The 72,089-nt window shown below is 33.8% G+C and overlaps 5 protein-coding genes across 6 annotated transcripts in view; all 5 read right to left on the bottom strand.

The window, feature by feature from the left end:
* Positions 1 to 613: 613 nt before the first annotated feature.
* LOC133571828 (troponin I, fast skeletal muscle-like) lies at positions 614 to 9,362 on the bottom strand. The gene is made up of 6 exons (XM_061924329.1): positions 9,293 to 9,362; positions 7,145 to 7,184; positions 6,945 to 7,073; positions 4,397 to 4,486; positions 4,143 to 4,316; positions 614 to 1,070 (listed from the first exon to the last, which is right to left on the bottom strand). The coding sequence occupies exons 1-6, from the start codon at positions 9,298 to 9,300 to the stop codon at positions 996 to 998; spliced, it is 516 nt and encodes a 171-aa protein (XP_061780313.1). The 5' UTR covers positions 9,301 to 9,362; the 3' UTR covers positions 614 to 995.
* Positions 9,363 to 11,958: 2,596 nt separating this feature from the next.
* LOC133571826 (troponin I, fast skeletal muscle-like) lies at positions 11,959 to 17,153 on the bottom strand. 2 transcript variants are annotated; one of them, XM_061924328.1, is made up of 7 exons: positions 16,969 to 17,153; positions 12,993 to 13,018; positions 12,872 to 12,911; positions 12,620 to 12,748; positions 12,467 to 12,556; positions 12,231 to 12,404; positions 11,959 to 12,159 (listed from the first exon to the last, which is right to left on the bottom strand). In XM_061924328.1, exons 2-7 carry the CDS (start codon positions 12,998 to 13,000, stop codon positions 12,082 to 12,084), a joined length of 519 nt encoding a protein of 172 aa, XP_061780312.1. In that variant the 5' UTR covers positions 13,001 to 13,018; positions 16,969 to 17,153; the 3' UTR covers positions 11,959 to 12,081. The 2 variants fall into 2 exon arrangements, with proteins under 2 accessions (XP_061780312.1, XP_061780311.1); XM_061924327.2 differs by lacking the exon at positions 16,969 to 17,153 and adding an exon at positions 16,265 to 16,493.
* Positions 17,154 to 21,866: 4,713 nt separating this feature from the next.
* LOC133571825 (troponin I, fast skeletal muscle-like) lies at positions 21,867 to 37,114 on the bottom strand. The gene is made up of 7 exons (XM_061924326.1): positions 36,995 to 37,114; positions 36,415 to 36,445; positions 36,298 to 36,334; positions 34,126 to 34,254; positions 33,950 to 34,039; positions 30,567 to 30,740; positions 21,867 to 21,995 (listed from the first exon to the last, which is right to left on the bottom strand). The coding sequence occupies exons 2-7, from the start codon at positions 36,420 to 36,422 to the stop codon at positions 21,918 to 21,920; spliced, it is 516 nt and encodes a 171-aa protein (XP_061780310.1). The 5' UTR covers positions 36,423 to 36,445; positions 36,995 to 37,114; the 3' UTR covers positions 21,867 to 21,917.
* Positions 37,115 to 54,236: 17,122 nt separating this feature from the next.
* On the bottom strand, positions 54,237 to 63,578 carry LOC133572057 (troponin I, fast skeletal muscle-like). Its single transcript, XM_061924709.2, has 6 exons — positions 63,476 to 63,578; positions 61,389 to 61,424; positions 57,413 to 57,449; positions 54,940 to 55,068; positions 54,616 to 54,882; positions 54,237 to 54,552 (listed from the first exon to the last, which is right to left on the bottom strand). The coding sequence occupies exons 2-6, from the start codon at positions 61,397 to 61,399 to the stop codon at positions 54,472 to 54,474; spliced, it is 525 nt and encodes a 174-aa protein (XP_061780693.1). The 5' UTR covers positions 61,400 to 61,424; positions 63,476 to 63,578; the 3' UTR covers positions 54,237 to 54,471.
* A 3,458-nt stretch (positions 63,579 to 67,036) lies between these two features.
* LOC133572056 (troponin I, fast skeletal muscle-like) overlaps positions 67,037 to 72,089 on the bottom strand; it is a 20,531-nt gene continuing 15,478 nt past the window's right edge. Inside the window, exon 7 of the mRNA XM_061924708.2 lies at positions 67,037 to 67,381. Coding sequence (XP_061780692.1) covers positions 67,286 to 67,381 — 96 coding nt within the window. The 3' untranslated portion in view covers positions 67,037 to 67,285. The remainder of the gene's footprint in view (positions 67,382 to 72,089) is intronic.

Genomic DNA, 72,089 nt, shown 5'->3' on the forward strand with positions numbered 1-72,089 from the left:
TGAAATAATTTTATTTTGATTTCTTTATGTGGACTTAATATATTTGGACTATTTACCTTTTAGTTGTTGTTAAATTAATGTAGACTCATTTGTTCAATTTATTTTGATGTAATATATGTGGACCATTTTTCCCCTCTGACATTAATATGGAATAATTTCTTTTTTTTTTCTTACATTTGATTTATTTTATGTGGACAAATCTGTTTATTTTTTTAATTAAAGTTATGGATTTAAATTCATAATCTTAATTACATTTATGTGGAATTATTCTTTTATTTTGATTGAAATTATCTGGAATTGTGGACTAATTTGTTTTATTACATTTTAATTTAATTTATGTAAACTAATTTGACTTAAAAAATGTATGTTTAAATTTATTTTGACTAATTTGTTTCATTTTAATTTAAGTTGACTAATTTGTTTAATTTTAATTTAATTTATGTAGACTAATGTGTTTCGTTTTAATTACAATCATGTGGATTAATTAGTTTTATTTTAATTTATTTTGTGGACTATTTTTTATTTTAATTGAATTGATGTGGAATAACTAGTTTTATTTTAATTAAATGTATGTAGACTAATTTGTTTTAATTTAATTAATGGGAACTAATTGTTTTATATTTTATTTAGTTCAAGTATACTACTTTGTTTTTATTTAATTTATGTGGAATCATGCGTTTATTTTAATTTCAAATGTACAAAAGTAGAATATTATCCATTGAAATTGAAGAAATAGTCTTTTTGGAGGTGTGCTAGTGCTAATGCTCCAGCAGGGGGAGCCATTGAGCCCAACTATCACTGACTGCCACATTAATCCTTTGTCCATGCAACTCGAACTCACTATTTGTTATTTTTATCATCACTCTCATCTTTTTCAAGGGAGTAAAAGTGGGGATAAAATTAGTGAATGTGTTTATTTCTAGAGAGATGAAAAGTTTGGACATGAATAATCGGGTCAAAGGTGAAATGAGGCAGGCCTGCTCGTCTTTCGCCGTTCAGGAAGTCTCAAACATCTTCTTCCTGTCTGCTTTGTCCTCGATGTTCTTACGCCAGTCGCCCGCCTCTGTGTTCTGAACCACAGTATGAAATATTATCAAGGAATATTCGCGCCACTGAGGCCTCCAAGCCAGCAGGGGGCAGCATGCCATCATTTCTGCTGTGACTGTAACTATAGTCTACTGTGGTTCGGCCATCTTGGGAGTCAAACGTCAACATTAGCCGGCACGTTGTTTTATTTCTACTTTGAAAACGATGAAAGTCAAGCGTGGTAATAATTATGTTGGGATTATTGAGTAAATGTTACGACACACGTCAAAATCAAGCCGTTGAATGCTGACTCAGCACAAAAAAACATTCAGTTGCCAGAATTTTTACGGAAAATTTGCTGTGTTTTTACTTTAAATTAAAAGATTTATTAATTATTTTTACAGTAAAATTCAGGCGTTTTGGGGGTTTTTTTTGGATTACAAATATATTTTAAAAAAACTATTGTTGATGTTATTATTATTATTGTTACTGTTGCTTTTATAAATGTGTGGTTTCCCTTTTTTTTAGTATTATATCTAATAAGTATTATATTTATATTTGTATGGTTAATAGGGTTATAGTTGTGAGATTATTTTTATTAAATTCATTAACATTCTGTGATTTTTGTAAATAAAATAAATAAAAATACAGCACAATCTACTGATTTATGTTTTATTTTTACAGTGCACTGTAAAAATTTTTTTTAAAAAATTAGATTTTATTTATTTATTTATTTACAGTAAAAAGACTTTATTACTGTAAATTAAAAAAACTGTACCACTGTTATTTTAATGGTAATACTTGGGTGACTAGATTTTGCTCTTTACAATCCAATGTAAAAAACAAAAAAAATCAGTAGAATAACTAGCAGATCAGTTGCTAGAATTTCAACGTTTACAACCAATAACTTTAAGTAAAAACAAAAAATATAGAATAAATATCACTGTTATTTTACAGTAAAATCCTGGTAATTGAGCTGCTATTTTTTTTTTACTGTAAAATACTCAAATTAGTTACTTCCTTGTGCAGCTTTAGCTTAGCATTGCTAACACAAAAGTATCTTTTAGGGTGCTCAACAAAATGGATTCACATCCAAATCGGCCATTTTAATTTATTTCAATTCTAAATTGATTCATAATTTTATCAAATCAATTAAAACATTTTTTTTTCTCTTTATGCATTTTTTTTTAAATAATAAATTTCTGGATTAAAAATATTAAACAACTATTATTAATGCTGTTATTATTATTATTATTATTATTATTATTAGTAGTATTGTTGCTTTTATTAATTTTTGGTTTTGAGTATTTATTATATTTGTAGGTCTCCTCAATTGCTTTGTACGTTTACATCCGAAATATTGTAAAATTGGAGTTAAGTTGGAGTTGCTTAATTTTTAAACTTGATTTGAATTCTGTTATTTTTGTAAATAAAAATGAAATAAAATGTTTGAATACGTTTTTATGCCGTCAACAGCCAAGAGGAATTTTTGTAACCTGGATGTAGAAGATGTATTTAAATTATAGAGCAATAATAGATTAGGAGATTACTGTTAATCGAGAATCGATTCTGAGTCGCATCGTCACCCCAAGAATTGTAAAGGAATCGTGCGCTGCCCAAAGATTCCATCTTCTACAATAGGGGTGTCCAAACTTTTTCCACTGAGGGCTGCACACTGGAAAAGCAAAGCATGCGGCGTCCATTTTGATATTTTTCTTTTTCAAAACCATTAAAAAAAAAAATTTTTTTAGTTCTCCCCTTAAGTTTGGTGCCGGGGATCCATAAGGGTCTCCGTCATAAAAATGTTCAAAATAAGTCAGAATTTTTCTTTTCTTTTTTTTAAATGTAATTTTTAATGCTAAAATCTCTAAATCAACATTCATGTGTCTATATATATATATATATATATATATATATATATATTCATGTATATGTAAATGTATATATACATATAAATATATATTTATATATGTGTGTATATATTATATATATATATATACATATATACATATATATATATTTATATATGTGTGTGTATATATATATTATATATATATATATATATATATATATATATATATATATATATATTAATATGTATGTTATATTAATATTATTATTATTTTTTTTCAAAAAAATGTTTTTTGCCCATTTTTAATAGAAAACCCTGTTTTTTAGGGCAAAAACACCAACATATGCAAAAACAATTCTAAGTGGAATATTTAAAATAGGTCAATAATTCATAACAACATTCATTTTAATTAATTATAATTTTTTGAGCAATGACAAGTTAAAAATCTTTTTTTTTAAATGTCATTTATAATGCTAAAATCTCTAAATCAACGTTCAGCCTATGTGTCTACATATATATATATATATATATATATATATATATATATATATATATATATATATATATATATATATATAAAAGTTAATGTATATATATATATATATATATGTACATGTTTTATGCCCATTTTTAATAGAAAACCCTGTTTTTTCGGGCAAAAACAATTCTAAGTGGAATATTTAAAATAGGTCAATAATTCATAACAACATTAATTTTAATTAATTATAATATTTTGAGCAATGACAAGTTAAAAATCCTACTAAAATTCTCGAGGATCCAAAAGGGTCCCACTCATAAAAGTGGTAAAAATAAGTTTTATTTTTATTTTACTTTCAACGCGTCAGTCTCTAGATCAACTTCAGATCCATCCTTCTATAAATTTTTTTTTTATTTTTTTTATGTTTGTTTTTTGTCAAAAAAAAAACAAAAAAAATTATTTTTTTGTGTCAAAAACACAAAATATGCAATCCTTTTAATTCAACGCTTAAGTTTCTAGAATTTCATGTGAAGTAATTGGAGATAATTGACAAAAGCATTGGTTTTGATGCATTATTACACAGTTAAAGAACAAACAGCCTGCATAGCAGTTTTGTGTTATTAAGTCAACATTGCACTTTTTTCTCCTCACATTCCACTTTTGTATCTTTTTTTTGTTTTTTTAATAATATTTGCAGAATGTGCCGTTAAAAAAAAATATGTGTGTGCCCCAAATGCACTTTGGACACCCCTGCTGTATGCTAACATATATTTGAAAGTGACTCACCTCCTCTTTGACTTCCTTCTTGACCTGCTTGAGGTTGGAGCGCAGGTCGATGGTTGTCTTGTGCTTGCCGCCCAGCAGCGCCTGCAGCATGGCGTCGGCCGACATGCGCACCTTCTTCAGCGCCGGCTTCTTGACGCCCGCCAGCTCCACCACCTTCAACCTAAGGTCCTGGATCTGCTCACAATAAGACGTCTCACTGCAAGCGCAAGGAGAGTCAAAAGTACACACGGAGAAGAGTTCTGCTCCAACGTCACCTCGATGTCCGATTTCTGCACTTTGACCTCGACGTCGTATCTGCTGTCGTCGATCTTGTCGATGGCCGAGTAGATCTTCTTGCAGATTTCCTGCGGGCAAACACGTAAACAAACATGCACGTTGTATGCGGGTTAGGGTGGCTACTTTTCCAAAACCTGCTAGCTTGATGCTAATTCACATTGGATTTGTCATAGACATGCTACTGTTAGCATTAGCGATTTTACATAAGGATTTCAACACCTCCTAATTTGGTAACGGGCTCTACAGCTCATCAGCCGATCAATTAAAAAAGTCAACTATCAGCATGCTAACACTGCTTAGCACAGTGCTTCTCAAATAGGGGGGCGTGAGAAGCAAGAACTCTTTTTTTTAAACAATACACGAGCCTCCAGCTAGGTGGCAGCACTGCTCCAATTAATCAACAGTCTCAACTAGGATATATAACCAAGTATACGTAAGTAAACAATACACAAGTATACATAAGTAGATGATAAGGTGTAAGGGGGGCGTGAGAAAAAAATACACAAGTATACATAAGTATATGATAAGGTGATGGGGGCGTGAGAAAACAATACACAAGTATACATACATATATGATAAGGTGTCAGGAGAGGGGGGCGTGAGGAAACAATACACAAGTATACATAAGTATATGATAAGGTGTCAGGGGAGGGGACGTGAGGAAACAATACACAAGTATACATAAGTATATAATAAGGCGTGAGAAAACTATACAGAAGTATATATAAATATATGATAAGGAGTCAGGGGGCGTGAGAAAACAATACACAATTAAACATAAGTATATGGTAAGGTGTCAGGGGGCATGAGAAAACAATACACAAGTATATATATGTATACGAAAAGTTCTCAAGGCGTGAGAAAACAATACACAAGTACACGTAAGTATATGATAAGATGTCGGGAGGTGATAAAACAATACACAAGTATACGTAAGTATATGATAAGGTGTCAGGGGCGTCAGAAAATAATACACAAGTATATAATAAGGTGTCAGGGGGCGTGAGAAAACAATACACAAGTACACATAAGTATAAGTTATAAGATAAGGTGTCAGAGGGGCGTGAGAAAACAATACACATGTATACATACGTATGTGATAAGGTGTTGGGGGGCGTGAGAAAACAATACACAAGTATACATACAGTAAGTATATGATAAGGTGATGGGGGCGTGAGAAAACAATAGAAAAGTATGCATAAATATATGATAAGGCGTCAGGGGGCGTGAGAAAACAATACACAAGTATGTGATCAAGTGTCGGGGGGCGTCAGAAAACAATACACAAGTATACATAAGTATATGATAAGGTGTCAGGGGGCGTAAGAAAACAATACAAAAGTATGCATAAATATATGATAAGGCGTCAGGGGGGCGTGAGAAAACAATACACAAGTATGTAATCAAGTGTCGGGAGGCGTCAGAAAACAATACACAAGTATACATAAGTATATGATCAGGTGTCGGGGGGCGTGAGAAAACAATACACAAGTATACATAAGTATATGATAAGGTGTCAGGGGGGCGTGACAAAAGAATACACAAGTATACATAAGTATAAGATAAGGTGTCATGGGAGGCGGGTGTGAGAAAACGATACACAAGTATACATAAGTATATGATAAGGTGTCAGGGGATGGGGGCTTGAGAAAACAATACTCAAGTATACATAAGTGTATATAATAAGTTGTCAGGGGGTGTGAGAAAACAATACACACGTATACATAAGTATATGATAAGGTGTCGGGGGCGTGAGAAAACAATACACAAGTATACATAAGTATATGATAAGGTGATGGGGGCATGAGATAACAATACACACATATACATAAGTATATGATAAGGTGTCGGGGGCGTGAGAAAACAATACACAAGTATACATAAGTACATGATAAGGTGATGGGGCGTGAGAAAACTACAAAAGGAGACAAATATATGATAAGGTGTCGGGGGGCGTGAGAAAACAATACAAAAGGAGACATAAATATATGATAAGGTGTCGGGGGGCATGAGAAAACAATACACAAGTATACATAAGTATATGATAAGGTGTCAGGGGCGTGAGACAACAATACACAAGTATACATAAGTATATGATAAGGTGTCAGGGGGCGTGAGAAAACAATACACAAGTATACATAAGTATATGATAAGGTGTCAGGGGGCGTGAGAAAACAATACACAAGTATACATAAGTATATGATAAGGTGTCAGGGGGGCGTGAGAAAACAATACATAAGTATACGTAAGTATATGATAAGGTGTCAGGGGGGCGTGAGAAAACAATACACAAGTATACGTAAGTATATGGTAAGGTGTCAGGGGGCGTGACAAAACAATACACAAGTATACATAAGTATAAGTTATAAGATAAAGTGTCGGGGGCGTGAGATAACAATACACAAGTATACATAAGTTTACATACGTATTTGATAAGGTGCTCCCAAGGGGGGGCATGACATAAAATAATGAAAAAGCACTGGCTTAGCATGTTTAGCAGGTTAGCATGTAGCTAAGTGTCCTCACCAGCAGGCTGGCCATGTCTCCGCTGAGGTCGGGGGCGGGGCAGTTCTCGGCCATGTAGGCCTCCTTGGCCACCAGCAGGTCCTTGCTCTCCTGCTCTATCCAGGTGGCGGCGATCTGGAGCATCACACTCTGTGCGGGGGGCATTATTCCTTCATGACATTGAAGTCGTGGAGAAGTGATCATGTTTGGCGTCCGCTCACCTTCAGATGGTGTCGTCGGCCGGACGTCATCTTCTTTAACCTGAGACAGGAAGTCTTGCTTAGCATTAGCCTAGCAGAGCAGGTCGAATACAAAACATGGAGCTCCAACTCAGTTTTATTCCCCTCCCAAAAATTAACAACTTTTTTAAATTTAAAAAACAACACAAAATCAGTATAGCTTAACTCAGTGGTTCTCTTTTCTTATACCCCCCCCAGGTTTTTTTTTATACACCCCTCTCTGAAGTTAATGTTTGCGTTATTATTTGTATGTGTCAAGCTAGTTTTTTACTAACACGAAAAATGCTTTTACGCTATTGCCTCTCACGCCCCCCTTCCCCTCAATCCCTCAAAGTGTCCCCCCAGCCGAGGGGGGCCCGCCCCACTATTTAAGAAGCACTGCATAAAAGGGGCTGTTTGGAACTTGCTCAGTTATATTTTTCTTGGGGACTGATTTTTTTCACGCCCCCCTAAAATGAACATTTATTTATTTATCTGTATGTGTCAATATATACGCTATTACGCTATTGTCTCTCACGCGCCCCTAAAACAAATATTTATTTATTTATCTGCATTTATGTGCTTTTACACTATTGTCTCTCACGCCCCCTGAAGTTAATATATATATATAGACATATATGTATACACATATATGTGTATTTTTTATTTATATATATATATATATATATATATATATATATATATATTTATTTTTTCACGCCCCCCACAGAAGTGAGGATTTATTTACTTATCAGCATCTGTCAATATATACACTATGACACTTTTGCCTCTCACGCCCCCTGAAGTGAATATTTTATTTTATTTTTTTCACACCCCCCGAAGTGAGCATTTATTTATTCATCTGTATGTGTCAAGATATAAGCTATTGCGCTATTGCCTCTCACGCCCCCTTGAATATATATATATATATATATATATTTTTTTTTTTTTCCACGCCCCCCCAGAAGTGAGTATTTATTTACTTATCAGCATCTGACAAGATATACGCTTTTACAGTTTTGCCTCTCACGCCCCCCGAAGTGATTTATATATATATATATATTTTTTTCTTTCTTTTTTTTCACGCCCCCCTCAAAGTGAGTATTTATTTGTTCATCTGTATGTGTCAAGATATATGCTATTGCCTCTCACGCCCCCTGAAGTGAATATGTATATATCAATATTTTTTCACGCCCCCCCAGAAGTGAGTATTTATCTATTTTACGGCATCTGTTAAGATGTACGTTATTACACAATTGCCTCTCACGCCCCCTGAAATTAATATTATATATATATATATATATATATATATATATATATATATATATATATATATATTCCCCCCCAAGTGACTATTTACTTATTCATCTGTATGTGTTAAGATATATGCTATAGCGCTATTGCCTCTCACGCCCCCTGAAGTAAAAAAAAAAAAAATTCACGCCCCCCCCCAGAATTTAGTATTTATCTATTTATTGGCATCTGTAAAGATATACGCTATTAGAATATTGCCTCTCACGCCCCCTGAAGTGAATATTTATAGATATATATTTTTCACGCCTGCCCCCAAAGTGAGTATTTATTTATTTATCGGCATCTGTCAAGATATACACTATTACACTATTGCTTCTCACGCCCCCTGAAGTATATATATACATATATATATATATATATATATACATATATATATATATATATATATATACACATATATATATATATATATATATATATATATATATATATATATATATACATATATATACATATATATATATATATATATATACTACCTATATTAGCCCCCACCAAGGGGGGCCGCTCCACTATTGGAGAAGCACTGTTTTAGCTTGACACCAAGCAACAGTACCATAAATGCTAAAATTACCGCCTCAGTTAACGACAATGAGGCCTGCAAAATACTTTGGCATTAACAGCCATGGCTGTAAGCAACCTCCTTTTTTTTTTTTTACTCCACAAGATGGCAGTAGCTGTTTGCTCCTCACAGCTGTTACAACATTGGTTGTGTTGGACAATAAACTTTCTCATGCACTCCACATGATTATCAAGGACTAATAACTTTTGAACTAAATATGAAAATATTTCCAGAATATCTTCCATGTGAGAAAGTGAAAGTGAAAGTAAACTCACTCAGTCATGCTGGCTGCGGGTGTCGTTCAGCGTCTGCCGGGGAAAACCAGAAAGACGTCAACAAGGGCCGAATCCCACAGGAAGTCCCGCCCCCCCCCACCCTCCTTTCACCAGCACCTTCACCCACAAAAGCGTCTAATTCTGCGCCCCAGCGTGCAAAGGCCGTCGCCATGGCAGCCGGGGGCAAATGTGGCGTCGAGGCCATGTCGTTAACACCCGGGGGCGTGGCCTGCAACAGATGCCGTGATACCTGATCGCCATCTCAAGAATTAGGGACAATAAAAGTTTTGGCGTGCAGCGAAGGTCACGGTCACGCACACACTTGTTCACGCACACACACACACTAACTGGTGTCGTTCTTAAAAAGACAAAGATATTGGCGCTCGTTAGCATAAAGTCGTTAGGAGCGTAACAGGATGAAAACAGGAAGTACAAACAATGGACGAGCTCACCTGAGGGGTCAAAGGTCAGGGCTGTAGAAGTAAAGCTCTCACCTGGCGATGAAAGCGTGTCCTGGCGAGCGTGACGAAGAGGAGGATGATGACGGAGACGTCGAATAAAGCCCGTTTATAGTCGCAGAAGCGCACGCTCAGCACGCACGTCACACGCTCTTTATGGCCACGCTCTGGACCAATGGGCGCCGCCGACACCATGTGACCGCGGCGGGACAGGAAGTGGTCGTCGACCGGACGGAGGCTTCGCCATGACTCACCTTGACCCCTGACCTCCAGAGGTGTTTGTGCGCACGCTCAGACTCCGCCCACCGTGCTAGCGTGATGATGTCATGTCCTGCAGCCAACTCGGACAAAAGTCTTCCTTTTCAAGATAATCTGAGGAGGTGTCGTTTACTCCGCCCCCTGGCATGATGTCACATGGAACAACTTTACAATAACTCAAAACAATCTTGCATAATTGTTGATTACGTCACTTGTTCATTGTTCACCTTTTTGATGTATTTTTGTGTTTCAATCACCTTCATATCATTTCTGTGTACCATGACTGAAAACATCATTGTGTTTTTTACTAGTAATATTACAATTGTTTATTATTAATATTTAATATTATTGTGTTTATTTTTATTATTATAATTAGTTGTTTATTAGTATTGTCATCATTATTGTGTTTATTATTAATATTAGTATTATTGTGTTTATTATTATTTTTAGTATTATTGTGTTAAATAGTATTATTATTATTATTATTGTGTTTATTATTAATATGATTATTATTGTGTCTATTAGTATTATTATTGTGTTCATTATTAATATTATTATTATGATTATGTTTATTATTATTATTGCTGTGTTTATTAGTAATATTATTATTATTGTGTTTATCAGTATTATTATTGTGTTTATTATTAATAATACTATTATTGTGTTTATGATTAATATTGTTGTGTTTAATACTAATATTATTATTATTGTGTTTATTATTAATATTATTGTGTTTATTATTAATATTATTGTGTTTATTATTAATATTCGTAGTATCGTGTTTATTATTAATATTATTATTATTGTGTTTATTATTATTATTATTGTTGTGTATTAGTAATATTGTGTTTATCAGTATTATTATTATTGTGTTTATTATTTATATTATTATTAATGTGTTTGTTATTAATATTAGTATTATTGTGTTTATTATTAATATTATTATTATTGTGTTTATTATTATTATTAGTATTATTGTGTTTACTAGTATTATTGTTGTGTTTATTAGTATTATTATTTTTTTATTGTGTTTATCAGTATTATTATTATTGTGTTTATTATTATTATTATTATTGTGTTTATTATTAGTAGTATTGTGTTTATTATTAATATTATTATTATTGTTGTGTTTATTATTATTGTGTTAATTATTAATTGCGTTTATTATTATTAATATAATTATTATTGTGTTTAGTATTATTATTGTGTGTATTATTATTATTGTGTTTTTTATTAACACTATAATTATTGTGTTATTATTAACATTATTATTGTGTTTATCATTATTGATATTATTGTTATTGTGCTTTTTATTATTATTATTATTGTGTTTATTATTAGTGATGTTGTTTATTATTGATATAATTATTGTTATTGTGTTTATTACTATTATTAATGTTATTTTTCTTTTTGTACTATATAAAATATAATTTTGAATTTGTACTACTTAACATAGTATTGCATTTGTACTACACATCTGAGTATGTTTCTATTTGTACTACATAACATTGTATTTTTCTATTTGTTATACATAACATTGTATTTTTTGTATTTGTATACCATAACATAGTATGTTCTACTTGTACTACATAACGTAGTATTTTTCTTTTTGTACTACATAAAAAATCATTTTGAATTTGTACTACATAACATTGTATTGTATTTGTACTACACATCTTAGTATGTTTCTATTTGTTTTACATAACATAGTATTTTGTATTCGTTTTACATATTTTTTGTATTTGTACTCCATAACAAAGTACTGTTGTATTTGTGCTAAATAGCACAGTACATTTGTATTTGGCATGTACATGACATTATGTACATAGTACTACTAATATTCGTGCGATAGAAGTAAAAGTAAGAGTGACTCACCGGCTGCTGGGGATGTAGTAATCAGATTACTGCAGGTGAAGTAACTGTGGTACAAAAGAGTGGAGGAAGGCTCTCTGCTGACACCTGCTGCTTTATTGTGAACATTGCACTTTGAACTGAGGCAAGTGAACCACGTGATCTTTCCATTCGCCAATCCTACAAGTCAGAGGAACACGTGAGGAACATGAGGAAACTTCTTCAGGAAGTCTCAAACATCTTCTTCCTGTCGGCTTTATCCTCCACGTTCTTACGCCAGTCGCCCACGGCCTCCACCGCCTGCGGGACACACAACAGAGAGAAGGGGGTCATGTGACGTGGTCAGCTGACATGACGCCATGACGACTCACCTCCTCTTTGACCTCCTTCTTGACCTGCTTGAGGTTGGACCTGAGGTCCATGGTGACCTTGTGCTTGGAGCCCAGCAGCGCCTGCAGCATGGAGTCGGCCGACATGCGCACCTTCTTCAGGGCGGGCTTCTTGACGCCCGCCAGCTCCACCACCTTCATCTTCAGGTCCTGGATCTGAGAGGGCGGATCATGGTCATCGCGTCATGGGGTGAACGTCAGGCGGGCGTGTCCACTACCTCCTTGTCCGCCTTAGACACTTTGGACTCGGTGTCGTAGCGCTCCTCGTCGATCTTCTCGATGATCTGCTGCAGCTTCTTGCAGACGTCCTGCACGCGGCAGACAGGAAGTCACCTTCTCGGACAGGAAGTCACCCTCTCAAACACACGCACCATCAGAGAAGCCTGGTCCCCGCCAAGGTCGGGGGCGGGGCACTTTTCCGCCATGTGAGCGTTCTTGGTGGCGACCATGGCGGCGGCTTCCTGCTCCAACCAGGTGGCGGCGATCTGCAGCATCAAACTCTGCACAAAGACAATATTTAATAATCAATACCTTCTTGTATTGATCTATTGTTGTCATGATCTGTAACTAGTTGTCATGCTCAATAACTTCTGATCCATAACTAGAATTATTGTTTTTCTTACCTTCAGGTGATGCCGGCGACTCGACCCCATTTTCTTTGCCCTTCACAAAAGAAGACAACGTTGATGACAAAATAAATGATTCGAATAACAAGAAATGCTGGAAAGGTTTCTGCTGACTTACTCGGACATGTTGTCTTCTGGTAGGGCCTGTGAACAATCAATCATATTGATTGGTACTGTGGGACATAATCAATCACTAACACGCACTGCTGGCCCTGCACTACTTCTTTCAACCAGCAAAGGCGCTGATGAGTAGGTTTGACTTGTCGATTAGGTCTAAATTGTCGATTAGATATAAATTATTGGTTAGGTCTATATTGTTGATTCAATATAAATTGTTGGTTAGGTCTAAATTGTCGATTAGATATACATTGTTGGTTAGGTCTAAATTGTTGGTTAGGTCTAAATTGTTGATTAGGTCTAAATTGTTGGTTAGGTCTAAATTGTTGATTAGGTCTAAATTGTCGATTAGATATAAATTGTCGATTAGATATAAATTGTCGATTAGATTTAAATTGTTGGTTAGGTCTAAATTGTTGATTAGGTCTAAATTGTTGATTAGGTCTAAATTGTTGATTAGGTCTAAATTGTCGATTAGATATAAATTGTCGATTAGATTTAAATTGTTGGTTAGGTCTAAATTGTTGATTAGGTCTAAATTGTCGATTAGATCTAAATTGTTGGTTAGGTCTAAATTGTTGATTAGGTCTAAATTGTCGATTAGATCTAAATTGTTGGTTATGTCTAAATTGTTGGTTAGGTCTAAATTGTTGATTAGGTCTAAATTGTCGATTAGGTCTAAACTGTTGAATAGGTCTAAATTGTTGGTTAGGTCTAAATTGTTGATTAGGTCTAAATTGTTGATTAGGTCTAAATTATTGATTAGGTTTAAATTGTTGGTTAGGTCTAAATTGTTGATTAGGTTTAAATTGTTGGTTAGGTCTAAATTGTTGGTTAGGTCTAAATTGTTGAATCGGTCTAAATTGTTTATTAGGTCTAAATTGTTGGTTAGGTCTAAATTGTTGATTAGGTCTAAATTGTTAATAACGTCTAAATTGTTAATAACGTCTAAATTGTTGATTAGGTCTAAACTGTTGAATAGGTCTAAATTGTTGATTAGGTCTAAATTGTTGGTTAGGTCTAAATTGTTGGTTAGGTCTAAATTGTTGATTAGGTCTAAATTGTTAATAACGTCTAAATTGTTAATAATGTCTAAATTGTTGATTAGGTCTAAACTGTTGATTAGGTCTAAATTGTTGATTAGGTCTAAATTGTTGGTTAGGTCTAAACTGTTAACGTCTAAATTGTTAATAACGTCTAAATTGTTAATAATGTCTAAATTGTTGATTAGGTCTAAACTGTTGAATAGGTCTAAATTGTTGATTAGGTCTAAATTGTTGGTTAGGTCTAAACTGTTAACGTCTAAATTGTTAATAACGTCTAAATTGTTAATAATGTCTAAATTGTTGATTAGGTCTAAACTGTTGAATAGGTCTAAATTGTTGATTAGGTCTAAACTGTTGAATAGGTCTAAATTGTTGATTAGGTCTAAATTGTTGGTTAGGTCTAAACTGTTAATAACGTCTAAATTGTTAATAACGTCTAAATTGTTAATAATGTCTAAATTGTTGATTAGGTCTAAACTGTTGAATAGGTCTAAATTGTTGGTTTGGTCTAAATTGTTGATTAGGTCTAAATTGTTAATAACGCCAAAATTGTTAATAAAGTCTAAATTGTTGATTAGGTTTAAATTGTTGATTAGTAGTGTCCCTTAAAATGTCCACTTCCATACTAAGTAGTGTAAAGGTATTTATTTATTTGTTTTTGTCATAAAAAAATACAATCATGTGTGCTTACGGACTGTATCCCTTGTAGATTGTATTGATATATATTGATATATAATGTAGGAAGCAGAATATTAATAACAGAAAGAAACAACCCTTTAGTGTGAATGAGTGTAAATGGTGGAGGGAGGTTTTTTGGGTTTGTGCACTAATTGTAAGTGTATCTTGTGTTTTTTTATGTTGATTTAATAAAAAATAAAAAATGAAATTATTATTATTTATTTATTTATTTTTTATTTCTTGTGTGGCCCGGTACCAATCAATCCACGGACCGGTACCGGGTAAGTAGTGTCCCCTAAAATGTCCACTTCAATACTTAGTAGCGTCCCCTAAAAGGTCCACTTCAGTGGAGTGTGTACCGTATTTTTCGGACTATAAGTCGTAGTTTTTTTTCATAGTTTGGCCGGGGGCGCGACTTATCCTCAGGAGCGACTTACGTGTGAAATTTTTAACACATTACCGTAAAATATCAAATAATATTATTTAACCCATTTGCGTGAGCGACGAAGCAAATGGCAGCCAATCGTCACACACACGTCAGCAATCGTCACTCACACATCAACCAATAAGAATTCAGCGGGGGAGGGTCATGGCAGAAGTGCATTGTGGATAGAGATGTCCGATAATATCGGCCTGCCGAAAATATCGGCCGATAAATGCTTTAGAATGTAATATAGGAAATAATCGGAATCGTTTTTTTTATTATCTGTATTGGTTTTTTTTGTGTTTTTTTTTTTTAATTAAATCAACATAAAAAACACAAGATTCACTTACAATTAGTGCACCAACCCAAAAAACCTCCCTCCCCCATTCACACTCATTCACACAAAAGGGTTGTTTCTTTCTGTTATTAATATTCTGCTTCCTACATTATATATCAATATATATCAATACAGTCTGCAAGGGATACAGTCCGTAAGCACACTGCTGGTCCACTAATAGTACTAACCTTTAACAGTAAATTTTACTCATTTTCATTAATTACTAGTTTCTATGTAACTGTTTGTATATTGTTTTACTTACTTTTTTATTCAAGAAAATGTTTTTAATTTATTTATGTTATTTTTTTCTTCTTTTTTTTTTAAAAGGACCTTATCTTCACCATACCTGGTTTTCCAAATTAGGCATAATAATGTGTTAATTCCACGACTGCATATATTGGTATCGGTTGATAAGGGTTTTTAAGGGTTTGGTCAATATCGGAATATCGGATATCGGCAAAAAGCCATAATCGGACATCCCTAATTGTGGATGCTAACTGCTATATGCTATACGCTACTGCCATAGCTATTAAAACGGATCACATCAACATGTCACGACTTGGACTATGGCGTGGTTTGTTCTCCTGAGGTGCAAAAGATTTGGACCATATGTGGCGTGAAGGGGAATACATGATTTATTTAAACACTATAACTACAAAAAAAAGTACAAACGAAAAGCGCGCACAGTGGCGGAGAAACGACTTGGCTATGAAAACAAATACTTGCACAAAGGCAGGAACTATGAACAACAAAAAACACTAACTGTGGCTTAATAAACAAAAACTTACTTGGCATGGAACCGGCATGAAAAAAGAGCAGCAAGGATCATAAGGGTGTGGAGAGTGTGCAGAAGCATAAATGCGGGGATGTCACCAGAAAGACAAACTGAAAAACAATGAACTTAAATACTACAGACATGATTAACGAAAACAGGTGCGTGACTCAAAACGTGAAACAGGTGCGTGACGTGACAGGTGAAAACTAATGGGTTGCTATGGTGACAAACAAGAGTGCACAATGAGTCCAAACGTGGAACAGGTGAAACTAATGGGTAATCATGGAAACAAGACAAGGGAGTGAAAAGCCAGAAACTAAAGAGTCCAATAACTAAACAAAACATGACTAAGACAAAACATGATTACACAGACATGACACAACATTTGCGGTTAACATACCAGGCACGTTCTCAGTTGGTTATTTATGCCTCATATAACGTACACTTATTCAGCCTGTTGTTCACTATTCCTTATTTATTTTAAATTGCCTTTCAAATGCCTTTTCTTGGTGTTGGCTTTTATCAAATAAATTTCTCCAAAAAATGCGACTTATACTCCAGTGCGACTTATATATGTTTTTTTCCTTCTTTATTATGCATTTTCGGCCGGTGCGACTTATACTCCGAAAAATACGGTAAATGTCCCCAGACTAAAGCACAGTCTAAACGTTTCAGAAGATGATAGAAATATGATTGCTATTAGAATAAAAGTCTGACCTGCAAAGGACGATGTCGATGATGATGAAGATGATGAGCGTGAAGGGCAGCGTCCACACAATGAAGTGTCTGCGGGGGGATTTATACGTCCTTGTTGGTCCACCTTGGCCGCGCCTCCAAACGTCATCTTTGAGGCCACGATGGCGTTCACGCCTGGAATACTTGCATCTCCTGACCCCACTTCAATGGAGTCAGTGTGAAAGGTCATAGGTCACAAAGGGGGGGGGGGGGGGGGACCACGAGGTCTCTCGTCCCTTCCTGGAGGACAGGACACAAGAATACAACATGGAACGTTTATTTTTAGCTGGCTTGAGAAGACAAGAAGTTGGAGCTTTGTGCTTCTTGTTGTTGCACTTGTACCTGACCTGGCTCGTTAGCTTAGCATGTAGCATCCATTCTATTGATGTGAACTGTTAGCTTAGCATGTAGCATCTTTTCTATTGACTGTTAGCTCAGTATGTAGCATCCTTTTGATTGATTTATACTGTTAGCTCAGCATGTAGCATCTATTCTATTGATTTAGACTGTTACCTTAGCATGTAGCTTATATTCTATTGATTTAGATTATTAACTTAGCATGTAGCATCTATTCTATTGATTTAGACTGTTAACTTAGCATGTAGCATCTATTCTATTGATTTAGACGGTTACCTTAGCATGTAGCTTATATTCTATTCATTTAGATTGTTAACTTAGCATGTAGCATCTATTCTATTGATTTAGATTGTTAACTTAGCATGTAGCATCTATTCTATTGATTTAGACTGTTACCTTAGCATGTAGCTTATATTCTATTGATTTAGATTGTTAACTTAGCATGTAGCATCTATTCTATTGATTTAGACTGGTAGCTAAGCTTAGCATGTAGCATTGATTCTATTGATTTAGACTGTTAGCTTAGCATGTAGCATCTATTCTATTGATTTAGACTGTTATCTTAGCATGTAGCATGCGTCTATTCTATTAATTTAAAACTGTTAGCTTAGCATGTAGCATTTTTTCTGTTGATTTAGACTGTTAGCTTAGCATGTAGCTTATATTCTATTGATTTAGACTGGTAGCTAAGCTTAGCATGTAGCATCGATTCTGTTGATTTAGACTGTTGGCTTAGCATGTAGCATCTATTCCAGTGATTTAAACCGTTAGCTTAGCAGGTAGCATCAATTCTATTGATTTAGATTGTTAGCTTAGCATGTAGCATCTATTCTATTGATTTAGATTGTTAGCTTAGCATGTAGCATTTATTCTATTATTTAGACTGGTAGCTAAGCTTAGCATGTAGCATCTATTCTATTGATTTAGACTGTTAGCTTAGCATGTAGCATGCGTCTATTCTATTAATTTAAAACTGTTAGCTTAGCATGTAGCATTTTTTCTGTTGATTTAGACTGTTAGCTTAGCATGTAGCTTATATTCTATTGATTTAGATTGGTAGCTAAGCTTAGCATGTAGCATCTATTCTATTGATTTAGACTGTTAACTTAGCATGTAGCATCGATTATTTTGATTTACACTGTTAGCTTAGCACGTAGTATCAATTCTTTTGATTTAGACTGTTAGCTTAGCATGTAGCATCTATTCTATTGATTTAGACTGTTAGCATAGCATGTAGCATCTATTCTATCGATTTAGACTGTTAGCTTAGCATGTAGCATCTATTCTATTGATTTAGGCTATTAGCTTAGCATGTAGCATCTACTCTATTGATTTAGACTGTTAGCTTAGCATGTAGCATATATTCTATTGATTTAGACTGTTAGCTTAGCATGTAGCATCTATTCTATTGATTTAGACTGTTAGCTTAGCATGTAGCATCTACTTTATTGATTTAGACTGTTAGCTTAGCATGTAGCATCGATTCTATCGATTTAGACTGTTAGCTTAGCATGTAGCATAGATTCTATTGATTCGGATTGTTAGCTTAGCTTGTAGCATCTATTGTTAGCTTAACATTCAATTCTATAGATTTGGACATTTCTACTTTCATCTTTAAAATATAAGTGATGCTTGTTGATCAAACACACCATCATTAGCATTAGCATGGAAGTCAGGAAAAACATGACATACTCAATTTGACAGAAATATTCACCTTTTTGTTCCATTTGACAGCCTCTGAAACAACAAAAAGAGTACAATGAATGCCACAGAATAAATGAAAACAACAATGCAATACATTCATGTCCAAGATGATTACAATTAGAAACTGTTAACATTCAGTAATAATAGAAAATACAAACATTATGACAAGAGAAACGTCACTTCAAAATAAAAATAAAACAAATATTACCTTCAGTTTTAATGGCGTGAGGTCATCAACTTGATCTTCAAAAAAAGACTACGTAGTTTTATTTTGAAAATATTAAAAGGTTTTTCATTCTTTTTTCGGAAAAGTCCAATCAAATAAACATGTTCTATTTACCACAAACGAATACAAATGTAAGATTTTTGTAGTAGTTATGACGTCATGGTTGCAATAATACTAAAATGAGAATAAGAGCATGAAAAAACTAATGAATAAAAAAAAAGTTTGAAAAACAAACAGGGAGAAAATGTTTTTAAAATTTAAATTAAACAAGAACATGAAATGATTTCAAGAAATCATATGAAATAAAAACGAAAAATAAATGAATAAAAACAAAAAATTAAATAAAAAGGATGACGCAAGTTACTAGGAAGAGCACAGGATACCCACCAGTGACCTCATGCGGTAGAACGTGGCAATAACATTCACTGTTGCGTTTGTATTATTATTATTAGTAGTAGTAGTAGTTTTTTTAAATGATTATTATAATTATTGTTATTATTATTGTTGTAGATTGTATTATTATTATTAAAAAAAAACTAACAGATGACGTGATCATCCTTTCGAAAGAACCACAGATATAAAACAACAACAAGGGACTTAACATTAGGTACACAATGTAATAATAATGTACTGTTGACACTGATGTAATAAATGGTTTAATGATTAATATAGGAAACATTTTGACACAGTCGTGTCATAAATGTTCACAATTTGATGGATAAAACATTACACGTTATCATTTCATCTTTTACTATTTGATATTTAGACAATTGCACTTTATCATGTAATGAATGTTCACTGATATACTGTGTACAACACAGTACACTTTATCATGTAATAAATGCTTTATTGTCGGATATATGAAACATTAAACTTTATCATGTAAAAAATGCTTTACTGTCGGATATATTAAACGTTACACTTTATCATGTAATACATGCTTTATTGTCGGATATATGAAACATTAAACTTTATCATGTAATAAATGCTTTACTGTCGGCTATATGAAACATTAAACTTTATCATGTAATAAATTATTTGCTGTCAGATATATGAATTGTTAAACTTTATCATGTAATAAATTCTTTACTGTTATAGAAAACATTACACCTTAGCATGTAATGTTTTACTATTTGATATTTGAAAGATTACACTTTATCATGTAATAAATGCTTTAATGTTGGATATACAATAACATTACACTATCATGTAATAAATGTTCACAATCTGACATGTGAAACATTACACTTTATCATGTAATATATTGTTTTACAGTTGGATATATGAAACATAAAAAATTAAAACATTAACATTAAAAATTTGAAAATTCTTTACTGTTAGATACATTACACTTTATCATGTAATGTTTTGCTATTTGAAAAATTACACTTTATCATGTAATGTTTTGCTATTTGAAGCATTAGACTTTATAATGTAATACATGCTTTAGTGTTGGATATACAATAGCATTACAAATCTGATATATGAAGCATTACTCTTTATCATGTAATAAATGCTTTACTGTTGGATATAAGAAACATTCAACTTTATCATGTAATTAATGATTTACCATTGGAGATATGAAACACTACACTTTATAATGCAATTCATGCTTTACTCTTGGGTACATGAAACATTAAACTTTATCATGTAACTAATTATTTACGATTGGAGATATGAAACACTACCCTTTATCATGCAATTCATGCTTTACTCTTGGGTACATGAAACATTAAACTTTATCATGTAACTAATTATTTACGATTGGAGATATGAAACACTACCCTTTATCATGCAATTCATGCTTTACTCTTGGATACATGAAACATTAAAATTAATCATGTAATTAATTATTTGCTATTGGAGATATGAAACACTACACTTTATCATGTAATAAATGCTTTACCGTTGGATACATGAAACATTAAACTTTATCATGTAATTAATTATTTACCATTGGAGATATGGAACATTAAACTTTATCGTGTAATAAATGCTTAACTGTTGGATATATAAAACATTCAAATTGATCATGTAATTGATTATTTACCATTGGGGATATGAAACACTACACTTTATCATGCAATTAATACTTTACTTTTGGATACATGAAACAATAAACGTTATCATGTAATGAAGTATTTGCTATTGGAGATATGAAACACTACACTTTATCATGCAATAAATGCTTTACGCTTGAATATTTGAAACATTAAAATTTACCATGTAATAAATGATTTACTATTTGAGATATGAAACATTAAACTATATTGTAATACTGTTGGATACATGAAACATTAAACTTTATCATGTAATTAATTATTTACCATTGGGGATATGAAACACTACACTTTATTTACTCTTGGATACATGAAACAATAAACGTTATCATGTGATGAATTATTTGCCATTGGAGATATGAAACACTACACGTTATCATGCAATAAATGCTTACTATCTGACGTTTGAAACCAAGTGTCAGCAGGCAAACAAACACAATACAACTGAGCTATTGTGATGAAGCAGGAAGAAGACAGGAAGTGAAGAGTAGCGAGGTGGAGGCCATGGACAGGAAGTGAGGACACAGGAAAAGTGAAAGTGAAACAAGATTTAATGAAAAGATTGATGAAAAGAGTGAATTCTTTTAGGAAGTCTCGAACATCTTCTTCCTGTCAGCTTTGTCTTCAATGTTCTTGCGCCAGTCGCCCACCGCCTCTAAGGGCTGCACAACAACACACACGTCACTGCTGACTGCACAACAACAACAACACACACACACACGTGTGCTGTCTCATTCCAGCACACGTGTTGTCCTCAACTAAAGTCTGGACACAAATACTTCAGAAATGATGTGTTGTGTGTGTAAGTGTGTGTGTGTGTGTGTGTGTGTGTGTGTGTGTGTTTGTGTGCATGTTATACATCATATTTCTGCGGCTTATAGGCCGGTGCGACTAATATATCGGAAAAAAAAAATTTCCCCTAAAATGTAGTGGCCGTGACTTATTTAGCAGTGCGTTTATTAGTCTGGGAAAATCCGGTAGTGTAAGTGTGAATGCTTTGGAGCAACAACTAGTACTCCTGCATTGCCGTTAATTGTAAATGCTACTAGTGCTGCCACTAACCACTTTTTTTAACCACTAATCTTAGCGACTCAGCAGGCACAAGACATTAATACAACGTTGATCATACGTACATGTCCTTTAAAACTGACTTTGAAACGTTGCAAAATAGTTGTGTTTGTACATTGAGACAACGCTGATGTCCAACGTTGGATCCACGTTGTTGGTTGGGAAAATGACCAAATTTCAAAGGTCAAATCAACGTCACAACCTGACATTGAATAAACGTCGTCAAAAAGCACGTTGTTTCAACGTTGTGTTTGTGTTGTGGAATATTGGTTGGGAAATGACCAAATTTCAATAGTTGAATCAACGTCAGAACTCGACATTGATTCAACGTCAAAAAGCATGTTTTTTCAATGTTGTACTTGTGTTGTATAGTAGTTGGGAAATTACCAAATTTCAATGGTTAAATAAATGTCACAACCTAACATTGATTAAACGTTATCAAAAAGCATGTTGGTTCAACGTTGTATTTGTGTTGTAGAATATTGGTTGGGGAATGACTGAATTTAAATATATATACGAGCATATATACGTATGCGTATATATACGTATATATATATATATTGGTTGGGAAATGACCAAATTTCAAAGGTCAAATCAACGTCACAATCTGACATTGATTTAACGTTGTCAAAAAGCATGTTGTTTCAATGTTGTTTTTGTGTTGTAGAATATTGGTTGGGAAATTACCATATTTCAATGGTCAAATCAATGTCACAATCTGACATTGAATAAACTTCATCAAAAAAAACAATGTTGTTTCAATGTTGTATTTGTGTTGTACAGTGGTTGGGAAATTACCAAATTTCAAAGGTCAAATCAATGTCACATTCTGACATTGATTTAACGTTGTCAAAAAGCATGTTGTTTCAACGTTGTGTTTGTGTTGTAGAATATTGGTTGGGAATTTAAATATATATACGCGCATACATACATATACGCGTAATTATATATATATATATATATATATGTATATATATATATATATATATATATATATATATATATATATTGGTTGTGAAATGACCAAATTTCAAAGGTCAAATCAACGTCACAACCTGACATTGATTAAACGTTGTCAAAAAGCATGTTGTTTCAACGTTGTATTTGTGTTGTAGAATATTGGTTGGTAAATGACCAAATTTAAATATATATACGCGCATACATACATATACGCGTAATTATATATATATATATATATATATATATATATATATATATATATATATATATATATATATATACCGTAGTTGGGAAATGACCACATTTCAAAGGTCAAATCAATGTCAGAACCTGACATTGAATGAACGTTGTCAAAAAGCATGTTGTTTCAATGTTGTTTTTGTGTTGTAGAATGACCAAATTTCAATAGTTGAATCAACGTCAAAACTCGACTATGATTAAACGTCAAAAAGCATGTTTTTTCAACGTTGTACTTGCGTTGTATAGTGGTTGGGAAATGACCTAATTTCAATGGTCAAATAATATCACAACCTGACATTGAATAAATGTCGTCAAAAACCAATATTGTTTCAATGTTGTATTATTGTTTTATAGTGTTTGGGAAAGGACCAAATTTCAAAAGTCAAATCAATGTCAGAACCTGACATTGAATAAACGTCGTCAAAAAGCATGTTGTTTCAATGTTATATTTGTGTTGTGGAATATTGTTTGGGAAATTACCAAATTTCAATAGTTGAATCAACGTCAGAACTCGACATTGATTTAACGTTGTCAAAAAGCATGTTGTTTCAATGTTGTATTTGTGTTGTAGAATATTGGTTGGGAAATTACCATATTTCAAAGGTCAAATCAATGTCACAAACTGACATTGAATAAATGTTGTCAAAAAGCATGTTGTTTCAACGTTGTATTTGTGTTGTAGAATATTGGTCGGGAAATGACCAAATTTAAATATATATACGCGCATACATACATATACGCATAATTATATATATATATATATATATATATATATATATATATATATATATATATATATATATATATATATATATATATTGGTTGTGAAATGACCAAAATTTCAATGGTTAAATAAATGTCACAACCTGACATTGATTAAACGTTATCAAAAAGCATGTTGTTTCAACATTATATTTGTGTTGTAGACTATTGGTTGGGAAATGACCGAATTTAAATATATATACGAGCATACATATATATATATATATATATATATATATATATATATATATATATATATATATATATATATATATATATATATATATATATATATATATACCAATATATATATATATACCAATATATATATATATATATTGGTTGGGAAATGACCAAATTTCAAAGGTCAAATCAACGTCACAACCTGACATTTATTAAACATTGTCAAAAAGTATGTTGTTCAACTTTGTATTTGTGTTGTAGAATATTGGTTGGGAGATGACCAAATTTCAAAGGTCAAATCAACGTTACAACCTGACATTGATTTAACGTCGTCAAAAAACAATGTTGTTTCAACGTTGTATTTGTGTTGTACAGTGGTTGGGAAATGACCAAATTTCAAAGGTCAAATCAACGTCACAACCTGACATTGATTAAACGTTGTCAAAAAGCATGTTGTTTCAATGTTGTATTTGTGTTGTGGAATGACCAAATTTCAATAGTTTAATCCAGGTCAGAACTCGACATTGATTAAACGTCAAAAAGCATGTTGTTTCAACGTTGTATTTGTGTTGTATAGTGGTTGGGAAATGACCTAATTTCAATGGTCAAATAAATATCACAACCTGATATTGAATAAATGTCGTCAAAAAGCAATGTTGTTTCAATGTTGTATTATTGTTGTATAGTGTTTGGGAAAGGACCAAATTTCAAAGGTCAAATCAATGTCAGAACCTTCCATCCATCCATTTTATACCGCTTGTCCCTTTTTGGGGTCGCGGGGGGTGCTGGAGCCTATCTCAGCTGCATTCTGACATTGAATAAATGTTGTCAAAAAGCATGTTGTTTCAATGTTGTATTTGTGTTGTAGAATATTGGTTGGGAAATTACCAAATTTCAATAGTTGAATCAACGTCATAACCCGACATTGATTAAATGTCAAAAAGCATGTTGTTGCAATGTTGTACTTGTGTTGTATAGTGGTTGGGAAATGACCAAATTTCAATGGTCGAATCAATGTCACAACCTGACATTAAATCAACGTTGTCAAAAAGCATGTTGTTTCAACGTTGTATTTGTGTTGTAGAATATTGGTTGGGAAATGACCATATTTCAATGGTCAAATCAACGTCACAACCGGACATTGATTTAACGTTGTCAAAAAGCATGTTGTTTCAACGTTGTATTTGTGTTGTATAGTGGTTGGGAAATTACCAAATTTCAAAGGTCAAATCAATGTCACAACCTGACATTGATTTAACGTTGTTAAAAAGCATGTTGTTCAATGTTGTATTTGTGTTGTAGTATATTGGTTGGGAAATGACCAAATTTCAATAGTTGAATCATCGTCAGAACCTGACATTGATTTAACGTTGTCAAAAAGCATGTTGTTTCAATGTTGTATTTGTGTTGTAGAATATTGGTTGGGAAATGACCATATTTCAATGGTCAAATCAACGTCACAACCGGACATTGATTTAACGTTGTCAAAAAGCATGTTGTTTCAATGTTGTATTTGTGTTGTAGAATATTGGTTGGGAAATGACCAAATTTCAATAGTTGAATCATCGTCAGAACCTGACATTGATTTAACGTTGTCAAAAAGCATGTTGTTTCAACGTTGTATTTGTGTTGTAGAATATTGGTTGGGAAATGACCATATTTCAATGGTCAAATCAACGTCACAACCGGACATTGATTTAACGTTGTCAAAAAGCATGTTGTTTCAACGTTGTATTTGTGTTGTATAGTGGTTGGGAAATTACCAAATTTCAAAGGTCAAATCAATGTCACAACCTGACATTGATTTAACGTTGTTAAAAAGCATGTTGTTCAATGTTGTATTTGTGTTGTAGTATATTGGTTGGGAAATGACCAAATTTCAATAGTTGAATCATCGTCAGAACCTGACATTGATTTAACGTTGTCAAAAAGCATGTTGTTTCAATGTTGTATTTGTGTTGTAGAATATTGGTTGGGAAATGACCATATTTCAATGGTCAAATCAACGTCACAACCCGACATTGATTTAACGTTGTCAAAAAGCATGTTGTTTCAATGTTGTATTTGTGTTGTAGAATATTGGTCGGGAAACATCAACTTGCCTTGCTTTGGAGCATTCAAACAAATATTACAATTACTAGTTGAATAAAACCTCCGCCTTGTTTTTCATGCACACTTAGGCCTACTACGCTACTTAATGTTACTATTAGTCATTTTTTTTGCGAGGTGGTAGTTGGCGAAAAAGGTTTCATAACCACTGACTAATCAATCAATCCAAGTTTATTAATTAATCACAAGTGCCTCAAAGGGCTTCACAGACCAGATTAGGCAAGGAAAAACTCAACACAATGAGAAACCTTGGGATGCTCTTCTTTCACCACAGCACTATTGCCCTTTTTAGCCTCTCACACACTGCATGCTCCCTCCAAGCTGCGTCCTCGGTGCATAGCAAAACAAACCACGAGCTGACCTCCAAAATCAACACTTTTATCCTGCACCATTTTGCACTGCAAGTCTGTGAGCGACAGGCGACGACAACAAGATAGCATACTTTGCGACGGCTCGCCGTGCGCACAAATGTTCCTCCAGACATCGTTAAGGTAGACTGCATAGAGCGCTTCTATTAGTTCCTGCCGCAATAACACTCCTTCGCCCTTTAATGACCATTGGTTACTCGCTAACTCGAGCTGACGCGCTACATGATTGGGGAGAGTTTGTGTCCAATGTATGTTGTGTATGATATGTACGTAAAGAAGGAATTCTGGGTGGATCTCGTGTAAGGGGAAGAGGGGGGGAGGAGGCTAATCATTTTGGAATGCAGTCGGCTGAACATGATGGAAAGTGCCACTCTACATAGCAAGTGAGGCTGTGGTCAAAGTTGGAATTGCCATAAAATATATTATTAGATAGTCAAAATCGTGCACCCGTCATGTTTCATGTGTCAGGTAATCTGTGATGAATGGGGCCATTAAAATCCCCTTCCTACTGTGTACTGTAAGTTGTATATCATATGTGTTGTATGTCATAGTGGATCATATTTTTTGTATGGTGTGTGTGTGTGTGTGTGTGTGTGTGTGTGTGTGTGTGTGTGTGTGTGTGTGTGTGTGTGTGTGTGTGTGTGTGTGTGTTTGCTGTCCTTAAAAATGGCCAACTCTACTATGCGTGTGTGTGGTCAAATCTACCTAGCAACAGCGGTTGGTCCTCACAACTACAAAAGTGAAATATTTTTTTTACTTTGTGTGTTTTGCATTCTGAAGTGAAGTTGCAACTCGCTACTCCCATCTAGTGCTAGATATATTTTTTGCATCATTCTAGCTATAGTGGAAAGGGGGTCCACACAAAGTACGCAAGACATGTATGCGTTTGTGTGTGTGTGTGTGTGTTGTTGTATTTCTACCCTTCTTGAGACATCAACAAGGAAAAGTATCTTCCATATGAGGACCAGTGAAGTGTGTGAAGTATATTTACATAGCGCTTTTCTCTAGTGACTCAAAGTGCTTTTACATAGTGAAACCCAATATCTAAATTACATTTAAACCGGTGTGGGTGGCACTGGGAGCAGGTGGGTAAAGTGTCTTGCCCAAAGACACAACGGCAGCGACTAGGATGGCGGAAGCGGGGATCGAACCTGGAACCCTCAAGTTGCTGGCACAGCCGCTCTACCAACCGAGCTATACCGCTCCACAGTGAACAATTTAGGACCGAAATCATGATCCCAATACAGAAAATATTGCATCTAATAGAGAATGTCTCATTTGGTGAAATCTATCAAAATGAGGGTGGTCCCAAAAAGGAGGGATTTTTACAAATTGACTGTGTGTCGGTTTTAAAAGTGCTCCCCCTCTGGTCAACATATGAAATAACAAGTGTGAGTAAGAAATTGAAGTGCTCCCTCTCTGGCCAACATATGTAATAACAAGTGTGTGTAAGAAATTGAAATGCGCCCCCTTTGGCCAAAATTAATTAAAAAAAAAATATATATATATGTATATAGAGACATACCGTATTAACTTGAAGTAAATAATGAAGATTAAAAACCAATTACAAACAAAAAATTCCAAAACAAACATTTTTTAACTAAAAGCAGTCTTTTTCTCACAATGTGTCGACTTTTTTCTTATAAAATTGGGAACAATATCTCATATTCTTTCTGTTTCTGTAATATTGCAATATTTTCTCCTAAAATCATTACTTTTTAATGCAAAATGGTGACACATGTCATATAAAATTCAGACTTTTATCACAACATTGCCAATTTTGTTGTTGTTCTCGCAAAATAGTGAAATTTTTTGAGTAAAATGATGACTTTTGTCATAATTTTGCCGAGTAAAATTCCGATTATTATTGTAATATTGCCAACATTTTAAAGTTTTCTTATAAAATTGTGACTTTTGTCAGGTAACATTACAACTCTTTTCATAAAGTTGCCAACATTTTAAGCTTTTCTTGTGAAATTGCGACTGTTATTGAGTAAAATTCCAACTTTTATCATAATATCGCACAAATGTTTAGTTTTTCTTGTAACATTTTGACTTGTGTTGAGTAAAATCACGACTTTTATTAAAATACTGCCAAAATTCTATGTTTTTCTTGTGAAATTGTGACCTTTTTCTTGTGAAATTCCAACTCATTTCTCACAACAAGCTTTTTTATATTTGCATAGAATGTATATATTATTAATGTTGTAAATACACATCTTTATATATGTAGAAAGGGTGGTCCTAGAGAGGTAGGCATTTTTCGGAGGTCTCAAGAAGGTAAGAAATACAAGTGTGTGTGTGTGTGTGTGTGTGCGTGTGTGTTCTTGTATTCCTACCCGTCTTGAGACATCAACAAGGAAAAGTACCTTCCATATGAGGACCGCCTGAACAATTTTGGTCCGAAATCATGGTCCTAATACAGAAAACCATTGCACCTAATAGAGAATGTCTCATTTGGTGAAATCTATCAAAATGAGGGTGGTCCCAAAGAGGAGGGATTTTTCAAATTGACTTTGTGTCAGTTTTAAAAGTGATCCCCCTCTGGTCAACATATGAAATAACAAGTGTGTGTAAGAAATTGAAATGCGCCCCCTTTGGCCAAAATTAATTTAAAAAATAAAATAAATATGTATATAGAGACATACTGTAATAACTTGAAGTAAATAATGAAGATTAAAAACCGAAACACAAACAAAAAATTCTAAAACAATTTTTTTTTTTACTAAAAGCAGTCTTTATCTCACAGTGTGTCGACTTTTTTCTTATAAAATTGGGAACAATTTCTCATATTCTTTCTGTTTCTGTAATATTGCAATATTTTCTCGTAAAATTATTACTTTTTTTAAATGTAAAATTATTACTTTTTAACGCAAAATGGTGACACGTGTCATATAAAATTCCGACTTTTATCACAACATTGCCAATTTTTTTGTTGTTCTCGTAAAATAGTGACATTTTTGGAGTAAAATGATGACTTTTGTCATCATTTTGCCGAGTAAAAATGGTAAAATTGGCAACATTTTAAAGTTTTCTTATAAAATTGTGATTTTTGTCGGGTAACATTACAACTCTTTTCATAAAGTTGCCAGAATTTTAAGCTTTTCTTGTGAAATTGAGAATGTTATTGAGTAAAATTCCAACTTTTATCATAATATAGCACACATGTTCAGTTTTTCTTGTAACATTTTGACTTGTGTTGAGCAAAATGACGACTTTTATTATAATACTGCCAAAATTCTAAGTTTTTCTTGTGAAACTGAGACCTTTTTCTTGTGAAATTCCAACTCATTTCTCACAACAAGCTTTTTTATATTTGCATAGTATGTATATATTATTAATGTTGTAAATACACATCTTTATATATCTAGAAAGGCTGGTCCTACAGAGGTAGGCATTTTTCGGAGGTCTCAAGAAGGTAAGAAATACAAGAATGTGTGTGTGTGTGTGTGTGTGTGTGTGTGTGTGTGTGTGTGTGTGTGTGTGTGTGTGTGTGTGTGTGTGTGTGTGTGTGTGTGTGTGTGTGTGCGTGCGTGTTCTCACCTCCTCTTTGACTTCCTTCTTGACCTGCTTGAGGTTGGCTCTGAGTTCCATGTTGACGGTGTGTTTGGATCCAAGCAGCGCTTTCAACATGGCGTCTGCGGACATGCGCACCTTCTTCAGGGCTGGCTTCTTGACGCCCGCCAGGTCGATGACCTTGTACTTCAGGTCTTCAATCTGAGGAGTAAAAAAAAGTGTTGGACTTCGAAAGTGTGTTGAAATCAGTGTAAAAAAATAGGGCTGTCAAAGTTAAGGCGATAATAACGTGTGAACTATAAGTTCCTCTGACGGGGATAATTTTTTTTAACGTGCGATTAACGTGTATTGTATAGTCTATTAAAGTGTATTGTAACGAACAATATGATATTTTATTAATAAGTATGTAGAGATGGTGAAAACATTGTCTTGCAGAGATATGAATGCCATTAACTTGTACAACATGTAAAGTACAGAATATCAGAAACATTTATTAGGTAGAAAAAAATATCAACTTACATATTTGACAATGAAAGCATGATCGTAACAATCCACATGTTATGTTATTCATGCGTGGAACTGCTATTTAAACATGGAAGTGTAGCTCCTCTCCTCTAAATGCAAGTGCTCCTAAAGCAGGAATACAACTTATGTATTCCTACAAAATACAAACTCTAACAAGACACCAGGTCGGTTTTTTATTCTGTTTAAAAGTGTGTTTATATACTTTTTGTGTTGAGCTGTTTCAAAAAGCATGTTAAAAAAACATTTCATTAAAGAAAATTAACTGTCTGTTCATGGTATTAAACACTTAAAAATTGTCTGTCTGGGGTACATTTATTAATGAGGAAAAATTAGATATTTCTGAGAATACTGCGATTAATTTTGAGTTAACCAAGAACAATGTGATTAATCGTGATTGAATATTTTAATCGCTTGACAGCCCTAGTAAAAAAGTGTTTGTTGTTGAAAGAGTGTCGAAACCAGGTGTAAAAGTGTTTGTTTAAAGAGTGTTAAAATCAGGTGTAAAACATTTTTTGTTAGTGAAAGCGTGCTGAAATCAGGTGTAAAAAAGTGTTTTATGTTGAGTGTTAAAATCAGGTGTAAAAAAGTGTTTGATGTTGAAAGAGTGTTGAAATCAGGTGTAAAAAGTGTTTGTTTAAAGAGTGTTAAAATCAGGTGTAAAAAAGTGTTTGTTTAAAGAATGTTAAAATCAGGCGTAAAAAATTTTTTGTTGGTGAAAGCGTGTTGAAATCAGGTGTAAAAAAGTGTTTTATGTTGAAAGAATGTTGAAATCAGGTGTAAAAAAAGAGTAGAAAGAGTGTTAAAAGCAGGTGTAACAAAGTGTTTGTTGTTGAAAGAGTGTTAAAATCAGGTGTTAAAAAGTGTTTGATGTTGAAAGAGTGTTAAAATCAGGTGTAAAAAAAGTGTTTAAAGTTGAAAGAGTGTTAAAATCAGGTGTTAAAAAAGTGTTTGGTGTTGAAATAGTGTTAAAATCAGGTGTAAAAATGTTTTTAATGTTGAAAGAGTGTTAAAATCAGGTGTAAAAAAGTTTTTCATTTTGAAAGTGTTATAATCAGGTGTAAAAAAGTGTTTGTTTAAGAGTGTTAAAACCAGGTGTAAAAAAGTTTTTGTTAGTGAAAGAGTGTTAAAACCAGGTGTAAAAAAGTGTTTGTTTAAAGAGTGTTAAAATCAGGTGTAAAATGTGTTTAATGTTGAAAGAGTGTTAAAATCAGGTGTAAAACAGTGTTTGATGTTGAAAGAGTGTTAAAATCAGGTGTAAAAGTGGTTACTGTTGTAAGAGTGTAGAAATCAGGTGTAAAAAGTGTTTAATGTTGAAAGAGTGTTAAAATGATGGTGTAAAAAAGTGTTTAATGTTGAAAGAGTGTTCAAATCAGGTGTAAAAAGTGTTTAATGTTGAAAGAGTTTTAAAATCAGGTGTAAAAAAGTGTTTGATATTGAAAGAGTGTTAAAATCAGGTGTAAAAAGTATTTAATGTTGAAAGAGTGTTGAAATCAGGTGTAAAAAAGTTTTTAATGTTGAAAGAGTGTTGAAATCACGTGTAAAAAGTTTTTAATGTTGAAAGAGTGTTAAAATCAGGTGTAAAAAAAGTGTTTGACGTTGAAAGAGTGTTGAAATCACGTGTAAAAAGTTTTTAATGTTGAAAGAGTGTTAAAATCAGGTGTAAAAAAAGTGTTTCATATTGAAAGAGTGTTGAAATCAGGTGTAAAAAAGTGTTTAATGTTGAAAGAGTGTTAAAATCAGGTGTAAAAAAGTGTTTGATGTTGAAAGAGTGTTAAAATCAGATATAAAAAAGTGCTTAATGTTGAAAGAGTGTTGAAATCAGGCGTTAAAAAGTGTTTGATGTTGAAAGAGTGTTAAAATCAGGTGTAAAAAAGTGTTTAATGTTGAAAGAGTGTTAAAATCAGATATAAAAAAGTGCTTAATGTTGAAAGAGTGTTGAAATCAGGCGTTAAAAAGTGTTTGATGTTGAAAGAGTGTTAAAATCAGGTGTAAAAAGTGTTTAATGTTGAAAGAGTGTTAAAATCAGGTGTAAAAAAGTGTTTAATGTTGAAAGAGTGTTAAAATCAGTTGTAAAAAAGTGTTTAATGTTGATAGAGTGTTGAAATTAGGTGTAAAAAAGTGTTTAATGTTGAGAGAGTGTTAAAATCAGGTGTAAAAAAGTTTTTGTTAGTGAAAGAGTGTTAAAATCAGGTGTAAAAAAGTGTTTGATGTTGAAAGAGTGTTGAAATCATGTGTAAAAATGTTTTTAATGTTGAAAGATTGTTAAAATCAGGCGTTAAAAAGTGTTTGATGTTGAAAGAGTGTTAAAATTAGGTGTACAAAAGTATTTAATGTTGAAAGAGTGTTAAAATCAGGTGTAAAAAGTGTTTAATGCTGAAAGAGTGTTAAAATCAGGTGTAAAAAGTGTTTAATGCTGAAAGAGTGTTAAAATTAGGTGTACAAAAGTATTTAATGTTGAAAGAGTGTTAAAATCAGGTGTAAAAAGTGTTTAATGCTGAAAGAGTGTTAAAATCAGGCGTTAAAAAGTGTTTGATGTTGAAAGAGTGTTAAAATCAGGTGTAAAAAAGTGTTTAATGTTGAAAGAGTGTTAAAATCAGGAGTAAAAAAGTGTTGAGTGTTAAAAGCAGGTGTACAAAAGTATTTAATGTTGAAAGAGTGTTAAAATCAGGCGTTAAAAAGTGTTTGATGTTGAAAGAGTGTTAAAATCAGGTGTAAAAAAGTGTTTAATGTTGAAAGAGTGTTAAAATCAGGAGTAAAAAAGTGTTGAGTGTTAAAAGCAGGTGTACAAAAGTATTTAATGTTGAAAGAGTGTTGAAATCTGGTGTTAAAAAGTGTTTGATGTTGAAAGAGTGTTAAAATCAGGTGTAAAAAGTGTAACTCTTCACCTCTTTGTCTGTTTTATTCACTTTGGCCTCCAGGTCGTAGCGTTCCTCGTCCAACTTCTCGATGAGAGCGTTCAGCTTCTTGCACGTGTCCTGGTGTCATCAACATACTTTAGCGTCAGCAGAAGGGTGAATGAAGAAGAAGAAGAAGTGTGGAAGCATCTAGAAGGGAGGCTGACCATGAGTGTGGCCTGGTCCCCGCTCTGGCTGGGCCTGCTGCAGTGCTCGGACATGTGGTTCTGCTTGGTCACCGCCATGTCTGCCTTCTCCTGCTCCAGCCAGGTGAAGGCGATGTGCAGGATCACACTCTGCATGACAACACCATCACACTCAGTAGTGTCTTGGGACAATAACCGTACTCATGTGATTGATGCTGTATTACTGCCTTTTTATCTTAGAAGTATGCTAACTGATCTTATATTATCATGCTAATGTTTTATACTAGCAATTTAGCTAAATTTGTATGTTTATCCCTAAAAGCAATGACTTTTGATACTTGGCGACATCTTAGAAGTATGCTAACTTTTTCGATGTTAGCATGCTAACGTTATCATGGTAACATTTCATGCTAGCAATTTAGCTAATTCTGTATGTTTAACCATAAAATAATGACTTTTGATACTTGGCGCCATCTTAAAAGTATGCTAGCTTTTTCTATGTTAGCATTAACATGGTAACATTTCATGCTAGCATTTTAGCTAATTGTATATCCTTAAACCTAAAAATCATGGATTTGCATACTTAGTGCCATCTTAAAAGTATGCTAACTGATCTTAAATTATCATGCTAATGTTTTATACTAGCAATTTAGCTAAATTTTGTATGTTTATCCCTAAAAATTATGAATTTTGATACTTGCCGCCATCTTAGAAGTATGCTAACTTTTTCGATGTTAGAATGCTAACGTTATCATGGTAACATTTCATGCTAGCTTTTTAGCTAATTGTATATGTTTAAACCTAAAAACAATGAATTTGGATACTTGGCGCCATCTTAAAGGTTGCTAACTGTTTTTATATTATCATTAATGTTGTTTTGCTAATGTTCTATGCTAGCAATTTAGCTAATTCTGTATGTTTAACCCTAAAATAATGACTTTTGATACTTGGCGCCATCTTAGGAGTATGCTAGCTTTTTCTATGTTAGCATTAACATGGTAACATTTCATGCTAGCATTCTAGCTAATTGTAAATCTTTAAACCTAAAAATCATGGATTTGGATACTTGGTGCCATCTTAGAAGTATGCTAACTGTTCTTATATTATCATGCTAATGTTTTATACTAGCAATTTAGCCAAATTTGTATGTTTACCTCTAAAAACAATGAATTTGGATATTTGGCGACATCTTAGAAGTATGCTAACATTTTCGATGTTAGCATGCTAACGTTATCATGGTAACATTTCATGCTAGCTAAATGTATATGTTTGAACTTTAAAGAATTACGGATTTGGATACTTGTTGCCATCTTAGAAGTATGCTAACTGTTCTTATATTATCATGCTAATGTTTTATGCTAGCAATTTAGCTAATTTTGTATGTTTAACCCTAAAAATAATAAATTCATGAGACTTGTCGCCGCTTTAGAAGTATGCTAACTTTTTCGATGTTAGCATGCTAACGTTATCATGGTAACATTTCATGCTAGCATTTTAGCTAATTGTATATCTTTAAACCTAAAAATCATGGATTTGGATACTTGGTGCCATCTTAGAAGTATGCTAAGTGATCTTATATTATCATGCTAATGTTTTATACGAGCAATTTAGCTAAACTCGTATGTTTATCCCTAAAAACAATGAATTTGGATACTTGGCGCCATCCTAAAGGTTGCTAACTGTTCTTATATCATCATTAATGTTGTTATGCTAATGTTTTATGCTAGCAATTTAGCTAATTCTGTATGTTTAACCCTACAATAATTACTTTTGATACTTGGCGCCATCTTAGAAGTATGCTAGCTTTTTCTATGTTAGCATTAACATGGTTACATTTCATGCTAGCATTCTGGCTAATTGTATATATTTAAACCTAAAAATCACGGATATGGATACTTGGTGCCATCTTAGAAGTATGCTAACTGATCTTATATTATCATGCTAATGTTTTATGCCAACAATTTAGCTAAATTCGTATGTTTATCCCTAAAAACAATGAATTTTGATACTTGGCGCCATCTTAGAAGTATGCTAACATATCTTATATTATCATGCTAATGTTAGTATATGCTAATGCTTTCTGCTAGAAATTTAGCTAATTAGAAGTCAAAACTCAAAAGAAGTTTGACAAAACAGTAAAAATACGCTGATTAGCTGTCAGCGTACTGCTCGCTAAACGCTACTGAACGCTACCTTGAGGTGATGCCGGCGGCTGGCTGACATCTTCTTTCTGAAAATGGAAGCCAAAGTTTGATTAAAATAAAGTCAGTCGCCAATCACGGAAGCTCGAAGCAAAGTTGAGAGACGTACTCGGACATGATGGCGGCGTGTTCCTCAGCACCTGTCAGGAGGACGAGAAGACAGAAATGAGGCGGGATGAAGATGGAAGACGATCTATTTGCTAAGTTTGGACTTAATAGCAGCTGAGGGTCAGATGTCAGCCTCCTCTAATCTCCTCCACAGATGCCGGCAACTAATATCCTCATCCAAATATCTCCACGCGATCCCTCCAGGAACTAAATATCTCCTGGGAACCCAGGCTAACTCCTTTCAGGGACAGCAAGACTTCTCCTAAAAATACTAGCAGGAGGACTTCTTTTAATTTGGCGAGGAACATCAGAACTATTCGCCAAAACACTTAAGTGCTCCAGGTCTCCAAACCACACTGGAGACCCCGAACACTCCACAAGGTCCACCACGAGACTACCAGGGAACACTATGGTCATCATCTCACACCAGGGAACACCATGGTCATCATCTCACACCATGACGTAAAGTCGGTAAATAAACAAAAGAAGCCTCCATCAGTCGGAGGTCAGGGAGAGACCCGGATGGTCTTCACAGCCCCCCGGCATGCCGTGTGGAGCAAGAGGAGGAGGAGCGCGCTCACCTGAACTGACGAGGAGGAGAAGAAGGAGAAGACGACGGTTCGGGGGGCTGAGATGTGCGAGTATATATGCTGAAGAAAATATGATAGCTGCTGTTTATGGAGAGGCGCTGGTGGCGTATCAATTCAGCTCCTAAATCAACTTTGCAGAGGAGGAGCCACGATGCCCTTTGTGGGCAAGGCCACGCCCACCTGGCAGCACCATTAAAGGTACACAGCCTTCCTCAAAACCACGTTCTAATGTATTGTGTACAATTAAAAACATTTTTTTGAAGAGTCTTTTATTCGATGTGTTGTACAATCGGAGGTGGGGAAAAGGGGCGTGGTTTAGCTTTTTTTTAACGTGGTCCTTTAAAGGGAGTCGAATCTTGAGGAGCCGTTCGAAACACCAGCCCGTTGTAATCAGGGTTGCACAAAAAAATGTGATTTACATCCGAATCACGATTCTAATTCATTCCTAATTTTATCGAACAAAACAACTTAAAAAAAAAATAAATAAATAAAAAAAATTTTTTTTTTTTTAGCATGCTAACATTTTGTACTAGCGTTTTTGCTAATCATATACGTTTTGACGTAATAATCATGGATTTTGTTACCTGGCGCCATATTAGAAGTATGCTAGCTGTTCCTTTGTTACCCTGCTAATGTTAGCATGGTAACATTTCAAGTTAGCATTTTAGTTAATTAAAAAAAAAAATTTTTTTTTTTTTTTTTTAGCATGCTAACATTTTGTACTAGCGTTTTTGCTAATCATATATGTTTTAATATAATATTCATGGATTTTGTTACCTGGTGCCATCTTAGGAGTATGCTAGCTGTTCCTTTGTTGCCATGCTAATGTTAGCATGGTAACATTTCAAGCTAGCATTTTAGTTAATTAAAAAAAAATAAAAAATTTTTTTTAGCATGCTAACATTTTGTAGTAGCGTTTTTGCTAATCATATATGTTTTAACATAATATTCATGGATTTTGATACCTGGCGCCATCTTAGGAGTATGCTAGCTGTTCCTTTGTTGCCATGCTAATGTTAGCATGGTAACATTTCAAGCTAGCATTTTAACAAATTTTATATGTATAAAATTTAAACTGAAACCCCCCCCCCCCCCTTTTTTTCTTTTTTTTTGCTACAGCTGTTACATATATTGTAATATTGTACATGGTAATTGAGATTTGTTATGTATTATATAAAAATATATAATAATATAATATATCAGTATATATTATATACTGTATATATAATATGTAAATACGACATACATGTTATATTGTATATTGATACTATGGTACATTACCAACCTCGTCATGTCCGTTGTGTCCTGGAGCTGCTGGAGCCTATCTCAGTTGCATTCGGGTGGAAGGCGGTGTACACCCTGGACAAGTCGCCACCTCATCTCAGGCACATTGCACTAACCCCTGTTCCACCGTGCTGTAATATTAATTAATATTATATATTAATATATTAATATTAATATATTATTAATAATGTAATTAATAATCATTAATCATTAAAATTAGTAATTAATAATCATTAATAATAATAATCATTAATAATCATTAATAATCATTAATAATAATAATTAATAATTAATAATATCCATCCATCCATTTTCTACCGCTTATTCCCTTTGGGGTCGCGGGGGGCGCTGGAGCCTATCTCAGCTACAATCTGGCGGAAGGCGGGGTACACCCTGGACAAGTCGCCACCTCATCGCAGGGCCAACACAGATAGACAGACAACATTCACACTCACATTCACACACTAGGGCCAATTTAGTGTTGCCAATCAACTTATCCCCAGGTGCATGTCTTTGGAGGTGGGAGGAAGCCGGAGTACCCGGAGGGAACCCACGCAGTCACGGGGAGAACATGCAAACTCCACACAGAAAGATCCCGAGCCCGGGATTGAACCCATGACTACTCAGGACCTTCGTATTGTGAGGCAGATGCACTAACCCCTCTGCCACCGTGAAGCCCTAATTAATAATATAATAATGATAAATATTGATAATTAATATTAATATTAAAAAATAATAATAATAATTTAAAAAAATAAATTTTAGGTCATGTCTGTGCACCCAGATGGAGTGTTTCGAAACTGCAACCGGTTTTGAAAAAGTTTCATTATAATTATTACACCAAATGATACATTCTGAGAATCGTTTTGAATCAAGAATCGATGTATTAATATTAAAAAATAATAATAATAATTTAAAAAATAAATTTTAGGTCATGTCTGTGCACCCAGATGGAGTGTTTCGAAACTGCAACCGGTTTTGAAAAAGTTTCATTATAATTATTACACCAAATGATACATTCTGAGAATCGTTTTGAATCAAGAATCGATGCTGAATTGTATTGTCACCCCAGGAATCGGATTGAATCGTTAGGTACCCAAAGATTCCCACCCCTAATTATGATATACATATATATATTTTTTTTTAACTCTTTTTTAAATCAAGGCACCAATCACTAGCATCAGTTTTAAGCCAACATGTGGATCCCAATCATTTAATTGACACAAATATTACTTTATTCATTCTAAAATATCGACTATAATTTGATTGAAGTTGTTATCATCGTAAACCCTCCACAAGGTGGCGCCATATTTCAATGCTTTGGCTGTGACGTCACTATTTTGAATTTCAGCAATACAGAAAAAAACACACAAATAATGAGTGAGAATAAAATGCACGTACGTATGTGCAAAGTACAAAAAAAAGTAGAATTAAAAAAGACATAATAATAATAATAAACTATACAGTATTGTAGCCTAGCTGGTGTGCGCACGCTTGAACTTACTTTACATAACAAAACGTTTAACCAGAAAAGTGGATACAAATAAACAACTAAAAACAATTCAAAGTCAAAATAATTTTCAAAAAGACTCGACTCGTTCGTCCGTTCCCGCGGTAACGCGAGCGAGAACGACAAGGGGTGTTGCTTGTCCATGCACAATAATTATTACTTATTGCTCTTTTTTGATTTTTGGTTGTGTTTTACTTTTGTAGCTGTATGTGGAAATGGCGCCGCTGAAGCTCTGAGCTATTTAAATGTCTTTCGTGTCATTTCGGTTCTTTAATGTGTCTTTCTTGTTTGTTTGTTTTTTACTTTAGTTCCCCGCTGTGGTAGAAATAAAGTCTGTGCTAGCCTAAACTGGAATACAAATAGATTGTCACCAAGTACCACCTATTATAAACAACATTAAAACACGGTAGCGCAGTAGGCCCAAGTGTTCATTAAAAACAAGGCAGAGATCGTATTTAACAAGTATAATTCATATGTTTGGCCATTGTAACACAGTTTGAACGGTAACACTGTGTCTGAATATTTACTTAAGTGATTATTTGCCGTACCACTAGTAGTAGTAGATCTATTTAATGCAAAGTTAGATTTTCTTTCTTATGTTTTCTGACTTTTTTGTCCAATTAAGGTCCCACTCCTAAAGTGTTAAGAATAAGTCATATATTATTTTTTTATTTTTTTTACGTGAATCTCTACATCCACTTCAGATACATCCATCAATTAAAAGTGTTTTTTCTTGTTTTTTTTAAATGTTTTATGCCCTTTTTGTCAAATAAAACACTGCTGGCAAAAACACAAAATATGTAATATTTTTCCCCAAAAAAGTGTCAACATGTAATATTTGATGTGAAGTAATTGTAGCCTTAAATAGCTCAATAATTCATGACTACATTGATTCATTATTATTTTTTGAGCGATTACAGTTTTTTTTGTTTTTTTTTTAATTACACTTAAGATCTCTGGGACCCAAAAAGGGTCCCACTCATAAAGTGTTAGGAATAAATCATGTATTGTTTTTCTTTACTTGAGTCACTACATCCATTTCAGATACATCCATCAATTAAAAGTGTTTTTTTATGTTTTATGCCCTTTTTGTCAAATAAAACACAGTTTTAAGGCAAAAAACACAAAATATGCAATCTTTTCCCCCCAAAAAGTGTCAAAATGTAATATTTGATGTGAAGTAATTGTAGCCTTAAATATGTCAATAATTCATGACAACATTGATTTTGATTCATTATTATTTTTTGAGCGATGACAGTTTTTTTGTTGTTTTTCTAATTACACTTAAGATCTTGGGGACCCAAAAGGGTCCCACTCATAAAGTGTCAAGAATAAGTCATACATTATTTATTTATTTTTTTACTTGAATCTTTACATCCACTTCAGATACATCCCTCAATAAAAAAAAAATGCTTGTTTTTTTTTATGCCCTTTTTGTCAAATAAAACACAGTTTTATGGCAAAAACACAAAATATGCAATCTTTCCCCCCCAAAAAGTGTCAAAATGTAATAATTGATGTGAAGTAATTGTAGCCTTAAATATGTCAATAATTCATGACAACATTGATTTTAATTCAGTATTATTTTTTGAGCGATGACAGTTTTTGTTGTTGTTTTTTTAATCACACTTAAGATCTTGGGGACCCAAAAGGGTCCCACTCATAAAGTGTTAAGAATAAGTCATATATTATGTTTTTCTTTACTTGAATCTCTACATCCACTTCAGATACATCCATCAATTAAAAGTCTTTTTTCTTGTTTTTTTTATTTATGTTTTATGCCCTTTTTGTCAAATAAAACACTGTTTTATGGCAAAAACACAAAATATGCAATCTTTTCCCCAAAAAGTGTCAAAATGTAATATTTGATGTGAAGTAATTGTAGCCTTAAATAGGTCAATAATTCATGACTACATTGACTTCATTATTATTTTTTGAGCGATGACAGTTTTTTTTTTTTTTTTTTTTAATTACACTTAAGATCTTGGGGACCCTTTTGGGTCCCACTCATAAAGTGTTAAGAATAGGTCATATATTATGTTTTTTGTCAGAATACTTGTATCTAAGTTATCACAAAACGTTGTGTTTCAATGAGTTCCCGGCGAGCAGACAAAAGCTGTCTTTGATCTTACCAAGCAAAAGGCTTGTAAAACTCCACTGTGTAGAATGGGAAGCGACATGGAAGGTGTCAGTTTCTTTGATGTATTGTAATCCACAGGAAGATTTTGTCTTGACCCGAGATCTACAAAGCGGAGAGGAAGCAGGACCTGATTCCCCTCCAGGCATCTTTTCTTTGAACTGTTTTGTGAACAAAGGCAGCGGCTGTTTACGACCCCCTTCCTTTAGAAACAGCTGTTGCCATGTAATCAGGGAAAGTCCAAATAAAATAGGAGGCGTACACTCTTTCGTCAGAGCGTGGTGGGAGACTGTGCAAGAGTACAGCCCAGACGTTTCTCCTCAATTGAGCTAAATTGAATTCTGTCTGTTTAATTCCTTGCTTCTTGTCTTGTTTAATAGATGTCATCAGGTGTTTGAACCTGACATTTTTCTTTACTTGAATCTCTACAGCCACTTCAGATACATCCATCAATTAAAAGTGTTTTCCCTTGGTTTTATTATGTTTATGTTAATATTTTCAGCGAGATTATCGCTCAAAATAGCATATTAGCATGTTAGCTTGAGCGGGCCACCATTTAAACACCTGACGCTAACACCGCTAGCGACGTTCGTTGCCAGATGGGAAATGACACATTGTCGTACTAGAAGCCAAAAACAATCGTATTTTGAGAGAGATTATCGTTCAAAATAGCATGTTAGCTTGAGCGGGCCATCTTTTTAGCACCTGACGCTAACACCGCTAGCGACATTCGTTGTCGGTGTTGCCAGATGGGAAATGACCCATTATCGTACCAGAAGCCTAAAACAATCGCATTTTGAGCGAGATTATCGGTCAAAATAGCATGTTAGCTTGAGCGGGCCACCTTTTTAACACCTGGCGCTAACACCGCTAACAACATTAGTTGTCGACGTTGCCAAATGGGAAATTACCCATTATCGAACCAAAAGCCTAAAACAATCGTATTTTGAGCGAGATTATCGCTCAAAATAGTATGTTAGCATGTTAGCTTGAGTGGGCCACATTTTTAACACCTGACGCTAACACCGCTAGCGACGTTCGTTGTCAACGTTGCCAGAAGGGAAATTACCAATTATTGTACCAGAATCTTAAAACATTCGTATTTTGAGCGAGATTATCGCTCAAAATTGTATGTTAGCATGTTAGCTTGAGCGGGCCATCTTTTAAATATCGGACGCTAACACCGCTAACGATGTTCATTGTCGACGTTGCCAGATGGGAAATGACCCATTATCGTACCAGAAGCCTAAAATAATCGTATTTTGAGCCAGATTATCGCTCAAAATAGCATGTTAGCATGTCAGCTTGAGCGAGCCATCTTTTAAACACCTGACGTTAACACCGCTAGCAACGTTCATTGTCGACGTTGCCAGATGGGAAATGATACATTATCGTACCAGAAGCTTAAAATAATCGTATTTTGAGCAAAATGATCGGTCAAAATAGCATGTTAGATTGAGCGGGCCACATTTTAACACCTGACGCTAACACCGCTAACCACATTAGTTGTCGGCGTTGCCAGTTGGGAAATGACACATTATCGTACCAAAAGCTTAAAACAATCGCATTTTGAGCGAGATTATTGCTCAAAATCACATGTTAGCTTGAGTAGGCCACCTTTTTAACACCTGACGCTAACACTACTAGCGACGTTAGTTGTCGGCTTTGCCAGATGGGAAATGACCCATTATCGTACCAGAAGCCTAAAACAATCGTATTTTGAGCAAGATTATCGCTCAAAATAGCATGTTAGCATGTTAGCTTGAGTGGGCCACCTTTTTAACACCGCTAGCGACGTTCATTGTCAGCGTTGCCAGATGGGAAATGACACATTATCGTACCAGAAGCCTAAAATAATCGTATTTTGAGCGAGATTATTGCTCAAAATAGCATGTTAGATTGAGCGGGCCACATTTTAACACCTAACGCTAACATCGCTAACCACATTAGTTGTCGGCGTTGCCAGATGTGAAATGACACATTATCGTACCAGAAGCCTAAAACAATCCTATTTTGAGCAAAATTAGTGCTCAAAATAGCATGTTAGCTTGAGCGGGCCACCTTTTTAACACCTGATGCTAACACTGCTAGCGACGTTAGTTGTCGGCGTTGCCAGATGGGAAATTACCCATTATCGTACCAAAAGCTTAAAACAATCGCATTTTGAGCGAGATTATTGCTCAAAATCACATGTTAGCTTGAGTAGGCCACCTTTTTAACACCTGACGCTAACACTACTAGCGACGTTAGTTGTCGGCTTTGCCAGATGGGAAATGACACATTATCGTACCAAAAGCCTAAAACAATCGTATTTTGAGCGAGATTATCGCTCAAAATAGCATGTTAGCATGTTAGCTTGAGTGGGCCACCTTTTTAACACCGCTTGCGACGTTCATTGTCAGCGTTGCCAGATGGGAAATGACACATTATCGTACCAGAAGCCTAAAATAATCGTATTTTCAGCGAGATTATCGCTCAAAATAGTATGTTAGCATGTTAGCTTAAGTGGGCCATATTTTCAACACCTGACGCTAACACCGCTAGCGACGTTAGTTGTCGACATTGCCAGATTGGAAATAACTCATTATCGTACCAGAATCTTAAAACAATCGTATTTTGAGCGAGATTATTGCTCAAAATAGCATGTTAGCTTGAGCGGGCCACCTTTTTAAAACCTGACGCTAACAGCGCTAACAACGTCCGTTGTGGGCGTTGCCAGATGGAAAATTACACATTGTCTATCAGAAGCCTAAAACAATCCTATTTTGAGCAAGATTATCGCTCAAAATAGCATGTTAGCATGCTAGCCTGAGCGGGCCACCTTTTTAACACCGCAAGCGGCGTTCATTGTCAGCGTTGCCAGATGGGAAATGACACATTATCGTACCAGACGCCTATAACAAATGTATTTTGAGCGAGATTATCACTGCTAGCAACAAAATAATAAACGTCGAAACAAAAACATTGGTTGCCAAATGTTTGCGTGATGAAGAATGACAATGTGTAAGCAATACAGTACGTCTGGCAACGTGGTGGGCTGTAAAGGAGCTTGACAACGTCTTGATATAAACACCTGGGACGGTCAGAGCGAGCTCACATTGCCGCCGTCTATAAATATCCGTCTGGGACGGTTGGCGTTCCGAGTTGAACACTTGAGCCATCAAACACGCGCCGTGGCTTCCAGGGGAGGAATGCATGACGTTTCTTAATTGCTTCTTCTTGCTGCTCTGGCACGGAACATTCCGGTAGGCGATATTTTGGTCCCACGGGGCCTCAGATTGGTTATTAGAAAGCTGACGGGAAGGCGGCTAACGGTTTGACACGCTCTCTGTTATTTTAACTAGGACGATGTCAAAAAGGAACGGAAGTCTGGAGCTAGCATGCTAGGTGCTAACGACGATGTTAGCACCTAGCATGCTAGGTGCTAACGGCGCTTTTAGCAGGTGAAACTTTTCGACATAGAGGAACCTCTAGTGGCCGTCTGAGGAAGTGCGGTTAGCTGTTGAAATCGTGTAAAAAAAAAAAAAACACCACATGTCAGAATGTGGGGCCTCCAAAATAAAAGCCCAAGTAATGTAAAAAGGGTGAGAAAACATAAAAAGACTCACCTGCTGATTGGTTCTTTTACGTCGCATGCTAACATCCCCTGCAAAGATGACATTCAATAAATACTTTTGTATACATTTGTTATAATATTGATCATTCACTTAGTCACTTACCTCCTCACCACCGTTGACGTGCCTTTTATAACAACTTTATTTTGCTAAATTAGCTGTTAGCATTTAGTACGAATTATAGTCTTTAAAAGATCGAACCCTTTCAAGACTTGACTGAAGCCTGCGATTGACTAGTCATGTGACTCTGAGGTTGACGGCAGAAAATGTGGCTAAAAAAGTTAGCATGCTAACATTTTAATGTTAGCATACAGTTAGCATATGTCAAGCACCAAGTTATATAAATCTGAGGTGACTAGAAGTAAATGTGGCTAAAAAAGTTAGCATGCTAACATTTTAGTGTTAGCATACTGTTAGCATATGTCAAGTACCAAGTTATATAAATCTGAGGTTTATGGCAGTAAATGTGGCTAAAAAAGTTAGTATACCGTTAGTATATGTCAAGTACCAAGTTATATAAATCTGAGCTGACCGGCAGTAAATGTGGCTAAAAAAGTTAGCATGATACATTTTAATGTTAGCATACAGTTAGCATATGTCAAGCACCAAGTTATATGAATCTGAGGTTTATGGCAGCAAATGTGGCTAAAAAAGTTAGCATGCTAAATTGTTAATGTTAGCATACAGTTAGCATATGTCAAGCACCAAGTTATATAAATCTGAGATGACTAGAAGTAAATGTGGCTAAAAAAGTTAGCAAGATACATTTTAATGTTAGCATACAGTTAGCATATGTCAAGCACCAAGTTATATAAATCTGAGGTTTACGGCAGCAAATGTGGCTAAAAAAGTTAGCATGCTAAATTGTTAATGTTAGCATACAGTTAGCATATGTCAAGTACCAAGTTATATAAATCTGAGCTGACCGGCAGTAAATGTGGCTAAAAAAGTTAGCATGATAAATTTTAATGTTAGCATACAGTTAGCATATGTCAAGCACCAAGTTATATAAATCTGAGGTTTACGGCAGCAAATGTGGCTAAAAAAGTTAGCATGCTAAATTGTTAATGTTAGCATACAGTTAGCATATGTCAAGCACCAAGTTATATAAATCTGAGATGACTAGAAGTAAATGTGGCTAAAAAAGTTAGCAAGATAAATTTTAATGTTAGCATACAGTTAGCATATGTCAAGCACCAAGTTATATAAATCTGAGGTTTATGGCAGCAAATGTGGCTAAAAAAGTTAGCATGCTAAATTGTTAATGTTAGCATACAGTTAGCATATGTCAAGCACCAAGTTATATAAATCTGAGATGACTAGAAGTAAATGTGTCTAAAAAAGTTAGCATGGTTAGCGTATGTCAAGCACCAAGTTAAATAAAAAATGAGGTGACCGGCAGTGAATGTGGCTAAAAAAGTTAGCATGCTAACATCTTAATGTTAGCATACAGTTAGCGTATGTCAAGCACCAAGTTATATACTGTAAATCTGAGTTGACCGGCAGTAAATGTGGCTAAAAAAGTTAGCATGCTAACATTTTAATGTTAGCATACTGTTAGCATGTGTCAAGCACCAAGTAATATAAATCTGAGGTGACTGGCAGTAAATGTGGCTAAAAAAGTTAGCATGCTAACATTTTAATGTTAGCATATGTCAAGCACCAAGTTATATTAATCTGAGGTTTACGGCAGTAAATGTGGCTAAAAAAGTTAGCATGCTAACATTTTAATGTTAGCATACAGTTAGCATATGTCAAGCACCAAGTTATATAAATCTGAGGTGACTAGAAGTAAATGTGGCTAAAAAAGTTAGCATGCTAACATTTTAGTGTTAGCATACTGTTAGCATATGTCAAGTACCAAGTTATATAAATCTGAGGTTTATGGCAGTAAATGTGGCTAAAAAAGTTAGCATACCGTTAGTATATGTCAAGTACCAAGTTATATAAATCTGAGCTGACCGGCAGTAAATGTGGCTAAAAAAAGTTAGCATGATAAATTTTAATGTTAGCATACAGTTAACATATGTCAAGCACCAAGTTATATAAATCTGAGGTTTACGGCAGCAAATGTGGCTAAAAAAGTTAGCATGCTAAATTGTTAATGTTAGCATACAGTTAGCATATGTCAAGCACCAAGTTATATAAATCTGAGATGACTAGAAGTAAATGTGGCTAAAAAAGTTAGCAAGATAAATTTTAATGTTAGCATACAGTTAGCGTATGTCAAAGACCAAGTTATATAAATCTGAGGTTTATGGCAGCAAATGTGGCTAAAAAAGTTAGCATGCTAAATTGTTAATGTTAGCATACAGTTAGCATATGTCAAGCACCAAGTTATATAAATCTGAGATGACTAGAAGTAAATGTGGCTAAAAAAGTTAGCATGATTAGCGTATGTCAAGCACCAAGTTAAATAAAAAATGAGGTGACAGGCAGTAAATGTGGCTAAAAAAGTTAACATGCTAACATTTTAATGTTAGCATACAGTTAGCATATGTCAAGCACCAAGTTACATACTGTAAATCTGAGTTGACCGGCAGTAAATGTGGCTAATAAATTAGCATGATAAAATTTTAATGTTAGCAAACAGTTAGCATATGTCAAGCACCAAGTTATATAAATCTGAGGTTTACGGCAACAAATGTGGCTAAAAAAGATAGCATGCTGAAATGTTAATGTTAGCAAACAGTTAGCATATGTCAAGCACCAAGTTATATAAATCTGAGGTGACCGGCAATAAATGTGGCTAAAAAAGTTAGCATGGTTAGCGTATGTCAAGCACCAAGTTATATAAATCTGAGGTAAGCGGCAGTAAATGTGGCTAAAAAGTTAGCATGCAAAATTTTAATGTTAGCATACAGTTATCATATGTCAAGCACCAAGTTATATTAATCTGAGGTGACCGGCAGTAAATGTGGCCAAAAAAAAGTTAGCATGCTAACATTTTAATGTTAGCATACCGTTAGCATATGTCAATAAATGATAAATGATAAATGGGTTGTACTTGTATAGCGCTTTTCTACCTTCAAGGTACTCAAAGCGCTTTGACACTACTTCCACATTTACCCATTCACACACACATTCACACACCGATGGAGGGAGCTGCCATGCAAGGCGCTAACCAGCACCCATCAGGAGCAAGGGTGAAGTGTCTTGCTCAGGACACAACGGACATGACGAGGTTGGTACTAGGTGGGGATTGAACCAGGGACCCTTGGGTCGCGCACGGCCACTCTTCCACTGCGCCACGCCGCCCCCAAGTACCAAATTATATAAATCTGACGTGACCGGCACTAAATGTGGCTAAAAAAAGTTAGCATGCTAACATTTTAATGTTAGCATACAGTTAGCGTGTGTCAAGCACCAAGTTATATAAATCTGAGGTTTACGGCAGCAAATGTGACTAAAAAAGTTAGCATGATAACTTTTAATGTTAGCAAACAGTTAGCATATGTCAAGCACCAAGTTATATAAATCTGAGATGACTAGAAGTAAATGTGGCTAAAAAAGTTAGCATGCTAACATTTTAATGTTAGCATACAGTTAGCGTATGTCAAGCACCAAGTTAAATAAAAAATGAGGTGACAGGCAGAAAATGTGGCTAAAAAATTAGCATGATAAAATTTTAATGTTAGCAAACAGTTAGCATATGTCAAGCACCAAGTTATATAAATCTGAGGTTTACGGCAGCAAATATGGCTAAAAAAGATAGCATGCTAAAATGTTAATGTTAGCATACAGTTAGCATATGTCAAGCACCAAGTTATATAAATCTGAGCTGACCGGCAGTAAATGTGGCTAAAAAAGTTAGCATGCTAACATTTTAATGTTAGCATACCGTTAGCATATGTCAAGTACCAAGTTATATAAATCTGAGGTGACCTGCAGTAAATGTGGCTAAAAAAGTCAAAATGCTAACATTTTAATGTTAGCATACAGTTAGCATATGTCAAGCACCAAGTTATATAAATCTGAGGTTTACGGCAGCAAATGTGGCTAAAAAAGTTAGCATGATAACTTTTATTGTTAGCAAACAGTTAGCATATGTCAAGCAACAAGTTATATAAATCTGAGGTTTAAGGCAGTAAATGTGGTTAAAAAAGTTAGCATGCTAACATTTTATGTTAGCATACTGTTAGCATGTGTCAAGCACCAAGTAATATAAATCTGAGGTGACCGGCAGTAAATGTGGCTAAAAAGGTTAGCATGCTAACATTTTAATGTTAGCATATGTCAAGCACCAAGCTATATTAATCTGAGGTTTACGGCAGCAAATGTGGCTAAAAAAGTTAGCATGCTAACATTTTAATGTTAGCATATGTCAAGCACCAAGTTATATAAATCTGAGGTTTACGGCAGCAAATGTGGCTAAAAAAGTTAGCAAGCTAAAATGTTTATGTTAGCATACAGTTAGCAAAAGTCAAGCACCAAGTTATATAAATCTGAGCTGACCGGCAGTAAATGTGGCTAAAAAATTAGCATGATAAAATTTTAATGTTAGCAAACAGTTAGCATATGTCAAGCACCAAATTATATAAATCTGAGGTTTATCGCAGCAAATGTGGCTAAAAAAGTTAGCATGCTAACATTTTAATGTTAGCATACCGTTAGCATATGTCAAGTACCAAGTTATATAAATCGGTGGTGACCGGCAGTAAATGTGGCTAAAAAAGTTAGCATGTAGCATACAGTAAGCGTATGTCAAGCACCAAGTTATATAACTCTGAGGTGACCGGCAGTAAATGTGGCTAAAAAAGTTAAAATGCTAACATTTTAATGTTAGCATACAGTTAGCATATGTCAAGCACCAAGTTATGTAAATCTGAGGTGACCGGCAGTAAATGTGGCTAAAAAAGTTAAAATGCTAACATTTTAATGTTAGCATACAGTAAGCGTATGTCAAGCACCAAGTTATATAAATCTGAGGTTTACGGCAGCAAATGTAGCTAGAAAAGTTAGCATGCTAAAATGTTAATGTTAGCATACAGTTAGCAAATGTCAAGCACCAAGTTATATAAATCGGTGGTGACCGGCAATAAAAGTGGCTAAAAAAGTTAGCATGGTTAGCGTATGTCAAGCACCAAGTTATATAAAAAATGAGGTGACCGGCAGTAAATGTGGCTAAAAAAGTTAGCATGCTAACATTTAAATGTTTGGCATACAAACAGTTAGAATATGTCAAGTAACAAGTTATATCAATCTAAGGAGTACGGCAACACATTTGGCTAAAAAAGTATGCATGCTATCATTTTATTGTTAGCATAAAAACAGTTAGCATGTGCCAAGTACCAAGAGTATAAACCTAAGGTGTAAAGCGGCAAAATGAGCTAAAAAAAAAAAAGTTAGCATGCTAATATTATCATGCTAATGTTAACCAGCTAATAGTTAGCCCTTGTCAAGTACCAAGGTACTTGATTCTAACGTGTCCAGCGGAAAATTTGGCTATAAAAGTTTGCATGCTAATGTTATCATGCTAATTTGCTAATGTAAGCATGTTAGCAGTTATGTCAAGTACCAAGTTATAGGAATCTCAGTTGTACGGTGGCAAACTTGGCTAAAAAAGTGAGCATGCTAATATTAGCATGCTAACAGTTTGCATATATCTAATACCAAAATATATGATTCTGTGGTGAGGTAGCTTAAAAAATAGCATGCTAATGTTATCATGCTAACACATTAATTTTAGCATGCTAACACATTAATTTTAGCATACTAACAGTTTGCATGTCAAGTATCATGTTTTATGACTCTGGGGTGTACGGCAGCAACATTGGCTAAAAAAAAAACATGTTAATGTTATCATGCTAACACGCTAATGTTAGCATATGTGAAGTAGCACGTTATATGACTAAGGTGCACAGCAGCAATAATGGCTAAAAAAAATTGCGTGCTAACATGCTAATGTTATCATACTAACCTGTTAATGTTAGCATGATACCAGTTAGCATATGTCAAGCACCAAGTTATGACTCTAAGGTATACCGTGGTCAAATTTGATAAAAACATTAGCATGCTAACAATACCGAGTTATATGAATCTGAGGTGTACGGCGGCAACATTGGCTAAAACGATTAGCATGTTAATGTCATCATGCTAACGTTAGCATATGTGAAGTACCAAGTTATATGACTGAGGTGTACGGTGGCAATAATGGATACAAAAAAATTGCATGCTAACATGCTAATGTTAGCATATGTGAAGTACCAAGTTATATGACTGAGGTGTACGGCGGCAATAATGGATAAAAAAAAATTGCATGCTAACATGCTAATGTTACCATGCCAACATGTTAATGTTAGCATGCTAACATGCTAATGTTAGCATATGTGAAGTACCAAGTTATATGAATCTGAGGTGTACGGCGGCAACATTGGCTAAACCGATTAGCATGTTAATGTCATCATGCTAACATGCTAATGTTAGCATATGTGAAGTACCAAGTTATATGACTGAGTTGTACGGCGGCAATAATGGATTAAAAAAAATTGCATGCTAACATGCTAATGTTAGCATATGTGAAGTACCAAGTTATATGACTGAGGTGTACGGCGACAATAATGGATAAAAACAAATTGCATGCTAACATGCTAATGTTAGCACATGTGAAGTACCAAGTTATATGACTGAGGTGTACGGCGGCAATAATGGATTAAAAAAAAAATTGCATGCTAACATGCTAATGTTACCATGCCAACATGTTAATGTTAGCATGCTAACATGCTAATGTTAGCATATGTGAAGTACCAAGTTATATGAATCTGAGGTGTACGGCGGCAACATTGGCTAAAACGATTAGCATGTTAATGTCATCATGCTAACATGCTAATGTTAGCATATGTGAAGTACCAAGTTAGATGACTGAGTTGTACGGCGGCAATAATGGATAAAAAAAAATTGCATGCTAACATGCTAATGTTAGCATATGTGAAGTACCAAGTTATATGACTGAGGTGTACGGCGGCAATAATGGATAAAAAAAAATTGCATGCTAACATGCTAATGTTAGCACATGTGAAGTACCAAGTTATATGACTGAGGTGTACGGCGGCAATAATGGATAAAAAAAAATTGCATGCTAACATGCTAATGTTAGCACATGTGAAGTACCAAGTTATATGACTGAGGTGTACGGCGGCAATAATGGATTAAAAAAAAAAAGCATGCTAACATGCTAATGTTACCATGCCAACATGTTAATGTTAGCATGCTAACATGCTAATATTAGCATATGTGAAGTACCAAGTTATATGAATCTGAGGTGTACGGCGGCAACATTGGCTAAAACGATTAGCATGTTAATGTCATCATGCTAACATGCTAATGTTAGCATATGTGAAGTACCAAGTTATATGACTGAGTTGTACGGCGGCAATAATGGATAAAAAAAAATTGCATGCTAACATGCTAATGTTAGCATATGTGAAGTACCAAGTTATATGACTGAGGTGTACGGCGGCAATAATGGATAAAAAAAAATTGCATGCTAACATGCTAATGTTAGCACATGTGAAGTACCAAGTTATATGATTGAGGTGTACGGCGGCAATAATGGATAAAAACAAAAATTGCATGCCAACATGTTAATGTTAGCATAATAACAGTTAGCATATGTCAAGCACCAAGTTATGACTTTAAGGTGTACCGCGGTCAAATGTGCTAAAAACATTAGCATGCTAACAATACCAATACAGAATCTGAGGTGTACGGCGGAAACGATTAGCATGTTAATGTCATCATGCTAACATGCTAATGTTAGCACATGTGAAGTACCAAGTTATATGACTGAGGTGTACGGCGGCAATAATGGATAGAAAAAAATAGCATGCTAACATGCTAATGTTAGCATAATAACAGTTAGCATATGTCAAGCACCAAGTTATGACTTTAAGGTGTACCGCGGTCAAATTTGCTAAAAACATTCGCATCGTAATAAGTTATATGACGCTGAGGTGTACGGCGGCAAAAAGTTAGCATGCTAACAGGCTAATGTTATCATGCTAACATGTTAATGTTAGCATAATACCAGTTAGCAAATGTCAAGCACCAAGTTATGACTCTAAGGTGTACCGCGGTCAAATTTGCTAAAAACATTAGCATGCTAATAATACCAATACAGAATCTGAGGTGTACGGCGGCAATATTGGCTAAAACAATTAGCATGTTAATGTCATCATGCTAACAAGCTAATGTTAGCACATGTGAAGTACCAAGTTATATGACTGAGGTGTACGGCGGCAATAATGGATAAAAAAACAATTGCATGCTAACATGCTAATTTTACCACGCCAACATGTTAATGTTAGCATAATAACAGTTATAAAAAATAAAAATAAAACAAAACAAATAAAATAAAAAATAAAAAAAACAACACTGTTAGCATAATAACAGTTATAAAAAATAAAATTAAAAATTAAAAAATTTAAAAAAAAAAAAAAAACACTCTTAGCATAATAACAGTTATAAAAAAAATTTTTTTTTAAATTAAATAAAATAAAAAATAAAAAAACAACAGGTTGCATACTAACCTGTTAGCATTCATTACAGAGCTAAATGTTCAAGCTAAATGATCATTGCTGTATTAATGGGCACAATGTATTTCTTTCTGTCAAAGCTTGTTAGCACAATGCTAACAGTAGAGTTAGTCCACATGGAGAAGTGAGCATGACAAATGAGAAACAAGAACAAAGAGCATGTCAGTTGCGTTTATTCGTCATGAATGCACAGGTTGGACACAAATGTACATTAGCGTGGAGACAAAAAGTACCGTGTCTCAAGCAGAAGAGTTTTAGCACTTTAGCATGGTCGCTAAGAAGCTAGAGACTATTCTTGGACTTACTGTGCTCCATCGGAACCTTCTAGAAGATTCCTTGGCTAGGTTGGTAGTGCTAAAACTCTTGTGCTTGGACACCTGAGGAGGTATTTAACTGTCGAACATCTTCTTCCTGTCCGACTTGTCCTCGATGTTCTTACGCCAGTCGCCCACGTCGCGCAGCTGCTTGTCCTGCAAACACAAAGACGCACGTCAGTAGTCCACCTGGTCCTGATCCGGTTCCTCGGTTCTCACCTCCTCTTTGACCTCCTTCTTGACCTGCTTGAGGTTGGCCCTCAGGTCCATGTTGACCGTGTGCTTGGAGCCCAGCAGAGCCTTCAACATGGCGTCCGCAGACATGCGCACCTTCTTCAGGCGAGGGCGCTTGAACTTGCCCCTCATGTCCACGATCTTGATGTTGAGGTCCCGCACCTCGCTCACCACCATGTTGAGCTTGAACTCTAGACTGTAGCGCTCCTCCTCGCTCATGTCGAGCTGCTCGTGGAGCTTCTGGCACAGCTCCTGAGGGGACGTCACGGTGAGGCCGGCGGAACTTTTTTAACCGTGGCGTGTTCTCACCCTCAGCTCGTCGCCACTGTAGGGCAGCTCCAGGGGAGGACACTTGTCCGCCAGGAACCTCTCCCGCTCGCCGACCTTTTCCGTGGCCTCGGCCTCCAGCAGGTTGTTGGCGACCACAAGCATGCAGCTCTGAGGGCAGAACGCCAACAGGTCAGTCACATATTGGAAAGTGTGCTAACTTTTCCTACGTGTGCATGTAAATAGACTGATAATAGACTGTATTTGTGTTATTCACATGTAAATAGACTGATAATAGACTGTATTTGTGTTATTCACATGTAAATAGACTGATAATAGACTGTATTTATATTATTCACATGTAAATAGACTGATAATAGACTGTATTTATATTATTCACATGTAAATAGACTGATAATAGACTGTATTTACATTATTCACATGTAAATAGACTGATAATAGACTGTATTTATGTTATTCACATGTAAATAGACTGATTAATAGACTGTATTTATATTATTCACATGTAAATAGACTGATAATAGACTGTATTTATATTATTCACATGTAAATAGACTGATAATAGACTGTATTTATATTATTCACATGTAAATAGACTGATAATAGACTGTATTTATATTATTCACATGTAAATAGACTGATAATAGACTGTATTTATATTATTCACATGTAAATAGACTGATAATAGACTGTATTTATATTATTCACATGTAAATAGACTGATAATAGACTGTATTTATATTATTCACATGTAAATAGACTGATAGACTGTATTTATATTATTCACATGTAAATAGACTGATAGTAGACTGTATGTATGTTATTCACATGTAAATAGACTGATAATAGACTGTATTTATATTATTCACATGTAAATAGACTGATAATAGACTGTATTTATATTATTCACATGTAAATAGACTGATAATAGACTGTATTTATATTATTCACATGTAAATAGACTGATAATAGACTGTATTTATATTATTCACATGTAAATAGACTGATAATAGACTGTATTTATGTTATTCACATGCAAATAGACTGATTAATAGACTGTATTTATATTATTCACATGTAAATAGACTGATTAATAGACTGTATTTATATTATTCACATGAAAATAGACTGATAATAGACTGTATTTATATTATTCACATGTAAATAGACTGATAATAGACTGTATTTATATTATTCACATGTAAATAGACTGATAATAGACTATTTACATTATTCACATGTAAATAGACTGATAATAGACTGTATTTATGTTATTCACATGTAAATAGACTGATTAATAGACTGTAATTATATTATTCACAAGTAAATAGACTGATTAATAGACTGTATTTATATTATTCACATGTAAATAGACTGATAATAGACTGTATTTATGTTATTCACATGTGAATAATGCTGTATAATAGACTGTATTTATGTTATTCACATGTGATAAATGCTGTATGATAGACTGTATTTATGTTATTCACATGTAAATAGACTGATAGTAGACTGTATTTGTGTTATTCACATGTGAATAATACTGTATAATAGACTGTATGTATGGTATTCTCATGTAAATAGACTGATAGTAGACTATTTATGTTATTCACATGTGAATAATGCTGATAATAGACTGTATTTGTGTTATTCACATGTAAATAGACTGATAATAGACTGTATTTATGTTATTCACATGTGAACAATGCTGTATAATAGACCGTATTTATGTTATTCACATGTAAATAGACTGATAATAGACTGTATTTATATTATTCACATGTAAATAGACTGATAGTAGACTGTATTTATGTTATTCACATGTGAATAATGCTGTATATAGACTGTATGTATGTTATTCACATGTAAATAGACTGATAATAGACTGTATTTATATTATTCACATGTAAATAGACTGATAGTGATGTGTTATTCACATGTGAATAATGCTGTATAATAGACTGTATTTATGTTATTCACATGTGAATAATGCTGTATAATAGACTGTATTTATGTTATTCACATGTGAATAATGCTGTATAATAGACTGTATTTATGTTATTTACATGTGAATAATGCTGTATAATAGACTGTATTTATGTTAATCACATGTGAATAATGCTGTATAATAGACTGTATTTATGTTATTCACATGTGAATAATGCTGTATAATAGACTGTGTTTATGTTATTCACATGTGAATAATGCTGTATAATAGACTGTATTTATGTTATTGACTGTATTTATGTTATTCACATGTGAATAATGCGGTATAATAGACTGTATTTATGTTATTCACATGTGAATAATGCTGCATAATAGACTATTTATGTTATTCACATAAATTATTTATTAAAATACTTAAAAAAATATTAATTTACATTTGACACGTTTATTGTATCACATTTTTGAATGAGTTAATGAAATAATTATTGAAAGATATATTTTTTTATTTAATTCTGTCCCTTTTGGTGGTCAGCTTGGTCACGCTTACCTTCAGAGTGTGCTTGCGTCTGGCCGACAGTCGCTTCCTAAACACAAGTATTTGTATTAAAAACCAAGCATTTGTAATAATTAAGTATTTGTAATAACAACAAAGTATTTATAATAATGACAAAATTATTAGTTATAAAGTGTTTGTATTAAAAACCAAGTATTTGTAATAATTCAATATTTGTATTAATAGAGTATTTGTAATAATAACAAAAGTATTTGTAATAATTAAGTATTGGTATTAATGACAAAGTATTTGTAATAAAGTATTAGTTATAATAACAAGTATTTGTATTAAAAACTAAGTATTTGTAATAATTAAGTGTTTGTATTAATAACAAAGTATTTGTAATAAAGTAAATGTAATAATAAAGTATTTGTAATCATAACAAAAGTATTTGTAATAAAGTATTTGTATTAAAAACCAAGTAATTGTAATAGTTAAGTATTTATATTAATAACACAATATTTTTAATAAAGTATTTGTTATAATAAAGTATTTGTATTAAAAACTAAGTGTTTCTAATAATTAAGTTTTTGTATCAATAACAAAATATTTGTAAGAATGTATTTGCAATAATAAAGTATTTGCAATAAAATATTTGGATTAAAAACTAAGTATTTGTAATAAATAAGTATTTGTAATAATAACAAAATATTTGTCATAACAAAGTATTTGTAATAAAGTATTTGTATTAAAAACTAAGTATTTGTAATAATTAAGTATTTGTTTTAATAAAAAAATATTTGTAATAACAAAGTATTTGCAATAATAAAGTATTTGTAATAAAGTATCTGATTTAAAAACTAAGTATTGGTAATAATTAAGTATTTTTATTAATAACTAAATATTTGTAATAACGAAGTATTTGCAATGAAGTATTTGTATAAAAAACTAAGTATTCATAACAATTAAGTATTTATTTTAATAACAAAGTATTAGTAATAATAAAGTATTTCTAATAATAAAGTATTTATAATAATAACAAAGTATTTGTATTAACCAAGTATTTGTAATAATAAAGTATTCGTATTAAAAACAAATTTTCTGTGTTAGCTTTATAAAACGGACATGGCTACATGGGGCAGCATAGCTCGGTTGGTAGCGCGGCCGTGCCAGCAACTTGAGAGTTGCAGGTTCGATCCCCGCTTCCGCCATCCTAGTCACTGCCGTTGTGTCCTTGGGCAAGACAATTTACCCACCTGCTCCCAGTGCCACCCACACTGGTTTAAATGTAACTTAGATATTGGGTTTCACAATGTAAAGCGCTTTGAGTCACTTGAGAAAAAGCGCTATATAAATGTAATTCACTTCACTTCACTTTAATTCACTTCACTTCAATAAAATACCTTAAAAAGACATTTAGTTTATAAAACAAAGTATTTGTAATAATAACAAAGTATTTGTATTAAAAACAAAGTACATGTAAATAAGAAAGTATTTGTAAAAAATAAAGTATTTGTAATATTACCAAATTATTTGTAATAAAGTATTTGTAATAATAAAGTATTTTTAAATAGAAAGTATTTGTAATAATAAAGTAATTGTATCAAAATCAAAGTATTTGCAATAATAAAAATTTTTTGTAACAATAACAAAGTATTTGTATTAAAAACTAATCATTTGTAATAATAACAAAGTATTAGCATTAAAAAAACTAAGTATTTGTCTTAATAACAAAGTATTTGCAATAATAACAAATATTTGTTATAATAAAGTATTTCTAAGTGAATAAGTCACATCTAAAGCCTCACAGCGACTTATTGCAGGGTGTTGGGTTATATCAGGACGCCAAGACCACTTTGTGAGCCGATAGATTTCATGGCCAGTATTTTTAGAAGATAGAAAAAGATCAAGACGACCTATCAGATGTTTCACTTTAAACTGCAAACTAACATCGCTAGCCTGTGTGCTAAATATTAGCAACTAGCAAGAAGCTTGTTTTCTACGCTTTTCTGTGTTAGCTTTATAAAATGAACACGGCTACTTTTCAAATAAAATAACTTAAAACTACATTTAGTGTATTAACACAAAGAGCTAATTGTAACCTTAAAACTACTAGCAAACATTACTAGCTTGTGTGCTTAATATTAGCAGCTAGCAAGAAGCTAATTCTCTACACTTTTTTGTGTTAGCTTTATGGCTACTTTTCAAACTAAATAGCTTAAAAGACATTTAGTTGACAAAACAAGCCATTATTTTGACAAAAAGAGCTATGTGTGACCTTAAAACTACTAGCTAACGTCGCTAGCCTGCATGCTTAATATTAACAGCTAGTGAGAAGCTCATGTTCTACACTTTTCTGTGTTAGCTTTAAAAAACGGACACGGCTACTTTCCTAATAAAATACCTTAAAAAGACCTTTAGTTTATAAAAACAAAGTATTTGTAAATAATAAAGTATTTGTAATATTAACAAATGATTTGTAATAATAAAGTATTTGTATTAAAAACTAATAATTTGTAATAATAAAAAAGTATTAGCATTAAAAAAACAAAGTATTGGTCTTAATAACAAAGTATCTGTTTTAAAAACAAAGTATTTGTCCTAATAAAGTATTTGTAATAATACAATATTTGTATTAATAACAAGGTATTTGTAATAAGAACAAATATTTGTTATAATAAAGTATTTATAAATAATAAACTATTTGTATTAATAGCAAAGTATTTGTAATAATAACAAATATTTGTTATAATAAAGTATATATAAATAATTAAGTATTTGTAAATAATACAATATTTTTGAATAATAAAGTATTTGTATTAAAGTATTGGTAAATAATAAAGTATTTTTAATAGTAACAAAGTATTTGTAAATAATAAAGTATTTGTAACAATTTAAAAAAATTGTATTATCAACAAAGTATTTGTTTATAATAAAGTATTTGTAATTGTAACAAAATATTTGTGCTAATAACAAAGTATTTTTAATAATGACAAATATTTGTTATAATAAAGTATTTGTAAATAATAAAGTATTTGTAAATAATACAATATTTGTAAATAATAACGTATTTGTATCAATAAAGTATTGGTAAATAATAAAGTATTTTTAATAATAACAAAGTATGTGTAAATAATAAAGTATTTGTAACAATTTCAATTTTTTTATTATTAACAAAGTATTTGTTTATAATAAAGTATTTGTAACAATTTAAATTTTTTTATTATTAACAAAGTATTTGTAGTAATAAAGTATTTAAAATAATAACAAAGTATTTGTATTAATAACAAAATATTTGTATTAATAACAAAGTATTTGTATTAATAACAAAATATTTGTATTAATAACAAAGTATTTGTATTAATGACAAAGTATTTGTAAATAATAACCAAGTATTTTTATTAATGACAGAGTATTTGTAAATAAGAACAAAGTATTTGTAATAATAACAACATATTTGTATTAATGACAAAGTATTGTATTAATGACAAAGTATTTGCAAATAATAAAGTATTTGTAATAACAAAATATTTCTAACAATAATTAAGTATTTGTAGTAAGAACAACTTATTTGTGATATTAACAAAGTATTTGTAACAACAAAATATTTGTAACAAAAAAAGTATTTGTAATAACAAAGTATTTGTAATAACAACAACATATTTCTAACAATAAAGTATTTGAAATAATAACAACATATTAGTAATAATAATAAAGTATTTGTAATAACAACAACATATTTCTAACAATAATAAAGTATTTGAAATAATAACAACATATTTGTAACAATAATAAAGTATTTGTAATAATAACAAAGTATTTGTTATGACAACAAAATGTTAGTAACAACATTAAATTATTTGTAATAACAAAATATTTGTAACAATAATAAAGTATTTGTAACAATAATAAAGTATTTGTAACAACAATGAAGTATTTGAAATCATAAATTTTTTTCTAATAATAATAAAGTATTTGAAAATAATAACATATTTGTAACAATAATAAAGTATTTGTAACAACAACTCACTCAGTGGCCATGATGGCTGCTTGATGTGGACGTTATCTGTGAAGAAACAGACAAGAAAAGAACATTTGTACATGAGTGCTAAAACACGCTTAAAGTTCATATCAGATGTCATGTTCTAACATGAAATGTTAGCGCTTAGCTCGTAGCATAGCGTAGCCATCGAAGACGTGTCTCCATTTGGAACGCTACTTTTAGCTCCTCAAATGAATAAGTCAAATCTAAAGCCTCACAGCGACTTATTGCAGGGTGTTGGGTTATATCAGGACGCCAAGACCACTTTGTGAGCCGATAGATTTCATGGCCAGTATTTTTAGAAGATAGAAAAAGATCAAGACGACCTATCAGATGTTTCACTTTAAACTGCAAACTAAAATTGCGAACCTGTGTGCTAAATATTAGCAACTAGCAAAAAGCTTGTTTTCGACGCTTTTCTGTGTTAGTTTTATAAAACGAACACGGCTACTTTTCAAATAAAATAACTTAAAACTACATTTAGTTCATAAACACAAAGAGCTCATTGTAACCTTAAAACTACTAGCAAACATTACTAGCTTGTGTGCTTAATATTAGAAGCTAGCAAGTAGCTAATTCTCTACACTTTTTTGTGTTAGCTTTATGGCTACTTTTCAAACTAAATAGCTAAAAAGACGTTTAATTAATGAAACAAGTCTTTATTTTGACAGGAAGAGCTATGAGTGATCTTAAAACTACTAGGTAACGTTGCTAGCCTGCATGCTTAATATTAGCAGCTAGCGAGAAGCTCATGTATAAAAACGGACACGGCTACTTTCCAAATAAAATACCTTAAAAAGGCATTTAGTTTTTAAAAACAAAACTATTTGTAATAATAACAAAGTACGTGTATTAAAAACAAAGTATGTGTAAATAATAATAAAGTATTTGTAATATTAACAAACAGCCTTAATTTTGACAAAAAGGAGCTAATTGTGACCTTAAAATTACTAGCCTGTGTGCTAAATATTAGCAACTACTTTTTTCTTGCGTTAACTTTATAAAATGGACACAGCTACTATTCAAATAAAATAATTTAAAAAAATAACATTTGGTTTATAAAAACAGCCTTCCTACGTGTGACCTTAAAACCGCTAGCTAACATCTCTAGCCCGTGTGCTTAATATTAGCAGCTAGCAAGAAGTTAATTGTTTACACTTTTTTGTGTCACCTTTATAAAAACATGGCAACTTTTCTAATGAAACAACTTAAAGGACATTAAAGCCTTCATTTTAACACAAAGAGATAATTGTAGGCTTTAAAACTGCGAGCTAACATCGCTAGCCTGTGTGCCTAATATTAGCAGCTGGCAAGGAGCTCGTGTTCTACACTTTTCCCGTCTTAGTTTTATCAAACGTACACAGCTACTTTTCAAACAAAACAATTAAAAGGCATCTAGTTTATAAAAAATAATAATAAAAAAAGTGATTTTGAAACAGCTAATTTTGACCTTAAACTACTAGCAAATATTGCTAGCCTGTGTGCTAAATATTAGCAGTTTAGCAGCTAATTTTTGACACAAATAAAATAACTTCAGACATTTTGAAGGTTATTTTTTGGGGTAACATTCGAAGTTATTGGCTGGATGGACGCCTGCGTCTATTTCGGGGGGGCGCAGCTGTCGCCAACACGACGGCGATGGAGGGGAAGAGGAGAGAAAAGACGCTGGCTGGGGAACAAACGGCTGTCATGGGTGAGTGAGAGGTGGGGGGGAGGGTCCGGGTGTATTTTAGGAACGTGAGGACATGATGCTGAGGGACATCTGTCGCGGGGATCGTCTCTGGCATCTGCCATTTAGAAGCCATCTTGGACGCAACTTTTCACCCTCAAAACTTCGCCGGCGCGCTAAAAAAACTTTTCACGTTTCCGACCGGGCTCCCTGGTCCTGCTGCTGCACGTCGCCATGACAACCGAACTAACATGACGATGTCATAGGAAGAAAAAAAATCCCAGCTGGTTAAAAGATGTCGCGATGAACAAATAGGAAGTGAGTATGATATCAAATATGATCAGTAGACATGATATCAAGTATGAGTAGTAGATAAAAAAAAGAAAAAAAGAGATGAAGTACTGACCTGTTGATGTGGTCCTGTCGGGCGAACGTGGCGATGTCGGTGAGCGCGTTCAAGCTTTAACAGCAAACAGGAACGCTGCAGCTCCTCTTTATGGAAGCGGATTAGCTTTGAAACCAATAGCGAGGAAGACACACACACACATTGACACCCCCAGTATAAATAACTAGCCCCCCCCCCTTTGAGATTGTCATCTTCATCATCTTATCAGCCGGATGATGATGAAGAAGATGAAGATTGTTTGGACGAGCACCACGGCGACAGCGTCCTAAACACTAACTGACTTTTGACCTTTAACCCCCTGACAGGGTGGCAGGGAAGTGACAAATAAAAACAAAGTATCCTCCATCCACATTCGGTCAACCGACAACATTTACCTCAACAAAATGGCCTGATTGTTAGAATAATTATGTATATATTATCACGCAGCTCTTATGATTAAGGGCCATTGCTATAGTTATTATCAATTGTGCTGAAATTGTATTTTTCTTTGTCTGTGCAAAGCTGGCAATCCAAAAGATTGCAAGCCAGTCTCGTATCAGTGGTTGTTTTGTTGCGTCGGACCAGTACTTCCTCCCAGGGAATCTAAGTTGCTGGTCAATCCCAAGTTCTTTCGATGACCTATATGCTGAGTAAGAAGGACCATCAAGACAGAATTGGAATATTTTTAAGTTTTACTAAAGCTTTAGGAGATCAGTTTAACCAATACATTCATATCGGCTACTCTAGTTAATCTGACATTCAAACGGAAAAGCCAACTCCTTTGCACACAAAGAAAACCCCCATCTCTCCCCCTCGCAACACTGATAAGGAAAGAATGGGTGTTATATTTCACATTCCAAGGGTGAAGACACTAACCAGGCATCTGAAATGTCTAAAGAAACTGGTAGAATATACAAAGGAAAAGTACTACATACTCTAAACATGGCTATGTAAAAAGAAAGAACTCCTAAACATACTGTATATGCATCCTCCACAGTTTCCAGAATCTGCCTCTGACTGCCAAGGCCGAACATCGAGTACCGTGACGCAGACATAGCAGAGACAAGGCGATATCACGACTGTCAGCACATTTGCATTTTTGTACAATCATATATTGTGTCTAACTGGAGCTGTCGAGACTCAGCGACAGCTTCAGTGATGTAACCAGGGACCTCCCAAATAAATAGAGGAAGCACGTGGGCTGGACTTTTAGAACGTAGTTGGGAACTGTAACTAGAGTACAGCCCAAAACACGTCTCTCCTCAATTGGGCAAAATGTAACTCTGTCTCTGCATGATTCTTTGCTTCTCGTCTGTTTAATAGATGTCATCAGTGTTTGAACTTGACACTGATTCTTAAATAAAATGTCACCTAAAGTAAGACTTCACATCAATAGACCCTTTCCCAAATAAAGTCCCCCCTGTGTTTCCACCAAAAACTACCCGGGTAGATTTAGTTCTTCAGGAACTTTTCGGAGTTTGACATCGGGGGGCGAACGCCGATTGGTTGGACACAGTTGGCGGGGTTCCTAAAATGTATTTTTCAAACACACATTGTAAATAACATCAAATATGAACTATTTACTTTAGTACATGTTGTAAAAGTAGTCAGTGACACTCCGTTTGTGCAGTTGTTAGCCTCAACCCCAGTCAACAGAATGCTAATGCTAACAAGCTAACGCTAATACCATGTGTGTGTTGTCGGCGTGAGATAAACACGAACATTTATTATTGACATATTGTTATTTACAGATAAACTATGACATTTATTATGTGTTTATTATTTACAGATAAACCCTGACATTTATTATGTATATATTTTTATTTACAGATAAACCCAGACATTTATTATTGATCTGTTATTTACAGATAAACACTGACATTTATTATTGATATATTGTTATTTAAAGATAAACACTGACATTTATTATGTTTATATTGTTATTTACAGATAAACACTGACATTTATTATTGATATATTGTTATTTACAGATAAACCCTGACATGTATTATTGATACATTGTTATTTACAGATAAACACTGACATTTATTATGTATACATTTTTATTTACAGATAAACACTGACATTTATTATGTATACATTTTTATTTACAGATAAACACTGACATTTATTATGTATATATTTTTATTTACAGATAAACACTGACATTTATTATGTATATATTGTTATTTGCATACAAACACTGACATTTATTATTGATATATTGTTATTTACAGATAAACACTGACATTTATTATGTATATATTTTTTTTTACATATAAACACTGACATTTATTATTAATATATTGTTATTTGCATACAAACACTGACATTTATTGATATATTATTTACAGATAAACACTGACTTGTATTATGTATATATTATTTACAGATAAACACTGACATTTTTTTATTTATATATTATTATTTACAGATAAACACTGACATTTATTATTAATATATTGCTATTTACAGATAAACACTGACATTTATTATTTATATATTGTTATTTACAGATAAACACTGACATTTATTATTTATATATTACTTACAGATAAACACTGACATGTATTATGTATATATTGTTATTTACAGATAAACACTGACATGTATTATTTATATATTATTTACAGATAAACACTGACATGTATTATGTATATATTGTTATTTACAGATAAACACTGACATGTATTATTTATATATTATTTACAGATAAACACTGACATGTATTATGTATATATTGTTATTTACAGATAAACACTGACATGTATTATTTATATATTATTTACAGATAAACACTGACATGTATTATGTATATATTGTTATTTACATATAAACACTGACAATTATTATTTATATATTATTTACAGATAAACACTGACATATATTATGTATATATTGTTATTTACAGATAAACACTGACATGTATTATTTATATATTATTTACAGATAAACACTGACATGTATTATGTATATATTGTTATTTACAGATAAACACTGACGTGTACTATTTATATATTATTTACAGATAAACACTGACATGTATTATGTATATATTGTTATTTACAGATAAACACTGACGTGTACTATTTATATATTATTTACAGATAAACACTGACATGTATTATGTATATATTGTTATTTACAGATAAACACTGACATGTATTATTGATATATTGTTATTTACAGATAAACACTGACATACGTCATCAGCCTGATTTGTATAAACTACCTGAGGTGTGAAATGTGCTAGGAACACAAACCACACACTTCTACAGGAACCAGAGGTTCCAGGCAGGGTTGAATGATCTCAATGTTGTTGCAAACCAGTATTGGCTGAGAGAGAAAGAGCCTCTGCAAGGGGGTGGGGGTAAGGGGCTGTCTGAGTGGAGAGATAGTCTTTTACTCCGCTGTCATCACAATTAAAAAGTTGCTGTTGCAGAAAGCTGGCTTCCTCAATCATTTCAATATGAGCAAACACAAAATGGCTGCCAACGTGACACAAAATGAAGGAATGAAGTGTTCGCACACAGGCATGGTTGACACAGATGGCATAGATGTGGAAATACAAAAGTTCCTAAATGGGGGTTTCACTGTTTATTACATTTGTGAGTTTATTCAAATCTACTTTTTCAACTTTCAAATTTCAAATTGCGGGTGAAAGACATTTTTTTAGGGGGCTCTGCCTGCGCATGGTGGTATCGTTAAAAGTCAATAGTGTTCTTGACCACACTTTGATGTATGCGCTATAAAAGTTTCATTAAACACTTCTTTTCACCACACCAGCGTGCTTCAATCAAAGAAAAAAGTTGGATCAAAACAAAAAATATTTCAAGCCTCGTTCTCAAACATTTTCTTCCTGCCGTCCATTCCCGACTTGTCCTCGATGTTTTTACGCCAGTCCCCAACATCCCGCAGCTCCTTGTCCTTCAACGACATCATCGTTAGCAACAACGTGTCTTTGTTAGCAACAACACGCCATCGTTAACATCATTGTTAGCATCCTTGTTAGCAGCAACAGAACATCATTGGCATCCTTGTTAGCAGCAACAGAACATCATTGGCATCATTGTTAGCGACAACACGCCATTGTTAGCATCATTGTTAGCAACCACTCATCATCACTAGCATCATTGTTAGCAGCAACATGCCACAATTAACATTATTGATAGCAACAACATGCCACAATTAACAGTATTGTTAGCAACAACATGCCACAATTAACATTATTGTTAGCAACAACACGCCACAATTAACATTATTGTTAGCAACAACACGCTATCATTAACATTATTGTTAGCAACAACATGCCACAATTAACATTATTGTTAGCAACAACACGCCATCATTAACATTATTGTTAGCAACAACACACCACAATTAACATTATTGTTAGCAACAACATGCCACAATTAACATTATTGCTAGCAACAACACGCCACAATTAACATTATTGTTAGCAACAACACGCCACAATTAACATTATTGTTAGCAACAACACGCCATCATTAACATTATTGTTAGCAACAACACGCCACAATTAACATTATTGTTAGCAACAACATGCCAAAATTAACATTATTGTTAGCAACAACATGCCACAATTAACATTATTGTTAGCAACAACACGCCACAATTAACATTATTGTTAGCAACAACATGCCACAATTAACATTGTTGTTAGCAAAAACACGTCATCATTAACATTATTGTTAGCAACAACATGCCACAATTAACATTGTTGTTAGCAACAACATGCCACAATTAACATTATTGTTAGCAACAACATGCCACAATTAACATTGTTAGCTACAACATGCCACAATTAACATTGTTGTTAGCAACAACACGCCATCATTAACATTATTGTTAGCAACAACATGCCACAATTAACATTATTGTTAGCAACAACATGCCACAATTAACATTATTGTTAGCAACAACACGCTATCATTAACATTATTGTTAGCAACAACACGCCACAATTAACATTATTGTTAGCAACAACACGCCACAATTAACATTATTGTTAGCAACAACACGCCATTGTTAGCATCATTGTTGGCAACAACCCGTCCTCGATAGCATCATTGATAGCAACACACCATCATTAACATTTTTGTTAGCGACAACACACAATTGTTATCGTTATGGTTAGCGACAACATGCTATTATTAACATTATTGTTAGCTACAACACACCATTTTTAGCATCATGGTTAGTAACAACACACCATCAGTAACATTATAGTTAGGAAAAACACACCATTGCTAGCATTATGGTTAGTAACAACATGCCATCATTAATATTATAGCTAGTAACAACATGCCATTGCTAGCATCATGGTTAGCAACAACACGCCATAGCTAACATCATTGTTAGCAACAACACACCATCATTAACATTATTGTTAGCGACAACATGCCATCGTTACCATCATTGTTAGCAACAGCACACCATTATTAGCAGTAATGTTAGCAACAACTCGCAATTGTGAGCATCACGGTTAGCAACAACTCACTATTGTTAGCATCTTTGCTAGCAACAACTGGCCATTGTTAGCATCAGAGGTGGGACCAAGTCATTGCTTTGCAAGTCACAAGTAAGTCTCAAGTCTTTACCCTCAAGTCTCGAGTCAAGTCCCGAGTCAAGACAGGGCAAGTCCGAGTCAAGTCCAAAGTCAAGACTGGAAAGTCTCAAGTCAAGTCCCAAGTCCTACATTTTGAGTTTCGAGTCCTTTCAAGTCATCTAACCACAGACTAATATATTTACACAGATTGTGTATGCTTTTAAAACGCTGTATTTATTTATTAAAACAAGTGCATTTGAAATTGCAGGGAAAAAGATAGTGCTGACATTGCACTTCAAAATAGCACTATTAACCAGTCATTTTAAACATGTAACTCATTCCTTTACAGAATAAACACATTTGAAAAAAAACAAGTGCAACTGTACTTATTTGCACAAAAGTGTTAACATTGTATTTCCATGGCATATTGCATTGTAACTAGTTCCACAGCAGTTTCTATCCTGTTCTTACCTTATCTCATTGATCTCATCTCATACTGTATGTGTGTTTATGTGTGCGTACACATGAAAAACATAACAAATATATGAACATAACAATGAACAGAGTTGTACTTTTTAGATGTCAGGACCCTATGCAATATGTACACATATTCTTAATATAGTATACATTTTAACTGACCTTTATTTGACTATGTTTGTCTTTTTGTATGTGGCTAAAATACGCGGTGCTGCTGACTGCCGTCTAACGTTACGTTACTGTGTGTGATACATTGACTAACGTAACGTTATGTACAGGTACCTCATGAAACCCTGCTTAAAAAAAAATCACTTGACAAAAAGTATGAATAAGGTAGCAAACTGCAGTGGACGAAACAGATTGCCGTGTTTGCAATGACGTTATAACCATAGACATCTTATAAGTAGACGCAGCATTGGTTGCTGTGACGTGAGCAATTTGGCCGCCATCTTGAAGTGCTGATGAGGAGCCGGCGAGCAGCCTAAACTGACAGTTGAAAGGTAGAAAACAAAGATGCCGGGCTGGTGTTCAGCGTTTTCCTGCTCAAATGAGCGGACTGTTGAAAATAGGAATCGGGGGATTACTTTTCACAAGTGAGATTTAACATTAACGTACTATTGGTTGTATTTTATGAAAATAATATTACCACAGAGTTGAGAAGGATCAAAGATCTTCAATATTTGTATGTGAAAATCACAAAGAAATATTCTGGGGGAGGATGACCCCCCTACAGGGGTTTGGTTTACAAACTTTCAGCCCCACCTAAAACAAAATTCACCAGCCACTACTGATTATGATGCATTCTCATTTTAGGCAAAGTATAAGACAATACTTTCTTAACAGTATAATTGTAACCAGGAATCAGTCTTCAAGTAACAATATTCAAATACTAACATTGTTGGGTTAAACAGAATTTTAGCAGTGAGTTTGCAGCCTCACTGATTTAACTACACAGCAAATAAAAGTCACGTTACTTAGCCAATAAACGTTATCTTACATTCAAAACTTACCCTTCTTTGTGCAACTTCAAATGTCGAACGAAGTTGGAAGTTGTTGCGTCTCCGTCTGTAATATTCGAACTGCGTGATTTGCATACGGCAATTTGTTTTTTGTTGACCAAGTCGTAGTTTTTATACCCAAACGAAACCAACTTTAACATAATTGTTTATCACTGGCACGTTGTTGGACAACTCTTGTTCATTGGTTGTCCTGCAATTTGATTGGATGAATGCTGTGTGATGAAAACAACGTAAATCTAATTTGATTGGCTGTTGTACTGACAGCACACCAGCTGACAGGAATAACACGCTGATAGACAGACGAAGAAAATGAAAAATACGGAGCGCTCCCAAATAACTTTTTAAGCTTTGGATTTTGGGGAAAGTGGCAAGTCATGTCAAGTCATGTCAAGTCAAAAGGCTCAAGTCCAAGTGAAGTCACAAGTCATTGATGTTAAAGTCTAAGTCGAGTTGCAAGTCTCTTTACATTTTGTCAAGTCGAGTCTAAAGTCATCAAATTCATGACTCGAGTCTGACTCGAGTCCAAGTCATGTGACTCGAGTCCACACCTCTGGTTAGCATCATGGTTAGCAACAACTGGCCATTGTAAACACCACTGTTAGCAACAACAGAACATTGCCTGCATCATTATTAGCAACAACACGCCATCGTTAGCATCACTGTTAGCAACAACACGCCATTGTTAGCATCATTGTAAGCAACAACACACCATCGTTACCATCATTGTTAGCAACAGCACACCATCGTTAGCAGTAATAATAGCAACAACTCGCAATTGTCAGCATCATGGTTAGCAACAACTCAATATTCTTAGCATTTTTGTTAGCAACAACTGTCCATTGTTAGCATCATGGTTAGCAACAACAGAACATTGTCTGCATCATTGTTAGCAACAACACGCCATCGTTAGCATCACTGTTAGCAACAACAGAACATTGTCTGCATTGTTAGCAACAACAGAACATCATCCGCATCATTGTTTGCAACAACACGCCATAGTTAACATCATTGTAAGCAACAACACGCCATTGTTAGCATCATTGTAAGCCACAACACGCCATCAATAGCATCATTGTTAGCAACAACATGCCATGGTTAGCAGTACTGCTAGCAACAACTCGCCATCGTCACCATCTGTCTTTGCTAATAACTGCCGATAATGGATGGATGGATGGATGTTAGCATCATGGTTAGTGACAACTGGCCATTGTAAGCATCATTGTTAGCAACTACTGGCCATTGTTAGCATCTTGGTTAGCAACAACAAAACATTGTCGGCATCATTGTTAGCAACAACCTGTCATTGTTAGCATCATGGTTAGCAACAATTCACAATTGTTAGCATCTTTGTTAGCAACAACTGGCCATCGTTACCACCACTGTTAGTAACAACAGAACATTGCCGACATCATTGTTAGCAACAACACGCCATTGTTAGCACCAATGTTAGCAACAAAAGAACATCGTTGAGATCATTTTTAGCAACAACACACCTTGTTAGCATCACCGTTAGCAACTACAAAACATCATCAGCATCATTGTTTGCAATAACACACCATCGTTAGTGTCA

This window comes from Nerophis lumbriciformis, linkage group LG29, assembly GCF_033978685.3.
Source record: "Nerophis lumbriciformis linkage group LG29, RoL_Nlum_v2.1, whole genome shotgun sequence".
Classification (NCBI taxonomy): Eukaryota; Metazoa; Chordata; class Actinopteri; order Syngnathiformes; family Syngnathidae; genus Nerophis; species Nerophis lumbriciformis.

Coding starts and splice junctions, on each gene's coding strand:
- LOC133571828 (XM_061924329.1), bottom strand. Junction 4,317..4,396: donor TGCAGAAATCGGACATCGAG/GTGACGTTGGAG, acceptor TATTGTGAGCAG/ATCCAGGACCTTAGGTTGAA. Junction 1,071..4,142: donor AGAAGGAAGTCAAAGAGGAG/GTGAGTCACTTT, acceptor ACTGTGGTTCAG/AACACAGAGGCGGGCGACTG.
- LOC133571826 (XM_061924327.2), bottom strand. Junction 12,749..12,871: donor GTCGCCGGCATCACCTGAAG/GTAAGAAAAACA, acceptor GTCTTTGTGCAG/AGTTTGATGCTGCAGATCGC. Junction 12,557..12,619: donor GGGACCAGGCTTCTCTGATG/GTGCGTGTGTTT, acceptor TGCCGCGTGCAG/GACGTCTGCAAGAAGCTGCA.
- LOC133571825 (XM_061924326.1), bottom strand. Junction 30,741..33,949: donor TGAATAAAACAGACAAAGAG/GTGAAGAGTTAC, acceptor TTTACTCCTCAG/ATTGAAGACCTGAAGTACAA. Junction 21,996..30,566: donor AGAAGGAAGTCAAAGAGGAG/GTGAGAACACGC, acceptor GTTGTTGTGCAG/CCCTTAGAGGCGGTGGGCGA.
- LOC133572057 (XM_061924709.2), bottom strand. Junction 55,069..57,412: donor GACGCAAGCACACTCTGAAG/GTAAGCGTGACC, acceptor TTCTGCCCTCAG/AGCTGCATGCTTGTGGTCGC. Junction 54,553..54,615: donor AGAAGGAGGTCAAAGAGGAG/GTGAGAACCGAG, acceptor TTGTGTTTGCAG/GACAAGCAGCTGCGCGACGT.